General features: G+C 48.6%; 1 protein-coding gene across 1 annotated transcript; it reads left to right on the forward strand.

Moving 5' to 3' along the window:
- The first annotated feature begins 16836 nt into the window (after positions 1–16836).
- Positions 16837–35751, forward strand: LOC146796720 (uncharacterized). The gene is made up of 6 exons (XM_085629398.1): positions 16837–17003; positions 18780–18813; positions 27102–27386; positions 29701–29810; positions 34388–34613; positions 35471–35751. Exons 1-6 carry the CDS (start codon positions 16938–16940, stop codon positions 35473–35475), a joined length of 726 nt encoding a protein of 241 aa, XP_085485524.1. The 5' UTR covers positions 16837–16937; the 3' UTR covers positions 35476–35751.
- Positions 35752–72089: the final 36338 nt, after the last annotated feature.

A 72089-nucleotide genomic window follows, 5' to 3' on the forward strand; every position in this document is an offset into this window, starting at 1 on the left:
ATGGCTTCCATGCCAGGGAAATGGATTCTTGATATCTGACTTGCGTTTTATTGACCATAGTTCACACCTAGATGTATTTTGGTGCTATTTGCACTTGACTAGTATATATTGTTCCTCAAGTGGGGTGAAGTCAGAAATTCTCCCATGGAGATCTTGGGTGAAGTTTTGTGACCTAACCAGATGCAAAGTTAAATCCTCCCCTGGTCGCCGCAAGCTAGTGCCATGCGACAGGATGTTCGTTAGTGGTGGATGCTGTGGGAGTGCATTATTGGTGGCAGCATCTGCCCTCTGCATATACCAGGGGAGGTAACAAAACATGGCACACTGAGGTGTCTGGTGGTGCCACACCGGGCACGGTTCACTAAGAATCTGGACTGGTGCTCTGAAAGGGAACAGTGCAGGGCAGGAGCAGGGTTGAACCAGGACTTACTGTGATCAGATGCATAACACAGGCCCCTGAAGCCCCTATGGTGGACCCCAGCCCTGTGGGACAGGGAGAATTCAGCCCAATGACCAGGAGTATCTGTAGGATAAGGCAGACTCAGGGGGCCTCATCACATTCTACACAGGGTGGCCCCATCATTTTGCATTACCCAACTGGCCATGATGGTCATCTCACAATGGATGGAACACTATCTGCTAAACATACTCACCTTAAATAAACCTTTACAAACTCTGTATTTTGTGGAGCTCACACAGTTTTGAGAAAAACCTGCAAGTCTCCCCCCCACTGTACCACCAGACACTGCGCTGCCCTTTGACCTCAGAGTTGGTTGTGGAATACTGTACTGCATGGGTCCTGGTCAGTAGACGGCTGACTCTGTTCTCATGATTGGACCCACCGTCTCTTTATAACCATGTATCCACTATTAATCCACTGCTTTCAATGGTGCATCAGAACACAAACTTGTTAGAGCATATGGGGTCCCTCAACAAGGGATGATTTCCTCCTGAGCATCAAATTTAAGGAGAAGCACCTTACCTTGGGGCGCCTCTCAAAATTCACCCACCTAGTCTCCTTCGCCTCCGTTGGAGGAAGTCATTTCATTGGGATCACTTGAACCAAAAGGCCATTCGCATTTGGTGTACCTCATATATATTATATTGATTCTCTCACACACCCTCGCTTCGTCCCCCCACCCCCTCAAAAAAATTTGGGGCAAGATGTAATGTCATCTGGTGTGAAAGTGACAGAGGTTCAATTGTGGTTTCCAGGAGCATTTGCAAGCAATGTAGGGTTGCCAGGGTGCACTGGGGGGGATGTAATAGCGTGGAAGAGTTCGGTGTGGCGTGTGAGAGATTCGTTCCAATCATGCCGTGGCAGACATGCTGCTGAAGCAAGGTGTGCATATGTCAGAGAGATGCTCATTGCAGACATGCCAACCCTCCCGATGCAGGCGGGAGACTGCCGATTTCAAGGCTAGTCTCCCGCCTCCCGATTCAAGCATCCAGAAGCCCGATTCCTCGGAGTTTCAGCTGACAGGGCTTGGTATTGTGTAACGTGCTAATTCTTCCAGCAATAGTCTGAGTGTCGATGCAGGGGCTCTAGAAGGGGTGACAAACCAACAAAGCCTTGTTAACAAACGAATGGTCTTTTAAAGACCTGTGAAGTACTCGAGGGGCTGCTGTATGTGTGCCTGGGATTTTCAGCTGGGGCTGCCACACACGAGGGGGGTGGGGGGGGGGGGGGGGTGTATGCACTGCCAGCAACCTGCCAGGCCAGTGCACAACACTTGTATCACCCTTTCTCTGCCTGCCATTGCGCTCCATGCTTCTGAAAGGTAAGAAAAAACACGTGCATTTGCGTTTCAAATGTCCGATCCTGCAGCAGCACACTTCCAAAGCCCATACATGACAGTAACCCCATCCAAGGCCCCATTCTCCCGATTTTTTCTAAACAATCTCCCACTTTGCTCTTCTGAAATGTTGGCATGTATGTTATTGGATTGTTATAGTTACAAACATTTCATAGCTGCCTTAGTGAGGTCTTTCCGAGGCACATTAAGACTGAAGGCTGGTGGATGTAGAGTGGATGTCTATGCAGCTCAATAGCCAGGTGAAGGAAGCAGCCATGGTGTAGGAATGCTTTGTATTGAGAGGTGGTCCTAGAATCTAGTATACAGGATGAACCCTGGGTGCTTCAGTGCCGTCAGGGGGCAACAGCCTACTGTTGAGAGTTCTATGGATGGAAAGATGGCCCTGGATTGTGTGGATGTCTCCACACTTTTACAGTTTGGACTAAGTAAGAGGGGGCTCTCGGACAAACCTGTAGTATCGAGAAATCTCAGTTACGAGCTGGATTTTGAAGTGTGGGAAACAGCGTTTATAACGCTGTCATTACATCGCAAGACTATTACAACGCGGTTGAGACTACGACTGCGTTGTTAGTACGCAATGCATTTACATCGAAAGTCATTACAACGACTTGCTGTAGGGGGCGCTGAGGTATTGGAAATGAATGCCAACACCTTCCCTACTGTTGTGCAAACTCGAGTAGGAATAGTAAATATTACTATCCCTAAGTCCAGCGCGTCCCCTACAGCAAGTCATTCTAATGACTTGCGATGTAAATGTAAATGCATCGCATACTAACAACGCAGTTGTAACGACCGCATTGTAAAAGCACATGATGTAGTACATCGCGTTGTAATATACTATATTCTTGAAGTGTAGACTTTCTCAGTGCTAGTAGCTTCACAACTACTCTTGTATGTTATTGTGATGCAGATAGAGCCCGTTACCGTACGTCATAGTTTTGTTCTTGATGCATTCAGTTTTTACTGGTTCTTGCTCATCAACTAGGAGGCAAGAAACCTCTGTGCAAGCATAGAAGTTAGATGAGCATTGTAGTTTCAGAATTTCCTAAGCGCATGGCAAATAGAATGAGCCATTGGGACTTGCATTGGATTGCTTCACTTGGGTCACTTTGGGGTATGGCTTAGCCACTAAAGATGATGGATGTGCCCTTCTGAGCTCGCTGCCTTCCCCAGTAATATCTGACCTCAATCCGGTTACAGACCCCTTAACCGGAACATAGGAAGAGGTGAGGGAAGTGAGGACAGGCTGCCCCCAGATAGATTGCAGCAGTACAAGCTTGTTGGGACGACGATCGCCAGAGCCACGAGACTAAGGCACTGGATTAGGCCAAAATGCAAGGCAGCCACCGGAAAAAGAATGCCTACGTGAGTCTACGCCCCCTGCTTCAGAATCCACTACATCCATTTTGCAGACAATCCAGGACTCCTGTGCCAACTTGGAGGGAAAAATTGGGGAACTGAGTGTAGATATTTCCCTACTCCGCCAAGATCTGAGGAAAACCATGGAAAGGGTGATGGAGATAGAGGAGTGTCTCTCACAGGCCGAGGGTTTAATCCACGGATTCAGGGACAAGATTAATGAGCTTCAAAAATGGTGTGTCAACTGGATGCCCAGGCAGAGGGCAGAACCAGACGCAACAACGTCAAGATTGCTGGAATTCCAGAGAGCACTGAAGGATCTGCCCCAATGTAGTTTGTCACAAATTGGCTAAACATTTGAGTTCCGACAGGGATGTCTTCCCCTACTTTCTGGTTAAGTAAGCACACAGGGCTTTGTAGGCCCGACCTCCTCCCCTGCCCATTCCTGCCTGCATTTTCAGTTACGCGTCTAAAGATCAATCCTGCAGGCATCACTCCTCAAGAGTGACTTCATCTGTGGTGAGGCAAAGGTCATGGTTTCCCCAATTATACATTAAAGATGTAGCAATAGTGTCACCCTTTTGCTACAGGTAGATAAAAACTGAGGGCGCTGTAATTGAAGTATATGCTCCTAAATCTAGTGCACATAAACTGTATTCTTCGAGATGCCGGAGCTAGCCTGGACCTGAAGAGTGACCCCGGGTGAGACAGCACTCACCATCTGTGGACGCCCGACCAACAAGATAGGTGAGCTCCTGGAGACGGTGTCCCGGGAGGAGCCAGGACCCTAGGCGTCTCCAATGATCGACGGACATAACCCCAAGCAATGGTGCCCTGAGACTGAGGAGATGGTGTTGAGGGCAGAGGACTCTGCTTCTTATGAGACCGTTGAATGAATAATTGGAATTGGCGCTGAACATGTAGCCTGTCTGTGACTTTACTGCTAAGTTGTTGATGTTGGGGAGGTTTGTTCAGTGGGGAATCTCTTTTACAAGGGACCATACCTGTGTTTAAGGTAATTGTTGATAATGGTTAAGGGGGGGTTGACAGGCTACCTGCAAATTGGGGCAACTGGCAGTTTTTTAGCCGGCGGTGCTGGATTTGGGGGAGAGAGGATGGTAGTTCTGGGAATGGTTTTTGCTGCATACACTGATACACAAAAGGTGTCGGGACGGAACTCTTGGGACCCTGAACAGGGTTGTGACCCGTAAGAGAGGCCCAATGGACAGCAATGGAGAAGCCATGTGAGAGCTCATGGTGAACCCCTGTGGGCACGCAACAAAGCAGCGTAGGGGAATTTCTGCACAATGTTTAATAGAGGTGGATACAAGATCTTAGCTCATGCAGGCTTTACAACTAACTCCAGGGGGGTGGCCATTCTGGTGAAAAAGTCAGTCTCCTTCCAGCTTGGGGAGATCTGGGCCAACGCACAAGGAGATTATGTGATGGGGACTTTGCACGGCCACAACTATAGTCATCCCCAAAAAAGGTCAGCATATGGAGGACTCCTATCAGCCAATATTGACACTAAATACAGAGGTTAAACTGTTAGCAAAAATGTTGGCCCTCCGGCTCTGACAGGTTATCCCCACACTGATAAACCCAGAGCAAGAATGATTAGACTAGAATGGCCCTATATGAAAGCCACCCTGACTTCGGACCCATTTTTCTCCTTTACGTGATCTTACAGTACAATTCCCCGCTGTCCGGGTGGACGGGGACCTGCAACGGCCCTTCCCACTTGGGAGGGGGACCAGACAGGGATGCCCACTGTCTCTGATGATCTTTGCCCTGGCTTTGGAGCCTCTGGCGTGCTGGATTTGGCAAGACCCCCTGGCGTGTTGACGTTGTTGGAATGTGGCCTGGGAGGAACGTGTATGGTTATATGCAGATGATCTCTGCTATACTTGCCAGACACGGAGCTCACTCTGGATTGCCTTCTACAGATACTGGAGCTATTTGGGGGTACTCAGGTTTTCGCTTTAACTGGGGGAAATCCATTCTATACCCTCTTTCAGGCAACCTGGTGCTTGGAACTACCAGACACCAGATCCATACAGATCCCAATGGGTTTAAATACCGAGGCATCCATGTCACTAGGAACAGGAAATAATTATTCCAGAGAATTCTGTACACATTTTTAGAGATATTAAGAAAAAAACACTCAACATTGGCACAGTCTCCCACTGTCACTCCTAAGGAGAGCGGCAATGCTAAAAATAATCTCTCCTCCAAAATTCACATAAGCCCTCCTGAACAACCCATGCTGGGTCCCTGCATAGCTTTTTAGGTGTGTGGAAGCAGAGATGCACGTGTTATTGTGGAAAGGGAGACCCGCCTGAATCACTCTGGGAAAGCTAACCAGAGGAGTGTATGACGAGGGAATTGCCTTCACTCACCTACAAGCAAGTTTCAAAAGCTTTATTCGACAGCATGTCATAAAAGCAAGTACATCCTAGCGATTCCATAAATACTAAGCTAAAATATCTTAAAAATACATTAAATCATTATGCTGGCGGATAACATCAGATAAAAACAACATCAATGGATAAAAGATCTTAGAAGATCAAACATTGAATAAAAATTAGTAGACATTTCTTGGTGGCGAAACATTCATTGATCAGCTTCAGTGGATTTCAAGGCACGAAGGCGTAATATCCATGCACACCCCAGAAATTTAGCAACAGCGATTGCCAGACAGGGGGTGCAATCAGATGCTAAAATTCTTAGAGCTTCCTTATAGCTACGTGTTCCCAAATTTAGGCATACTGGCTTTATCCATCTGTGGCGGGGGCAGTGTATAGCGGACACACAAACAACAAATGACCAGCATCCTCAATCAAGTCTAAACAGTGATGACATTTATCATCCTTGGAGATTGACCATTTGTGGGTAAAAGCTTTTACAGGGAGGGACCCGATTCTGAACTGGAAATACAGTTTCCTGTCCATGGGCCTCTCTATAATATCCCAGAATGCCTCACAGGATGGTAAAAATTTAGTATCAAAGAAACGGCCAGTCAAGTTAGAGCCTTGGCCAGCACGAGAGGCAGATGTCAAGGTCATGTCCCAATACAATTTCTTGAGGATTGACTTTGATGGAATACTTGAACCGTTTATATCATTCCATAAATGCCCTAGCTCCAATTTTATAAGCAGGTTCTTAATTTCTTTGAGCCAAGTAATGGAATGAAAACAATCAGCCCTAATAATGTCCTTCAGGGCACTAGCATAATGTTCAAGTTCCGGCGTTGTCATGATCCGCCGCCAATACAGAAGTGGACGTAATTGCGCCAGATCCTCAATTTTTTTCCTCCCTAGATCATATTTTAGTGGGATCATTGGGGTACTTTGAGGAACACCTGTTAGGCTGCGTAGGAACTTATTTTCAGCCAGCCGTAAGCTATTTAAATTTGCAAACCCCCATAGCTCCGAGCCATACAGCGATGCACTAATAACTTTCATATTATAGATTTCCAAGGCAGGCCTAATTGGCTTAGTCAATGAAGATCTGTGCTTGGAAATAATTGCACCTGCGAGCTGGTGGAACTTTAAGACAGTCATGTCAATGTGATTTGAACATTTCATATTGTGCTGAAACGATATTCCTAAATATGTAAAAGCCTCAACCTGCTCCAATGGAATACCATTAAATTTTATCACTCCTCTAAAATGTTGTCGTTGGTTTAGACACATGAATTTAGTTTTGGAGGTATTTATCTCAAGGCCCCGATCATGACAAAAATCAGCGAATATGTTTAACGCTTTCTGTAATCCGCTTGAAGTTCGTGAAACCAACAGCGTATCGTCCGCGAACATGAGGACAGGCACTCTGGATCCTGCCAGTATAGGGGCATCAGTTGGGGAACGGCCAAGGTAGTCGACTATCCCATTTATGTACAAGGAAAACAATGTAGGTGCCAGGACGCATCCCTGCCGAACACCACGTTCAACAGGGAATGGGTCCGTCACCTCCCCCTGGCTTCCCCATCTAATTTGTGCATAATTGTTCTGATGTAGGCGGACGAGTAAGGTTAGTAATTCCGGGGCCATACCTGCTTGGGCGAGAACCCTCCAAAGTTTAGAGCGAGGCACCAGATCGAAGGCTGATCGCAGGTCTATAAAGACTGCATAGAGGGTCCCTTTGGACAACTTCACGTTCCTCCAGTAAAGGGCTAGAAAGTAAAAAACTTGGTCAATAGAGCTGGTGCAAGGTCTAAACCCGGCTTGATATGGTGACAAGATGTTATTATCCTCAACCCAAGATTGAAGTTTATTTTGTACCAACCGACCTATTAGTTTTTGGGCTGAGTCTATGAGACTAATAGGTCTATAATTACTTGGGAGTGATTTGTCACCCTTTTTATAAACCGGGATTATTTCTGCCCCTTTCCATGATGAAGGAATGGGTGCACCCATGGCCACTGAATTAGCTAGCCATTGAAAGTATTGGCACCAAGATAGTCTATCAGTTAAAAACACATCCGCAGGTATCCCATCCATTCCCGGTGCACGGCCCGCTGTTATACTATCCAAAGCTAGGTTGACCTCTTTAATTGAAAACACCTGTGTTTGGAAATAAACAGTGGGGGGAAGTGGTTGCTCTTCTGCGGATAGAACAGAAGCATACTGTGGTTTAAAAAAGTCAACCCATTGGTTTTTTGCCACATGGTTTTGTGGGGAGGGTGCAGAGCCACCTCTGCCCCATTTTAATGTGGCCCAAAATCGTTTTTGGTCTTTAGCCAAGCATGCGTGTTTCAGATCCTGCCACTGGTTCTCATCCCAGTCCTTCTTAGCTACTAACTGAACTTGTCTATAAAGCTTCCTGGCTAATCTCACATCTTCCGCAACTCCTGATCTCAGAGCAACACTCAAGTTCTTACGGGCTGTTTTACAGGATTTATTAAACCATCCCTCTTCAGGTGGGCAACCCTTGATGAATTTTCCACTACTGGGGGGTTTCATGAAGAACCCTTGGAGTTTAGTGAAAAAGATGTTATGGGCCTCGAGCATAATTAGATGGAAGTCGGAGTTAGTTGATTTAGGGCCTAAGTTGGCCACCTCACAAATAGTTGTTTTCTTGAGGTCATCCAAGATTTCCACCTTCTCGATGAATCTATCCCATTTAACATGCCGCATATTATTTGATGCGACGATATCCAGAGTTACTTTCCCCCCCTCAGTTTTGGATTCTCTAGGGGTATTTGATAAATGTAATTCTAGACACAGGGGATTGTGATCACTTTCATCCCGTGTGATTACGGACATGTCATTCAGACTGTTCCAAACTCTAATATCCACCAGAAAGTAATCGATCCGACTCGCAGACCTTCCGTTATCAAATGTGCTTGCACACTGCCGATCTGATTTAGTGCGCCCATTAGCAGCTCTAAGCCCTCTTTCTAGACAAAGAGCTTTGAGTTGGATGGCTGCAGCGGACCATCTCTTGACTGGGGGAAGGTCCAACTGGGGAATACCCCACCTATTGTCCTCTTCAATAGCAAGAAATTGGTCCTCCGGACCAAGAGGCTCAAAGGTTGTATTAAAGTCTCCTCCAACAATTTTTATCGTTTCAGGGGAGAGCACTGCAAGCTGGTGGTCCAAGACATTTATCACATCTGACGAAGTACCCCCAACCATCCCTCGAGCATAAATATTAAAAATAGCCATACTCTTGTTGTTGGGCCAATTTAGGATTAAAGACAAGATATCTAACGATGGGAGATTGAGTTGGGTGATTTTACAACATAGTGACTGACGTACCCATATTATCAACCCGCCCAGTGGTCGGCCTTTTGCTTTTTTAGTGGCAGGTATATAAAAATTAAGAAATCCAGGGCGAAAGACTGGGGCCACAGACCAAGATTCTTGGAGTAAAATAATGTCAAATTGGTCCACAAAACTACTCCATACACCGGAATGCAGCTTATTATTTATACCTGCAAGATTCCAGGATAAAATAGTCAGACCTGGATCAGTTGTAGGAGGGTAAGAAGGGTGTTTAATCAATGGTCCTTTGGTCTCACCAGTTTCCCTGTCCTGGCAATCACTAGTAGGACTTAAGATATCTGATAAGACATTTACCAATGAATCAAGTGCTAGGGGATCAGGAAAGTTATTGGTCAGTGGACCCTGTATCTCACCCGTTGTCCTACCCAGACAATCAATAGTAGCACTTAGATTAGCTGGTAAAACACTTTCCGATGGATCGAATGCTAAACACACCCCTCCAAGATTATTTAAGGATTTGGACCCCAGTGGGTCAATGACATCAGTCTGAATTTCTTGATAATTCCCTAATGTCTCAATAACACTATAGCTATCAAAAGATGTGGGGTCTGCCACAGTTACGGCCAACCCTATATCCGTATTCACCCCATTAGTTCCATCTTTAAGTCAATCGCAATCATTTAAGCCCGACAACACCTCAAACCTATTCTCTAGGCTAATGTTCCAATTGCTAGTGGAGACGCTCCTACCCCCTTTACTTGGAGGCGGTGTCCACCCTAATCTTGGTAATCCTTTGTGAATGCCTCGACTTCTCTTATAATAGAAATATTTGAGTGTTAACGGGATGATGTCACCTTGTCTTCGTTGCGGGGGGTTTATATTGGCCAAGAGATCTGGGAGGACTTCAGGATTGGAAAAATTTAAGACCACACAATCACCTTTAAATTTTTTCGGATGATGCCCTAGCCATTGGACCCTTCTTGCCATAATAATTTCCCTGGCTAGTTTCTGCTTACCCCAAGGAGACATCTTCATGTTATTCACCAGCCAATACAAAGATTTACTGATCAGAGAAGATGTAGTTTCTGATTTGTCAGCAGTCAAAGCAGGAACATTGGCAAGAACCAATGTAAGAGGTTCTGCCTGGGAAATACATTGAAATTGGTTACTTGCCACTGTTAGTGCTTTAGGGGTATCTGTGCTTGCCTTCGGGAGATTTTTATTAGTTCCAGGTGGCTGGATTGGGATGTTCGCTTTCTCATTTCCTATAATTCTTTGTCCTCCGTTCGGAGGTACCCCATTTAAGACACGTACGTTTGGGGATATAGGTATGGTTCTAGTGACTTCATCCACAGGTCTGTTTATTATAGCGTTCAACCTAGCTATCTCTGCCATAAGATGATCAATTTTGGCTACCAATGGGGTTATAATACCTCCTATTTTAGTATCGATCATACCTATGATCTTTTCAGAGAGCTCAGTCTCAGGATTTATGTTAGAGACTGACCCTGATGCATCTTCTTTGCTAGTACTTTTGTTCACAATAGTAGCCCTTTTCCTCCCTGTACGAGACCCATTACTTTTAAACTGGGACTTTCTGCATGCTCTAACTAGCCTACTTCTCAAGGGAAGAGCGGGCGACTGCGAGTCAGCTCCTATATCAGCCTCATCTATATCTAATACAGTTTCTAATGGAGACTTAGGAGCTAAAGGTGCGCAAGAATCAGGTATGTCACTATCTACAATCATTAAATCTGAGGACATGCTACTTGTCGCTTGTAAAGGAGAATCCAATGGTAAGCCAGACAAAGGAATCAGTGGTGGAGAGCTAGGAGAACATGTTAACCCCAATGATGTCCTCCTATCGTTGTTAATTTTACTGACAATCTGGACCAGATAATTGTCCATAGTGTTTGTCATTGTAGAGTTCCTTGTTTTGGACATTATATCCATATGTGGCGACTAGCTGCAGATGAATCTGGAGATGATAACCCTAGACAATAAATATGTTCACCAGTAACAGTACCTGTGTTGTGGCAGTCCCAGTGGAGGTAGCTTATTGTCACGGACGGCAATAGTGTGGCCCGTCCCGTCCTCGCTCGACCTCGGACGGCCTCAGACGGTCCCGCCCTTGTCCCGGGCTTCTCCCGGCGCCGGCTGCGTGCGTCCCGTGATGCGGGAGGAGCGACCGGCTTTTATGCCTCCGGGCGCGTGTATGAGGTCAAAGCCCGCAAAGGACTCTGGGGGCTGTAGTCTCCCCCCGCTCTCGGCCGCGGAAGGAAATGGCGGCGGCGGGGGAGACACGCAGCAGGAAGGCACCCAGGGACAGTAGGAACGTCACTGGCAGCAGGGCGGCAAGAAGAGGTCTCCCAGCAGGTAGGTGCAGTTCGCGGCGTCTGGTTTCCCGCTCTCAGGAAGGAGCGACCGGCTTTTATGCCTCCGGGCGCGTGTATGAGGTCAAAGCCCGCAAAGGACTCTGGGGGCTGTAGTCTCCCCCCGCTCTCGGCCGCGGAAGGAAATGGCGGCGGCGGGGGAGACACGCAGCAGGAAGGCACCCAGGGACAGTAGGAACGTCACTGGCAGCAGGGCGGCAAGAAGAGGTCTCCCAGCAGGTAGGTGCAGTTTGCGGCGTCTGGTTTCCCGCTCTCAGGAAGGAGCGACCGGCTTTTATGCCTCCGGGCGCGTGTATGAGGTCAAAGCCCGCAAAGGACTCTGGGGGCTGTAGTCTCCCCCCGCTCTCGGCCGCGGAAGGAAATGGCGGCGGCGGGGGAGACACGCAACAGGAAGGCACCCAGGGACAGTAGGAACGTCACTGGCAGCAGGGCGGCAAGAAGAGGTCTCCCAGCAGGTAGGTGCAGTTCGCGGCGTCTGGCAGCTAACCAGATGAGTGTATGAGGAGGGAATTGCCTTCCCTCACCTACAAGCATATTTGTGGGCCTCACACCTGGTGGATGGTAATGAATGGGCCTTTGTCCAGCTAGAAGAACCTTCCTTGAGGGTCAACATGCATGCAATGGGCCGTAGGGGATACCCGGTGGCCCTGTATAGAAGGGGTGGCCGGACTGTGTTTCCTCAAACCATGCAGGTAACCCTAAGGGCATGGGGCAGGACACTAAGGCGTCTGAAATGGAGTGGAATCCTCACTAGGTAAACCCATCTATGGGACAACAATCTCCGTCGTGAGGTGGGCGAACTAAGGGGGTTCAGGAAAGGGGACATGATCTGCATCAGTAAGGTGGGAGATGTATGGGGAGACTGGGCCCAAAACCCAGGACCCATAGGACCCTGCGCCTCTATGGATCCATACCCGTCATCTCAGGTTGTGCTTCCTGTCACCCATCTCACGAGTCACAGGGCGGGGAAAGAAAGCAGGAAGTTGCCTGCGCGACTGGTGCATCACTTCTGATTACAATGTTTGTGAGAAGTTGGCCTGCTATATGCTGTTCACTAGTTAAAGTGGACACCTTGCACCTGTACAATTCGACTCTTATGGTAGTAGGTTTAAGACAACCTTTAAAGAAATCTATCCTAGTGGTAGCTGTGAGGAGCAGCCTTCAGGCTAAGTCTTTGGAGGAATGTAAAGCAGCTTGTTTTACCTTATAATCACTTGAATTACTAAATGAAAGGACACCACACAGGTATATATATCAAATATATATGCATTTATTACTAACAACTCTCTGCTAATCTCTTTATGAGATTAGAAGTCAGGAACATATGCACAAATCAACATTTCACAATAGGTTAAGCACAAATATGGCTGGGACCCTAGGGGCGTGCCAGACCATATACTAAAAAAGGGACTTAGAGATAACGACTTGCAAGGGGACAAGGCCTAGGGCCTTCAGAAGCACTGGGGCCTCACGAAACCACCCAAGGCAGGTAAGTAAAGGACCCACGGGAGACGCATGCAGTGTGAGAACACAGCCGCGAATCCCTGTTGACTTCAATGGAGCAAGTCGCGATTGGAAATTAAGAGTTTTAGGATACTTCAGGAGAGTATACAAGCAAGTCACTCACAGGGTAAGTAGTTCTAGAGCCAACACCCACAGGAGCACCGTAGTGCTGGAGTTACCTCACCCAGGGAAGCCGGGTGCATAGGTGTCTTTTGGTGTCGGGTCGCGGTTTCGTTTTCAATGGGAGCCAATGAAGACTTGCTGCTTGTGAAGACAGGAGAGGTGTCCGGTGGAATCCAATGCTGGATTCAGAAGAAGGAAGACCTGAAAGCAGAGGGGACAGTGTTCAAAGTCTCTTGGCAGTGACCCGGGGCAAGGAAGATGGATGCCCACAGTCGTCAGGTGATTTCAGGTGATCACGGGTGTCTTGACTCTTCAGCCACGAGGTCCAGGAGGTGCCGACGGCAACCAGGAGCTGGATTCGGCGTGTCCCACAAAGCATGCAGCTTACTGCGGTGTCGGTGATCAGATTGGAGCCAACAAGCCTTGGTAACAGCAAGTCTTGTGGAAAGGACAAGAAGTCAGCGGTGCATACCAGCAAGGTCTGAGGGACTCACCCAGCGAAGGTAAGTCAGGGCAGGCCTGGAGCAACCAGGGGAGTACTTTGGAACTGTAGAAAAGTCTTCTGGGGACCCCCAAGCCAACCGGCAAGGGATCGCGAAGACGCCTCGGGAGGATTCACTCAACAGGGGCCCACGGTCAATCGAGACGGGGTAGGCCTCTGATCTTCGGAGGGATTTCTGCTGAAGGCTTGGACCATATGTGGTCTAATGCACAAGTTCGTAGAATGTTGTGAAGGGGTTGCACTCGAAAATAGTGCCCGGTACCCAGGGATTGCGGTTCCTCATCACTCGTGGGGTCCACTTACCTTAGCGTCACTAGGGACTCACGATGGCCTTGGGGAAGTCAGAAAATTCTCTTCCTGGGCTGCAGGGACTTCGGATTCCGGCGGGAGCGGGAAAGTTTGCGACCGTTGATTGCAGTTTTTGGTGCCTGCCAAGCAGGGGAGTCACTCCTTGACTCCAAGGGAGATGCTTCCGTCTTCCAGAGGTATTGGAACATCGAAGGTCCAGGATTCTCCTTCAGAGCGTCGTCCAGGGATATCTAGTTTGCAATGGAAAGGGTTCCCTAACTTATACTGAAAGGAAGGAAGGGACTAGCTGTATGATACCACCTATGGGAGGGTCAGGGGAGTGGGTGACTACACCCACTTCCCTTTGTCCAGTTTCACGCCAGAGCAGGGTCAGGTAGCCCCGGAGCCGGTTTAAACTGGTGTATGCACAGAGGAGCCTACTGCTCCCCCAGTGCAGGACTTCAAAGCACTCTAGGAGTGCACCCACCCAGCCCCAATACACTAAACCCTGTCTGGGAGGTGGTCAGACCTCCCTGTGACAGGATACCTATTGTTGGGCCTCCTCAACTGCGAGTTTCGGTCATCAGCAGGAGGGCAGCCCAGTGTCTGTGACTGGTGGCATCCATTTTGTAATGCCAGGGCTCTTCAGGATTCTACCGCGTTTCCACAGTAGGTACATGTCTATCCCTCTAGAAGGGTGGGATCATACTCCCACACCAGTTACTGGTGTGGGGTATGATTCCAAAGCGTTTGACACCAAACACAACATGTTTTGATGCAGTCATTCCAAAGTTAGCATTAACCACGAGGTTTTAAGGCACTTAAGAGTATATGGTTTGACCGCATTCACAAGCAGCCCCAGAGAATAGACTCCGAGAGCTGCAGAGGGGCCCTGCTCAGGCAGAGGCACCCCCTCACATAGAAAACCAAGCCCCCTACCCTCAGGATTGATAGGGCCTGCCTTAGGGGTGACTGATAGGTTAAAATGTGTGTGCAGGGAGAGATATAGTGAACCTATATCTCAGTGAGGAGTGCTAGCACCACCTTACCCAGGCTGCAGTAGCGGGCCTGTGGTGTCAGATTTAGTCTGCTTCCCAGGGGTGGCATAATACATGCTTCAGCCCCTGGTAGGCCTGTGAAGTACCTATGCCCTTGGTACCTAAGGTACCATATACTAGGGACTCATAAGGCACCACAGTATCCAATCACTAGTGCACCTAATATGCACACCATGATGTTTATAGAGAACAGAGATGCTGGGGCCCTGATTAGCAGAGTCCCACCCAGCCTTTAGCCAAAAACCAGTGTAAACATCAGAAAAAAAGTGGGGACACCGTAAGAGGCAGATCCTACTCTCCTGCACAACCCCCCCCCCCCCCCCAACGCAGGGACACTAAACTAACCTTGACCAGTTGGGTCTTTGTGTTCTAAGTGGAAATACCTTGAGAGTCCATCTGCATTGGCATGTTGGGTCCCAGGTCTATGTTCCACTGTATAGTCCATCCCCTGTAGGGAAATGGACCACCTTAAAAGTTTTGGGTTTTCACCTTTCATCTGTTTGAGCCATAGGAGCGGCTTGTGGTCAGTCTGAACTATGAAGTGAGTGCCAAACAAGTATGGCCTCAGCTTCTTCAGGGCCCACACCACAGCGAAGGCCTCCCTCTCTATAGCTGACCAACGTTTCTCTCTAGGGGTCAGCCTTCTGCTGATAAAAGCTACTGGCTGGTCTTGACCTTCATCATTCAGTTGAGACAGTACAGCTCCCACACCCAGCTCAGAAGCATCTGTTTGGACAATGAACGTTTTGGTGGAGTCTGGACTCTGTAAGATGGGGGCAGTGCACATGGCCTGCTTTAGGTCTTCAAATGCCTTCTGACAGCTAGCTGTCCACTGGACCTTTTTTGGCATTTTCTTTGAGGTAAGATCATACAAGGGGGTCAATACAGATCCATATTCCTTCACAAACCTCCCATAATACCCAGTCAGGCCTAAGAAGGCTCTCACCTGTGTCTGGGTGGTGGGAGCAACCCTTCCATTATGGTTTGGATTTTGCCCTTCCCGTACAAAATACTATGCCTAGACACGATGCAAAGTGTTTCCCACTTTGTATGCGTGCTGTGTAGTGCAGCACGCATGCAAAGTCGTAAAAGCGCAGTGAAATGAACGCACTTCTCCTGTTAGCGCCTCCTTTGAAGGGGCGTTATCTTTTGGCGCAAAACTATGCCTACAAATCTTTGTAAATATGGTTTTGCGTCAAAAGGCATGGGTGGTTGCATGGGTATGCCTATGTACCACCCATGCAACGCCCCCTCTGCGCCAAGGAACGCAAAGCAGTGCTTCGCGCTGCTTTGCTCTACTTTGAGGGTGCTTTCCAGGGCAAAACACATTTTGCACTGGAAAGTAAATAGCAAAACAACATTTTGCTCTGGTTAGCGTCACTTTTGTAGGGCTAACCCAGTGCAAAATGTTTGTCAATCTCCCCCTAAGTGATTTGCCCCGAATCACTGGATGCTTGAGCCTCCCGCCTGACTCGAACCTGGTGCCCCAGCTTCAAACTCGCCCGCTCTGGCCGTTAAGCCACGACTCTAAATGCTTGAACGCTTCCTTGACAGTTTTTTGTTTTTTTTTATAAATTCCATCCATGAAAAAATAATGTAAGTCGGGTGCTAAGTGGGGGCCAGTCGAGAATGTTTGCCGCTATGCTTAGATTTCTGGGGGTAGTAAGCGCTATATAAATGCCTTTACATTTCACTATAGCGCAAACAAACTCGTACATTCGTTGTCACACTTTCTTTAGTAGTCAGGAGAGGTGGAGGCCGCCCGGAGTGATGCCAGACTCTTAAACCCCAGGTAAATGACTTCAGACGCCTAAACATATCTTTAAGCAATTCGTTAAAAAGCTGGAGTTTCCCAATCGATGGCTCATCTCCTATTGAACAGAGCAATTCACGTGTGGGCGGGTCTCCCCTGAGGGTCATTGGGGGTTTTCCCAGCGCGTTTCCTTGCCCTTTCTTGCACACTCGCCAGCCCCCAAATAGCTGTCCGCTGCTAATTTCCATTAACTTGTGACCCTGGGCAGGGGGTGTGGCACGAATGACAGAGTATAAAGGGCTTAAACCGAGGGTGGTGCCACACACTTGACCACTCCAGCGGCACGAAGCATCGCCCACCCTGCCTCGCACGCGGCACCAGAGCTCCTGCCGTCTCGGAACCTCCGGCCACCATGCACGCCCTGGCACTGATGGGGCTGCTGGCACTCGGTGCCACCGGCTGGGCTCTCCCTGCGCTGGTAAGTCTTGCTTGGGCGGGAAGAGCGCTTCAGATGTTGTCACTTCATGTGCCAAGGAGGGGTAGGGGGCGGGGGCTGTTGTATTTAATTAACGTAAACAATTGACACGTTGGTTACCATCATTCCTAGCGATGGTCAGTTGTAGAAATAATTTATCAAAGCTCTTTTCGAATAGCACATACGTGCTTACTGGACCTAGAACATATATATATATATTTTTATGTTACCTTAAATATTTGTCCCCTAGTAGATGCACTTGCAGTCAGGAGGAGGAACCCGTCCCTTTGACTGTCTCTTTTGAACATCTATTGTGACAGTGGGGCGAGGGGAGCCTCCCAGGCATGGGCCTTCCCGGGCTTTAAGTGGGATGAAAACAACTGAGAGGGTCTCTCCAAGGGGCGTGTCCAATGTAATTAAGGGCGTGGCTTAAAAACACATACACTAAAAATCTTTGCTTGCTGCGCATAGTGCGCCGCTTGACTGGTATCTGCTGCTTCTGACATTGCATCCAGATATATAATACAGCAAGTAACGTTACACCTCCAATAAGCTAGGAATATTGGCGTTGCCAATGGTTGTTAGTTGTGTAAGATAAATAAGCAACGACCATGGCTTGTATATAATATTGAAAATGCTTCAGTTCTGAACTCCTGAGACTCTTTCAAATTGCATCGAAGGCAGTGAAGGGTGGCCCTGCTGCAGAGTTCAGAGATGTCTTTCACTCTGTGTGAGGGCATCGAAGGCAGTGAAGGGTGGCCCTGCTGCAGAGTTCAGAGATGTTTTTCACTCTGTGTGAGGGCAAACATGGAGAGCCGGGTAGGTACCCGTTTTAGCACCTGCTTTTTTGAACTGCCGGTGCTGAGCACCGGCAGGACCCGGCCCGCTTAAAGTCCTGGGCCTCCCTTTGAGGTGACACTTTATTTAGACACACATTCTAATGGATCACACTCTAACGCGAAGGAGTAACTGTGCAAGGTTGTGGCAGTGGGAGGCAGCAAGCGTAATGGCGCTCGCTTAGGCGTTAGTGTGCGTGGGCGCAATTTTCGGTTACGCCCGTTACGCGTCCGCCTGCCAGACAGGAGAAAACGTAGGTGTTACATAGGGTGCAATTGTGCGCTTACATTTCTGGATTACATGGCTTGCCGCAGTGCTGGTGTCATTTAACATTCCTGTCTCACTTGGGTTGTCACCTGATCAACAGTTTACAAGCATGGCCAGTATTTTCTTGCCACGACAAGTAAAATACATTATAACGAGCCATTTCTCCACTTTTAAACATTATTTTATGACTGGTCAACATTATTTTCATCCAGTAAGATTATTCCTACATGATTTTGAAAGTAAAAGATGCGGAATTACTGTCCTAAAAAGAATGTAAAGGATTTTGCACAAATGGTGTAATTTAAGTACCGCCCTGGCCCTTTTTGAACCTCAAAAACACACGCACGTAAAGCTACTGCAAATATTGGTGCAGAATGTAACCTGGAAATGTGGTTACACATTTGCACTCAACCTATGGAATCTGCGTCATTTGTACCATAGAGCGAAAGAAGAGTGGATGCCATGCTCAAAGCAGGGACATTCTGAACACACTCACGCGCCCCTTTGTTGATGTAGATTTTAGCACTGCCTCGATTTAACCCCTTCTGCCCAGGTTTCATATTGAATAACCCCCCAGCAGTGCTGCGTTTAGCATCAGCCTGCAGTACGATTTTAATTTCTTAAAATAGGCTTTCGTTCCAAAAGATAATTTATTCATGTTTTTTTTTCTCCCAGTATCCTCCTTTGAGAGTGGCGCGAGACCTGGAAGGTGAGTGAGCATCGTGTGCCTGGGATGTAGCGTGTAGTGGATTTCTGCAGATTTTTTAACATTCTTTGCATCAGACACCCACTGAGGAAACATATTTCATCTGCTGTGTATTCATCAGCTGTCTGCGACTGTAGTAACACCGGCACATTGGCCGGCTATGGTGATTTTGTATTCGTCATCATTCATTCACAAGGCTCATGGCGTTTCCACAGCTGCCGAGTTTAACATGCCACATGCCTTTTTGATCAGCGACCTCACCACCATGCAGCCAGTTTTTAACAAGCATTTACAATGCAATGGTCTCGGCATTGTCAAAGTTAGAGCTATTGGCATTGCTCATGACATTATTTTTGTTTATATTTTTGTTTTTAAAACATTTAAAGAAACGGCATTGTTATTTTCAATGTCACTAGCTGAATCACTCTCAAATGCGAGACCTATTGCATTTGCACCCACACACACAAAGCCACCCACACACACAGAGCCAACCACAGAGCCACTCACACAGAGCAACCCACCTACACACACACACACACACACACGCAGTAGCCCACTGACCTATTTACATTATGTGCACTTTGTGATCTGCAGGGTACATGTTATTTGCTGCAGGCACATTAACCCTATGTGCTACCTTTCCAGTAGTGAAAACTTCCACTAGACAAAACTTCGATCTCTCTCTAGGAATAACATTAATCACCATAGTCATTGTGACATTTTTATTGTTGCCCAAATTGCTGGAGGCCAGGAAGGAGGCAGCAAGCGCTTGTAAAACCTTAATTTACTAGCAAACATAATGTCTCCACCCAAAGTCAGCACCCGGTCTCACCGGTTGCACTGCCCTAGAGCTGCCCATTCTCAAGGGTGCTGTGACCTAAGTGACAGAGTCACTGTTGTTCTTGGCTATGCTGCTTCATAGGGCCGCTGATCATTGGAGATCAGCTTGATTCGAAGCTCTACTACATTTTGGCAGGTTGGGAAATCAAAACACATGCATGTAGAGCGATCTGATCCGCTTTATGTTTTGCAAGCAACAACACAAACAGCTGGTGACGGCCCTTACACACTGGTTGAAAACAGTAAACAGGTTAACATGATCTGAAACCTTACTTTACATGTCTGAAACATTGTGAAAGTTGTGCCAGTTCTAGGGAGTACATTTATACTATATGAAGCATTGTCTAAAAGCAGCATTCGCGAGTCACGAAGCAATGGGGGGCATGGGAAGGTAGGGAAGACTCAAGGAAACAGGGGGCGAAACCAGACTAGAAACGTATAGGCAACAACGTGAGTGGCATAAGGAACTGGGTTATAAGAGGACGGAAGCAAGACAGGGGCCTGAAGAAGCCAAGAGGCAAGGTGGGACAACATGACAGTGAAACGAGATAAGGTGCAATAAGGAGGAGGGCACAAAAGGAAGTTGGAAAAACAGCAGAGGGCATAAAAGGAAGGATCCAAAATCCCAAAGGACCCAGGGCATGAGAGAAGGAAGTAAAATAGTCATTTGAGATATTAAACCAGCCGGGTATTTATCCAGAGAGCACACGTGGGAGGTTGTCTGTGTCTCACGAGCATAGCGTTTTACTGCCCTGATAAAGGAAAATCAAAGCTGAAGCAAATTGGGCAGTAGAAAATGTAGGGCGTGCCAAATATGATGGTGGGGCAGAGTGAAATGTCGACTGTATAGTACCGGGATAAGGCCCAAAATGCAATCTTTCTCCACACTGTCACCTCACAACAGCTAGCGCTCCGCTACTGCTCCTCTCAGCAGCCATCAGTGGCAGTATGATAGCAGCTGCTGAGACATAGCATACCTCATTTCCTTGGAGAAAAAAAAAAGCTCCACTGCCCTTCCTCGAAATAGAAAATGAAGACCATACATACTGCTGACAAAACAGAACACACAAACATCAGAGTGGCCAGGCTGGAATGCAAAACGTAACACGATGCAAATGACAGGGTTGCAAACCACCTACACCACAATGCAGAAATCCACAGGCTCATTGACCAAATTCGTTTTCCAAGGTTTACATTAACAGAAGGAAAATGCCGGCTCGCTGATTGCGTTTGGTTAGGTTTTTCAACAACCCAAGATTTTGAGCAGAACGCGTTCCACTGAAACATCATTTCACATGAGATTGTGATTACTAAGGGTGGGTGGGGAAAAGCTTAGAGGAGAAACGACATTTCTCAGCGATAACCTCATACTAGACCACGAGAAAAGGTAGCAATTAAATACCATATCTGATTTCACATTGGCTAGCAGTAGTACTATTCGAGAAAATGCTGCATGTTTTTCTGTTCGACATTTCAACTGCTCTTGAGCAAAGACGTCATCGACACTATGAACTCCCTTGAGAGTAAGAGATGCTTTACGTTGATATACTTTAAAAAACCGGATATGCATCCCTCGTTTATTTGAAAATTATTTCACCCCTCCTCCCCAGTTGGTGAATTTCCAGCTGGCTTGTTAAAAGTGACCTCAAATTGCTGACATATTTGTGTACACCGAATGACAAAATGCCTATACAAAGAAAACAGCTGATCTTGGGACTTGCTTTTGTCATCTACCAGTGTCTGGTGATTTATTTTGGTATTTTTCTAGCCAACAGAAGGACTTTTCTTTTTTTCAGCTGTACATATATAGCCCAAAGTCCAAAAATCCATACGCCGCAGCTGAATACGACAGAAACAATTTCTAGCTAATTGGAATTTCCACCAGGCATACGTCTTGCAGATTATGAAAAGCCTAGTAGGGAACGAACACTGCACACTGGCATTCAGAGAAATGTACAGAAAGAATAAAAATGTATAAGCAAATGTAGACTGGTATCTAGACAGACACATTTTAAAATCGTGTGCAGTGTATCTAACGTACGGTACATTTCTTCAAGTCTCACGAGAAATGTGTCCTCTGGAAAGGACCGCACCAAGAGATGGGCAAAATTATAATGCTTAGCTTTTCATCAGGACATCATGGAGGCAGATGAAACAAAACAAAAGAAATCATCATTTCTGTTTACAGAGCAATCAACGAGTGGTGACACGGGAGGAAAGCGGCTAGGCCTGTGGTGAGAGACACTTGAGAACCATGTGCACCTTTCACCTTCAGAAATCCTGACTGTAAAGAAAGAGACCGTGCACACTGCACCCAGACAAACGTCAGCTGGCAGTAGAAATTGAGCATGCAACAAACCGGGCATCAGCAGGAAGGGCTGGTGTGTCACCAGCTGAACACACACACACTCTGCCTCCCGTGCAGGCCTGGCTGGCACGGTGGGCTTTAAATATATCGGATTCATCAGCCCTGGTTAGAAGGCTTTCTGAGGTGGTTCAAAATGGAGGCGGTGCGCTCATTTAGTCCGGCGGTTCTCGATCCCAGACAATAGCCCTGCTCGCAGCCCCGGCGCAATAGGCCCCGCACAACCCTGGAGGAAATTACTACCTTTCACCTTCATAAACCCTGCCTGTAAAGAAAGAGACCGTGCACACTGCACCCAGACAAACGGCAGCTGGCAGTAGAAATTGAGCATGCAACAAACCGGGCATCAGCAGGAAGGGCTGGCGTGTCACCAGCTGAACACACACAGACACACTGCCTCCCGTGCAGGCCTGGCTGGCACGGTGGGCTTTAAATATATCGGATTCATCAGCCCTGGTTAGAAGGCTTTCTGAGGTGGTTCAAAATGGAGGCGGTGCACTCATTTAGTCCGGCGGTTCTCGATCCCAGACAATAGCCCTGCTCGCAGCCCCGGCGCAATAGGCCCCGCACAACCCTGGAGGAAATTACTACACAATCCAAATGGTGCTTCCGATCCGAGCCCGTGGATGCAGGAGATGGAGAGCACAGGCCGCCCCGGTGCACCGCCGCCTTTCTCCAAGGCAGAGAAAAAATGCCTCGGAGAAACGCCACGTCGTTTTCGGATTCGGGGGCGTGTTTTGCTGTTGTCTCCTCCCTGAGACTTCTCGCAAAAAACACGCCCCCCGATCCGAAAAGGACGGGGCATAATCGGAGTGACTGGACCTCTTCTCCAGTGGCTGGCCAGCATTTAAGAGGCCAGCCAATGGAGAACAGGAGAGAAGAGGGGCGGGTGCAAGCCCCTCTTCTCAAAGTCACTCCAACTCATTAAATCTCGGAGCGAGACTGCGCAAGCGCAGCCTTTCGCAGCCGAGACCTAAAAACTGATCCCTTGCTGTCTTTTCGAGATAATTGGAAATGAAAGAAAAGAGATCCTTCAGATTTCCAGAGATCTTGTCTCAGTATTCAGAAGTCCAAGATGCACCTTTTTTCCTGGACTCAATTACAACATTGGCCAGTAGCGATGGTGGGAATCGCAGAGCTGGTAATGCCAATCTTGGCAGCCGTTCCTGTCGTATTTAGATTTGGGGTCAGTATTTAGAGGACTTTCTGGAGGAATTATTGTTCCCAATACTTACCCTACTGTTGCACCCCCTGGAGTTAGAATAGTAATTTTTACCCCTACACTATCCAACACTTTCCCTAATGTTGCACTCACTGGAGTTGGAATAGTAATTTTTACCCCTACACTATCCAACACTTACCCTACTGTTGCACCCCCTGGAGTTGGAATAGTAATTTTTACCCCTACACTATCCAACACTTTCCCTAATGTTGCACTCACTGGAGTTGGAATAGTAATTTTTACCCCTACACTATCCAACACTTACCTTAAATGCAATCTAATGGTATGCGTTGTAAAGGTATAATACGACGTAATGGAATGCGTTGTAAGTGTAGTTTAAAAAAATTTGTTGTAGTGGTATGTGATGTAAATGTATGCATTGTAAAGGATGCTGCGATGTAAAAACTGCATAGTAAAGGCATGCGTTGTAAATGTATGCGTTGTAACCTCATACATTCATTTAAGGGACCAAAACAAAGCAAAAAAAACAAGTTAAACAGCAGTCAATAAAACTTGGACCTGGCTACACAGCAATGTGTGGGACTTAACCTAGAACACCACTGGTAGGGCACCATTTTTTTGGGATTTCCTGGGAAATCCACAAATGAGGGTATTAAAGAGTGCACAATGATTGCTTTCCAAATGTATCAGTCAAGTTTGCAACAAAGTGAGGGATATAGCCAACCTTTCCTATTAAAACCAAACCCACAAGTAGTAAAGAATACCCCAAATGAAACCTTTTTATAACAAATAAAAAAATAGTGAATATCTAGTTGTATAAGTCCCTTTGTGATCTCGCCTTACTCCAGCCATCACGCCTGCATCTTTGCCCTCCTTCAATATAGATAAGAGGACGGCTGTAGGAAATTGTCCAACAGAACCAAAGTCTCTAACATGGCAGCAGAACTTTGCTCATCAGCAGGCCTCAAAGTCATGCTCCCATATTTAGTTCTAGATAACATGAATGTGATTGATCAGAGGTTCAGCTCCCTCTTGTATGAAGCGAGCATTCACCACGTCTCTCTTGAAGGAGCCCACAGCTGACCCAGGGATAGTAACCAAGTCTAAACTGATCTCAAACTTCCATCACTCAAATGAAGTTTTTGAGAGTGAAGCGAGCCCCTTTGGTAGGAAATAGTCTTCTTCAATACCACCAGTCGGCCTGCAGGTCTAGGGGAGAACCCAAAACTAAAGTTATGAACAATTGAGAGAACTTGCTCCAGACGATGGGTAGCTGGAGCCAGTAAGTCTAGATCCTCTGGGATCTCGTGATGGCTTACGCCACTGTGGACCACTCCATTCTAATTAAAAGCCTTAATCTAGGGATAGTGATCTAAGGGACCATCCTGAAATGGGTGCAACAATCCTCTATAACTGAATCAGTCCTTTAATTCAATTCATCAGCCACTACAGACTGCAGATGTATGCTGAGGATGCACAAACCCATCTTTGTCTGGCAAGGAGCTTATGAATTCAGCCTAGCAGCACAAAGTGCAAGTAAGATGTTGTTGCTCTCTTCCACAGAGCTGGCTTGCTTGAGGTTGATTTGCGCTACCCACAATCCCTTGCACCAGACTGCAAGTGTGTCTGTGTAATGTGTAGCATAGGCTTTGTACTGGAAAGGCATGTTTCCAGTATACAATGCCATGCCTAGATATACTTTACATCTTTTCCCAGTTTGTACTTGTGCTTGTTTACAATGCAGCACACAACCAAAGGTTGAAGGATTCTTAGGTTTTTAAACAATCTGTCGAATCCATGCCTTCCTCGAGGAGGCACAGTTTTTTGGCCCAAATCCATGTCTGCCAATGTTAGTAGATAGTGATTTGCTAAAGCCCATGGGTGGTTTGATGGGAGCAGCTTTGCACTACAATGGAATACCCCCTTGATGCATGGATGTGACCTAACGGCTAGAGCGGTCAACCTAGAAGCTGGGGAACCGGTTTCGTGTCTCGGCCAGGGCGCTTAAAATCCTGTGAATCTGGGCAAATCACGTAATCTCTCCATGCCTAACAAAAATGAATGTGTCCGTCTGTAACGTAACTGGTGTCCATGTAAAGCGCTCTGATACCTTTGGGTTGAGCTTGTGCTATATAAAATTCTGGAAAAAAAAGTAGGACAAGGTAGTGCAAAGCTCTAGTTTGTGTTACTTTAGGGCTGCTTTCCAGCACAAAACAAGTTTTGAGCTGGAAAGTATATCCGAAAACAACACTTTGTGCCAGTTTGTGTCATTTTGGATGACACTGCACAGGTGCAAAGATTAGGTAAATCTGGGCCTAAATGTCTCTGTAGGGACAACAGTATATTTTACTGCACAATAAATCAGAGATCATCCTATTGCTGGAGAATCATGCTCCTATTCGAGTCTATGGTGTCCGAATCTTTCCATCTGCCCTGTGCCACGAATCAAGAAGCCCCACAAGGGTGGGCGCCCTCAAGTATCTCACGCGCCCACTCTGGAACAAATTGCGAGGTCACCTGCAGGGGGTAGAAAATCACAGTGAGTGCACTGAAAACCTTGTTTATGTAGCCTTTGATCCATTACTCGACTGTGATTACGTCTTAGCTTTACTTTTTTGTTTTAAATGATCATTGCAAAAAAAAAAATTAAACAGAATGCAGAATGATGTCATACATTCACCCCAGTGCAGAGATCTGGGCCAACATCCATCGTTTTTTTGCTCCCCATGCGGTTCCAGTTTAGATTAAGCCATATGCAAATTAGTCTTGACCCTGTGCCTCATGGGAACAGTCCAGCCTGAACTGCCAGGCCAGGTCCTCCCTGGACTGAAAACAAGCATCCTGGGACCGGTATCGGGGCATCACCCCTCATCAGCCAGGCTAGCTTGACTCCATCCATCATCTTGTTGTGTTTGCTATTAAATGATCCTTGTTCTTTTTAACACCAGAAAGCCTTTGTTAAGTATCAGTGCACCTAATGGTTAGTAAGTAAATAAAATAAATCCCAGACCATTAAAAAGTTGTCAAGGCATGAAAAAAGGTCATCTGAGGTAGGTGGGTGACGCCATTAGGGCCCCTGGTACAAGCAGTCTAGGGCGTGGAGCATTCATTCTTCTGTGTCTGCTGATGGTGTTGGAATACACCACTGAAGGGGAAAGTTAGTGTTTTTGATCAGTCATGACTATGATGGTGCTCTTTAATGTTGATGTCGAATGGGCTTGACTCCCCTGCCTCTCTTTGGATTGGAAGCGCCTCTGTTCTGCTGGCATGGGAACCCGGGTTGTAGGTGGAAGCAGGAAAGCAGTTGAATGTCTATGGGTTGGGAGTCCCAGCTTTGGAGGATCAAGTTGTGTAAACATCTTGCTGCCAGTTGAATAATGTGGGCTTCCAGCACACGGCTAGAGCGGTCGACCTTGAAGCTGGGGAACCGGATTCGAGTCTCGGCAACGACGCTCAACATCCTGTGATTCTGGGCAAATCACTTAATCTCCCCATGCCTAACAAAAATGAATGTGTCCTTGTGTAATGTAACTGGTGCTTATGTAAGGCGCTCTGATACCAGATGTCTCGGGTCTAGTTTGCGCTATATAAAACTTTCAAAAAAACAGTAGCCACTATCTTTTACAAAACATCAGACACTTGCCCATGGGTGCTCACCTACAACACGCGTGTCCGGGTATCGACATGGCACTCCAGCATCCCCTCCACTTGCGTGAAGGAGCTGGGAGGCATGAATGGTCTATGAACAAAGCTGTGGCTATACTGATTCTGTGCTAGGACTGTGATAGATTTCCATACACAAACAAGTGATTTACATGCCAGAGCATAAGATACGCGGATTGGCTATTAAATATAAAGCATCATTTTATTTCTTTGTTTTTATATTTATGTGATTTCCAACAGATCGTTTCCGGGAAGGTTTTAAATCGATCAGAGAATTCTCTCTGTCCATCGACAGAGCAGCACCAACCACCTTCCAAACACCACCGACCACCAGCACTCCAAGTACGACCATGAATACCACAACCAACACCATCAGCAGCACAGCAACAAAAACCACCTCAACCACTTCAGAGACCTCCACCACTGTTAAGACTGCCACTGAGCTGGAGGGAATAATTACCAGCATTCCAACAACAACAATTGAAACAACTGAAACTACAAACACAACAGCAACGACAACCCCAAGTAAGAACTGATTTTTGTTACTAATCTAAAAGGAGGACTACATGATTTTGCATCTTGAATACATGATTCAACTTTACAATTTGGACCACACAACTAAAAAGTTTGGAACTTGGTTTCTCCTGCACAGCCGCCTCACTAGCCACGAAACATGTTTATGTGACTTTTTGGGATTTTGGGCTCTTTCCATCACATTGGTACTTTTCAATGAAGTCTTAGAATGGGCGAATGTGTTTCATCTGTTTGTGCACTTTTGCCATTTTTTCTTTGCATGTATACTTTACCATAAATATATCATTGATGGCCTATGCAGTGCCTATAGTGACAGAAACTAGCAGTGTGCTGTCACAGTAATGTGCTGGGCAGGCAGTGTGTGCACATGGGATGCCCACGCTCTGCAACAGCTCAGGCTTATAGGGCTGCTTTCAGGATTGCATTAATGAGGGATCAGCCAATCCAGCAGCAGCCCTGAAGGAATAGTAAACCCTCTCTTGCAGGTACTATCATCCTTTTCTGCTACAGAACAATAATTCACAAGCAAGTTCTCAGTGTGCTGTCACTGCATTAGAAGCTGTGACCGTGCGATGGCTGCTGTTGGTGCATCTTCCAGTGTGCAGTCGCTGCATTAGAAGCTGTGACCGTGCGATGGCTGCGGTGGGTGCATCTTCCAGTGTGCAGTCGCTGCATTAGAAGCTGTGACCGTGCGATGGCTGCTGTTGGTGCATCTTCCAGTGTGCTGTCACTGCAATAGGAGCTGTCACTGCAGTAGAGGCATGTTTCAGTGTGCTACCACTGTAATAAGAACAGCTCCCTGTGTACTGCCATGGCAACAAGAGCATCCAGTGGGCTGCTAATCAGTCACGGCTGCTGCCAGAATGCAGTGTGTGGGGGGGGAGGAGGCCGGGCAGCAGCAGTGGCAGCAGTGGGGAGAAGGGTAAGGGTTGAATTAAAAAATGAATTTAAAAAAAAGCCTTACCTGATCCTATGGCCGCCCCGCACTTCGGTGCTCCTCGGTTCTCCTGCTGTTTCCAACAGTCCCTGGGACAGACTCCCTAACCAATCCAGATGCTGCTCTCATACTATGCTCATGTCTGTTTTGCCTAAGATGGCCTGCCAAATAGACATGGGCACTTAGAAGTGCACAAACCACTCCTCCCTGTGACCACAGCCCCACCTCGCCCTAAACTCGCTGGCTCGATCACCAGCTGAAAAATAAAACGATTATAAAATATTGTTTCATTTTTCAGCCGCTGGCTCTGAGCCAGTGGGGTGACGCTCCTCCGCCATTGTGGAGGAGCCGCCGCTGCTGCTATCGTGCTGTCACTGCAATCAGAGCATTTTCCAGCGAGCAGTAGATCCGTTAGCCCATTCATTTTAGCTACCCCCATATCCTTGCGTTGTCCCCATATGTCCCTTCATTTCACCAGGAGCTGCTTCTTCTTAGAGAAGACAACATACCAGCTCGTTGGCCGCAACTGAATTTAGGTCTGAAGATTCGGGAAAATGCCCCTGGCACTAGTCTTCGGGTGGCGGCGATAGACTCTGGGTGAAAGGAAATATGAGGCATGCAAAACTGAACAAACTGGATGATGCGCTAGCCACTTCTTGACTAGGGGCGGTTGAGTCTACTATCCCCACATAAACAGATATTCGAGAGGCCAAATGAGCCTTGGTGTGTGCAAGTAAGTCATGCACAGAAAGTGTGAAGTAGCAGGTATTCCGTCTCAACATCTGACACTAATTCATTCATCCATTTGAATATTAACTGGATTAACCAAAGTTTTTCCATTCCCTTTATTTGGTTTCTGGTGGGGGAGCAGCATATTTTGGCTCCCCTCCATTTGACATGAATGATGAATGAATGAATGAGATCTAGGCTATTTATCCATTGAAATCATATTAAAACAATGCCATAGAGCAGACAGTTTTTTTAAAAACATACGCTTGCCAAAATGGTCAACGTCAAGTGGGAGTGGGGGGTGGTTGATAATCGTGGTACACAAATATAGCTCTTGCAAATATATTGCATCCAAGGTATAGACTACCATTATATCTTCAACTTACAATAGTAAATCTTTATGTCCCTATATATTTAGTATTGTGACATAGAACCCTAGGTTTTGAAATACAACATCTAGCAGCCATCCAGTGCTTCAGAAGCGACCGGTCCCCTAAACCCCTCAAGAAAGGATGGCTGGTGCATGATGGGACATCTTATGGCATCCCTGTGAGGTTGTCTGCTGTGTCGTAAGCAGAACCAATGAGGATGACCATTTATAGGTGTCAATAACGAGTAAAATGTTGAATGTCCTTGCAGCTTGTGGAGGAACGCTGACGGCTAGCTCTGGAGAAATCACCACCCCAAACTATCCTCAGCAGTACCCAAGATCTACAGTTTGCATCTGGACCATCAGAGCCACTCAACTGGTAAGAGAGGATCACACTTTGACTCTTCAATGCATCTCCAAGCACAGCCATCGATCAATCAATCGGTAGATTTGTAGAGCGCTTCTTGTCACCCATGAGGTTATCAGGGCACTTCTATTAACATTCATAACGAGGTGGCTATTAACTACGGTGGTGGGGTCCAGACCAGTCATCTGATGATGTTTCATAATATATGTTTATTATTCAAGTCAGGTGCCGCTATGGGTTATCATGCTTTAGTCAAACACTCCAGCATTTTGTGATTTGGCCCAAAAAATCATAAAATTTTGAATTTGGTGCACAAAATTTTTACAAAAGCCCATAAATCCTTTTTTTTAAACTGCCCTGTTGCTGGGACTAACAATTCCTACATGAAAAACATGCCACTGATTTGTAAGGTAAGAGCTGATGTTCATGTTGCTGTTAAACAGCATCTGCAATCAGAATAAACCTTAATAATCCAAGGAGTTCTCAATCGCTTCTTTCTCAGAGAATGGACAGGGAAAGTGAGCTTTTCATTTACACAGCGTGTACTTGGATGTGAACTAGGAGATGTGAACCTGGTAGCCAAGGCAGTAGTGCCAGTGCTTAGTTTCTGGTGGTGTTTGCTGGTTTTGAGCACTGATACCATGTCTGTTTGTGCTTGTGCATGCTGAAATGTGAGGCTGCAGTCACTGAGGCGGACTCTGGGTATTAAGTTTGTTGTTTAGGCATTGGTCCCAGTGCCTGTGCTCACTGTGAGATCAGCAATAACGACTGGTGTCCGACATTATTCGCTAGTGCGGTTTGCGCTGTGGGGTCCTCAGTGGAGCCACGTATTAGACACTGACCCAATCTGCGGTGTTCTTTGTGAGGTTTGTGTCAGACCTAGGTATACGGCATTAATCCAACCTGTAGTGATCATTCCCAGACCTGCTCAACTCCCAGGTGCTGGGCATTATTCCAAGCTGTAGTGCTCATTCCTAACTCTGCTCTACTCCCAGGTGTCCGTCATTAGTCCACGCTGCAGTGCTCATTCCCAGCCCTGCTCCACTTACAGGTGTTTGGAATTAATCCAAGCTCTAGTACTCTTTCCAAATCTGCTCTTCTTCCAGGTGTCCAGCATTAATCCAACGGGCTGTAGTGCTCATTCCCAGACCTGCCCTACTTCCAAGAGTCAGGCATTAATCCAAGCTGAAGAGTTCATTCCCAGACCGTCTCTATTTCCTGGTGTACGGCATTAATCCAAGCTGTAGGGTTCATTCCCAGCTCTGCTCTACTTTCAGGATTCAGGCATTAATCCAAGCTGTAGTGCTCATTCCCAGACCTGCTCTACACCCAGGTGTCCGGCATTAGTCCAAGCTGTCGTGCTCATTCCCAGACGTGGTCTGCTTCCAGGCGTCCGGCATTAATCCAAGCTGATGAGCTCATTCTAGATCTGCTCTGCTTCCAGGTGTCCGGCATTAATCAAAGCTGTAGAGCTCATTCCGAGACCTGCTGTACTCCCAGGTGACGGACATTAATCCAGGCTGTAGTGTTCATTCCCAGAACTGCTCTACTCCCAGGTGTCCGACATTAAACCAAGCTGTAGTGTTCATTCCCAGTTTTGATCTACTTTCAGGCGTCCGGCATTAATCCAAGCTGTAGTGCTCATTCCCAGACCTGCTCTACTCCCAGGTGTCCTGCATTAATCCAAGCTGTAGCGCTCATTCCCAGACCTGCTCTACTTCCATGTGTCTGGCATTAATCCAAGCTGTAGTGTTCATTCCCAGCTCTGCTCTACTTCCATGTGTCTGGCATTAATCCAAGCTGAAGAGCTCATTCCGAGACCTTCTCTACTTCCTGGTGTAAGGCATTAATCCAAGCTGTAGTGCTCATTCCCAGCTCTGCTCTACTTCCATGTGTCTGGCATTAATCCAAGCTGTAGTGCTCATTCCCAGCTCTGCTTCCATGTGTCTGGCATTAATCCAAGGTGTAGTGCTCATCCCAAGACCTGCTCTACTTCCAGGTGTCAGGAGTCGATCTACAGCTGCAGTGAACAGAGCATGTTAATGCAACACTCACCACATTCTCTGCCCCAGAGCACACATGGCAAGAGGAACACCGATCAACTATGACAACATAAGATACTGTGGTGGAAAGCAAAGCACCCTTTATTCCAGTGTAGTTGGCGGTGCCGGCACTGCTAGTGGATGGGGTCAGTGGTGGAAGTGGACAGCTCTGGCAGTAACGGTGCATGGCACACTCCTACGAAACGTGTTGAGCTTTGACACTAGTCACCAAGGGGGCCGACCAAGCCACTGCTGCTGGCGTTTAGAGATCAGTATAACCTTAAGAATCTGAAACTGGAGCACATTCCTACTGTAGATTGTACGGAAGCCAAGGGTCAGCAAGTTAAGAAAAGGACAGCAATCCAGAATAGATTATGTTTCTCTTATACACAGACTCACCGTGTGATCTTGAACTGCATTTCATACCGGGCAGTCAGGTGCTCAGTTGTAGCTCAGTCAGGCCGTCAGGTGCTCAGTTGTAGCTCAGTTGATGCTAATTACTATGTTTAAAGAGGAAACTTATACATGGAAAATACCCTCTCCCTCTCCCAAATAACTCCTCTTCTACATATGTGCAAAATCGACCTACAGGACTCACTTCACGTATGAAAAAACTTTCCCTCAGCCTTCCTTTGTGTATAAACACAACATCCCCCCAGGCATCCTTCAGTAGAATGGGATTAGAAGAATGTATTTTTATCTTTTACCATCATCAACAAACTTTATTCAGTTTTTCAGATAAAACCATAAAAGTCGTACAATCATCAATAAAACTCCACGTATCTACAGGATATCCCAACAAGGTGACCGTAAAAGAATAATTACAGTCCGGTAATAAAAGGAAAGAGGAGCACCTATTAAAAAAATTAGCCACAACTTGATGTGAGCCAAATGGCAGCCCTTAGAAAGCTCAGAGTTGGGAGCCTACGGACCTCAACGTGTGCACTACACAGTGGGCTACGCTGGCGTTCATGATTGCGAAGCGGAACATTGCGTAATTGTGGGGGGCGGTACAGCCACCCGGTCTGGGGAAATGGAAGGAGGATTTAGACTGGTGCATGTGGAGGGAGAAGGCGGTGTATGTGGCTAGGGGTTGTCCCGGAAAGTGGAGTAAAGTGTGGGGAGCTTGGAACCACTACAGAGGAGATGTGTGTCCCCACCAAGCAGACTAGCTGCGGATGAGGCTCATGTAACCCCCTAATCAACTGGATACTCCGTTGGACAGATGTATTGAGATGTATAATTTGTGTGCCGATTGTAACTGACTACGCCTGCCAATGTCTATATGCTGTTTGACTGCCGAATTGGTTTAAATAAAAAGATCTCTAAAAAAAAAAAAAAAGCTCAGAGTATACAAAACGGTTTCATTTGATAAAAGTTGTAAAACATAAAAGCGGGTCTCACCCTCCTAAAACCAGCCTTTTTAAGAGTAGGAATAATAAAAGACTTTCTGAGAGCCTCATAAAAACTGCAAAACATTAAAAAGTGCATCATGTCCTGAGGAGACAGATTGTCGCAGCCACAGGGCATGAGGCACTGGCCTCTATGGGCACCTCGTGGTTGGGCCAACAGGTAATGAAAAAGGTTGAGCCCGAATCTTGTGAGTAAAAAACGACCATGAATGCTTTTGATCCCCAAAGGGATGGTTCAAAAGTTTGTACAGTTTTTAGTCCACTGTACATCCGCACACTTGGCTTCCTCAGCTCTGTTGCTTCTCAGCCACAACAACGCCTACTAAAAAAGACATTCTTTTGCCCAGGTAAGACCCTTCTTACATATGCCCTCTGGGTTATCAAATATATCCGTCCTTCTCAGGCTATGAATGGCGTCTCTTACATACTTTAGCCAGCGCATTCGATTAACATTGTCAAGTGACAGGCACTCCTTTAAAATATCCTTACCAAGAGCATAATCTTTCTTGGCCCAAATCTTTAACCACAATGCTAGTGGACAGAACGCCAATTCATCTGACAAAAATGCCATTCTCAACTCTTGATGCACCGTATACGCTGAAGCACTTTTTGGCAAAGAAAGTACCCGTCTCAGGAAGGCGTTTTCTATTACTTGCAGGGCCTCCACCATAGCCCCATATCTCAGTCCCATAGCTGACCTTGGCAACGCCCTTGGCTCTGTAAATCTTCAAAAGAGCCCCTATTGGCTCCACCCCACTATGGAAGCGAAGTTAAAAACAGCTGCGGTCGCTCTGACTCAGTGCGTTATCAAACACTACTCCCAGATATGAAAAAACGTTTGTCTTTGGAATTGTCAAGGTTCCTATCTTAAAAGTAAAATGCTGGGGTGTACAAGGTCTCACCTGCATGACAAGTGATTTACTATGATTGACCAACAGGTCCAAGTCTCCCATATATCTATAAGCACAGTGCCCCACAGCACCACCTCTTGGTGGGAATGGAAGGTCTGCTATTTTTTTTACATAAGCACTGTGCCCCACACTGCCTCCTACTGGTGGGTGGTAAAAAGGGCTGTTTTGCTGGAATACAATTGGAATTTACTTTGTGGTGTTTAATGGTGCCTTTCCCTTTCCAGGTGAACATTACATTTGTAGATTTTGAGTTGGAAAATGGCTTGAATTGCAAGTTTGACTACATGAAGTTTGATGACCCACCCGAAGCCCCGGTGTTCATTCCCAACGGCAAATACTGCGGCACTGTTGCACCCAACACTTGGGTGTCTTTCACAAGCTCTGTGCAGATCATCTTCTCCAGTGACATCACTGTTCAGATGAGGGGGTTCAAACTGAGTTACACTGCAGGTAAGACCGCAGCACTTGCGGGGTTCAGACTTTTCTGGCACAGAACGTAATGCCCAAGGCCGAGAATACCACCTTTGGTCCCCTGTTTTGATTGGCTGTTGGACATTGACCCTGAACTCACCCAAACACCTAGAGGCAGCTCAGGTTGCAGTATGCGCTATACAGCATTCCTGGAGGTTGCATTTCTCTGTAGTCGCAGTTGGTTGGCATGGGATTAATGCTGGTACCAGAATGTGTCCTGTACAAGGGAGGATGACCTCCAAGATTACTGGCAAAAGCCTTGCCCCGCACCTCACTGAATTGTCTTTGGATTCTATTCTGCATTAGAGTTTCTTCCTGAAAATGGAGGACTTTAGGATCCCTCCAAACTCTGGATGTAATGGGTGATGGTGATTGCTGGTGCTAGATGTCTTAAGTTGTCCAATGTCAAGTCTGTGTAGCGACCCTAGTCGTGGTGTTTGCATTCTGGACCTGGCTGGGTGAAACATGGATCCAGAAAGCGTCTGCACCCTGCAGAGCAGACGCTTCCTGGATCCCCTGGGCCGACTCCACTCTGGGAGCTTCCTCATGGCCAAGAAAGACCCTTGTGTAGTTCTCATTTGGCCCGCTTGTGGGGAGGTAAGGGGGGCATTCTGTGTTGCGGGAGTGGGTGCCTCTAGACCTCCATATATTGGGAACTGCAAAGCTACAAGTACCAGAAAGTAAACAAGAATCTGGACTGACATGGGCCTGCCGTGGAGTAGCTTGAGATCTTTTCATGAGCTTTCTTTCATCTACTCTGGGTATTTCTGGTTCCTGCTAAAGGAGGTATAAAGCTCGACTTTACAACACTAACTGATTTTTATTTTCTGTTCTAGAATAACCATGACAAGCTGCACTGTGCAAAAAAATGTCCTGCGACAAGTGACAATGGGCCAGGACTTTGGCAAGGACAGTCCTTGGTGCATCCTTTTACGAAGAAGAGGAGAATTGTCCATTTTATGGATTTGTAGCATCGCTGCGTTACTTCCAACGCTTCTGCATCGCTTAATGTAGATTGTATGGAAAAAATGCCTTGAGTATGTGTTATTTAAAGTTTTTTTTGTGTATTTTTCCTATGAAATCCTTAGTTAAAAATAAAATATTGCTTTTCTACAAATTTCTTGAAAAAAGTTTTTTTTTTTTTAATGGAGATCATGGATTGTATATGTGTATATTTAGAGAGATATATACCATGAACATAGCCCCAAGGCCACAAAGCACTGAAAAAACAAAAATGAAATGAAAACACTGAGGCAATTTTCACCATTAAAGTTTTTTTAGGAATCCTAATTTTTTAACTGTTTAAAATAAATATTTTATTTCTCATATTATAGATATATCCGACACTGGTATTACCAGCATTTATAATAGACATTTAGAGATTAAGTAGTACCTGGGGAAGGAGTGGGAAGCTGAGCCTCAGGAGAAACATGGGCTACTTGGGTGTTACTTGTATGTCTACGGCTTGAATCAATTCTGTGAGTAAGAAAAGAAGCTGAAGGTATGTTTTGGGCCTCACTCTAATGAGGCCTGAACACTAAGACTTCCGTGATGCGGGATGCAAGTCATTTCAAGGCAACCCAGGTCCTCTAATGGAATTTATAAAACCACACATAGGGCTATTTGCGCCGCCTTGCGTGACTTTGTAAAGCAATATAGTGCAACGCAGCAGGTTACGCTGTGTTGCGTTACATCTTGTGATGGGCATTCCATGGGTGGAGCATCAGCGTTCCCACACATCCACCGTTGGAATTTGATGCAATCCCAGGTATGGTAAAGGTAGTAATCCTGGGATTGCACCAAAGTGGTGCACCTACCACGGAGAGGTGTTATGAGGAGTAATATGTTTCTATGTGTAATGCATTTTGCATCACACATAGAAAGAGGAGATTGCCTCCTAGGATTGTTTTTGTGCAGGACAGTGTCCATTCCTCCGCAAACACAATCCTGCTTGTAACATAGGGACCCTTGCAGCATGGCACAAGGGTGCCTGCTTTGGCGCTAGACAGTTTCAAGTGTGCCAGCACAGGTAGAACGCTGAAGAGCGCCATTTCTTAGTAGAAACGGCACTGTTGAACTCTTTCCCGTTCATGCAGCGCAGCACCGCAACTTTGCTTGCTGCCTTGCGTTGCATGAACTTTTAATAAATATGCGCCAACAACTCCCAGGCCAGATGCCTACACACATTGATTCTTGTTTATGTGCATAATGTTCTGTAAATGACATTTATGCACATACAATTCAGTAGGACAGCATCTCATGCAATGAGCGGATAGATTCTTAAGTCCTCTGAGCCTCTCAGTTCAACGTGTGTGACAGCACACATGTGGTTGTTCCTGTCAGTGGCGGCTCCTCCACTAAGGTGGAGGAGCGTCGCCCCACTGATCAAAAGGAAAAATTATAATAACTATCGTTATTATTATTTTAGTTTTCCTATTTCATCAGTGGCTCTCGGGTGGGGCTGGTCCGAGCAGGGGGAGGAGTGGTTTCCAATCCCTAAGTGCTCTCTTGGGCCGGCCAAACAGCCTTGCGCACTTTGCATCTTCCTCACCAGGCGCATTACACATCCTGGTGAGGAGCATGCACAGACTCTCATTCCCCGTCTGAGCCCCAAACCACGGCGCTCAGACCAATCACAGCGCTGAATTGTGGCGTTGTGATTGGCTGATTGGCTCAGGGCAGCTTGGGAGCCCGGTTGCTTCCTGCTGCCGGCTGAGACTGCAGGAAGAGAAGGAAGATGATGGAGGACGTAGGAGAGGCGGCGTCCGGCCGTTACAGGTAAGTGGTTTTATTTTTACATTTTTTCGTTGTCTCTACCTCTTCCCATACCTGCCCACCTCCCGGGTCTGGTAGTAGCCACTACTGGTTCCTGTTCAGAATGTCTGACCCAGTTCAAATAAAAAAATGCAGAAAACTGATTGCACAAATGAGCTCAGTCTTTTGAAGGGGGCGTGGGGGAGGCTTTTGCAGCCCTGAACCAACTGACCTAGCCTAGCATGGCCCTCCTTGCTTGCGTTTTTAGGTCTCGCCTGACCCAGCGCATGCGCTGGTCTGGCGAGACTTATTGAGAGGGCTCCAAAAAGTGCTACCAGGCCAGCCTAGAGCTACAGTGCATGTGCGCGGGCGCGTGCGCCACTTTTACCGCGATTACTTTCACTTTAGCGGCCACACAGCGCTTTGATGTTTGATCGCGATCGCGATCACTTTCACTTTTGCGGCATGGCATAGCCAATAGGTCTCTCTTTTTGGACCTTATAAGTGTTTAGTTATGCAACTGTTGCATGGCTAAACACTTATAAGGTCCCAAAGGCGAGACCTATTGGCTATGCCAATGCTTGTTGTTAGGTGTGTTTTGTAGTTCCAACATTCCATTCTGCAGCCCCTTCCCAGTGCTCTGAGACATTGTAAGCATACAGAAACGCTTCAGCAAAGCAGTCTTGAGACAATCCCAGTGTGGAGAGTGAGCACCATGAATCAAAGGGTGCAAGATGGTCAGTGATTCTGTCTCTACCTTGGGGTCCTGAATCCTCCTGCTGCTGGGAGCCCCTTAAGGATGCCCACCATTCCTTCGCCACCCCACATTGTCCAGGCATTGTTAAGGCAGCGTTTCAGATGACTGACCTCAGGAGGCATATCCCTTTCATATCCCTGGTCTTCACTGTGCCTAGTACCACTACCTACAAGTGTCCAGTCCAATTGGTTTACATAATTAAGGGAGTGGCCTAAACTATCCTGTTTCTTAACATCCTGTGTCCTCCGAATACAATCCTGTGCTTGACACTGTGTTCCTCCCGAGCAGCATTTGGATGCTGCTGCGCGTTTATTTTTTCTCGCTCTCAGTTCATACTAGTAAGAAACACAACAATGAACGGACATCTAAAACCAGTCAGACATATTGGCATTACCAGTGCTTGGTGGGACTGCTTTTTATTCAGTATCAGATAATTGAGTAGCAGCTCCTATTTGTCCCTTCATATCAATTTCATCTACAATCTCTCTCTCTCACACACAGTCATTTACACCCTCTCTCTCTTTATGTCTTTCTGAACTCCTTCCTTTCCATTGCTGTCATTTCTCTCTCTCCTTCTACATGTATTTCCTTTTGTCTTTTTTATGTCACCATGCCCTTTCACTCCCACACACACAGTTAGACAGGCGTGTGTCTCTTTCACACTGTCCCATAGAGTCGTACATTCAATTGGCACAAATGTGATCATCTCTCATTACACTCTGCAGAGAGGCCAAGCACTTAGTCTGAACAACTATTAACACTGTGGAAGGCAGGGTGAGAAACCCATGCTGCTTCCATCCTCAATTTAGAGTTGTCATTCTTGCCCCATCATGAACACCCATCCACATTCTGAACTCACCCAAACACCCAGAGGCAACTCAGATTGCAGTATGTGCTGTAGAACACTCCTGTATGGGAAACAGCCATTACAACGCGGCTGTTACCACACATGCCTTAACCACACATGCACCTTTACCACGCATTTTTTTTACAACGCATATGCCTTTTCCATGTATGCTTTTACAACAAATTAGCGTTGTAACGGTATGCATGGTTAGGGCATGTGCGTGGTAAGGGCATATGCGTGGTAAAGCTGCTGGCATGGTTAAGGCTATTGGCATTGTTAGAGGAAACGGAGGGACCCTTACGCTTCCTCTTTACGACCTGCGCCACGCCTGAAGAGGAAATGGAGAGGCCCTTACGCTTCCTCTTTACGACCTGCGCCACGCCTGAAGAGGAAAATGAGAGACCCTTACGCTTCCTCTTTAGGACCTGCGCCACGCCTGAAGAGGAAACGGAGAGACCCTTACGCTTCCTCTTTAGGACCTGCGCCACGCCTGAAGAGGAAATGGAGAGACCCTTACGCTTCCTCTTTACGACCTGCGCCACGCCTGAAGAGGAAAATGAGAGACCCTTACGCTTCCTCTTTAGGACCTGCGCCACGCCTGAAGAGGAAACGGAGAGACCCTTACGCTTCCTCTTTAGGACCTGCGCCACGCCTGAAGAGGAAACGGAGAGACCCTTCTGCTTCCTCTTTAGGACCTGCGCCACGCCTGAAGAGGAAACAGAGAGACCCTTCTGCTTCCTCTTTACGACCTGCGCCACGCCTGAAGAGGAAACGGAGAGACCCTTCTGCTTCCTCTTTAGGACCTGCGCCACGCCTGAAGAGGAAACAGAGAGACCCTTCTGCTTCCTCTTTACGACCTGCGCCACGCCTGAAGAGGAAACGGAGAGACCCTTCTGCTTCTTCTTTACGACCTGCGCCACGCCTGAAGAGGAAACGGAGAGACCCTTCTGCTTCTACCTGCGCCACGCCTGAAGAGGAAACAGAGACCCTTCTGCTTCCTCTGTACGACCTGCGCCACGCCTGAAGAGGAAACGGAGAGACCCTTACGCTTCCTCTTTAGGACCTGCGCCACGCCTGAAGAGGAAACGGAGAGACCCTTCTGCTTCCTCTTTAGGACCTGCGCCACGCCTGAAGAGGAAACGGAGAGACCCTTCTGCTTCTTCTTTACGACCTGCGCCACGCCTGAAGAGGAAACGGAGAGACCCTTCTGCTTCTTCTTTACGACCTGCGCCACGCCTGAAGAGGAAACGGAGAGACCCTTCTACTTCCTCTTTACGACCTGCGCCACGCCTGAAGAGGAAACGGAGAGACCCTTCCGCTTCTTCTGTACGACCTGCGCCACGCCTGAAGAGGAAACGGAGAGACCCTTCTGCTTCTTCTTTACGACCTGCGCCACGCCTGAAGAGGAAACGGAGAGACCCTTCTGCTTCTTCTTTACGACCTGCGCCACGCCTGAAGAGGAAACGGAGAGACCCTTCTGCTTCTTCTTTACGACCTGCGCCACGCCTGAAGAGGAAACGGAGAGACCCTTCTGCTTCTTCTTTAAGACCTGCGCCACGCCTGAAGAGGAAACGGAGAGACCCTTCTGCTTCTTCTTTACGACCTGCGCCACGCCTGAAGAGACGACTCGTCGTTGTGAGTGAGGTAAGTAGGAGATTGGGCCCGGGATGGGAAGGGCGCTCTTAGGGCTTTAGGGGCAGGGTTATGGTTTTAGGTTATTTCTAAAAAAAAAAGGGCTAAGGGTGTGTGTGTGCAGGGGTCCTGTTTAAGGGTTCAGGGCTGAAGACAGGTATTTTTAAAAAAGGCTGGAAGGCTGGGGGGGGAGGGGGGAAGTCCCACAGGGGTACGGTTTTCAGGACTTAGGGCAGGGGACGGGTATTATTTAGAAGGGCCGGGGGGATGGTTGCACTGGGGTCCACTGTTAGGGCTCAGGGCAGGGGTCAGGTATTTGTAAAAAGTGCTGGGGGCCAAGGGAGGATCGCGACGGGGACCGGTTTTAGGGCTCAGGGAAAACCGTTACCACGCACATGCTTTCAACATTCCTGCGTTTACAACGAAATTTGTTGCAAAAGCATGCGTGGTAAAGGCATATTCGTTGTTAGAAAATGAGTGGCAAAGGTTATGGTGGTAAAGGAATTTGCGTTGTAACGCACGCGTGGTAAAGGCATGCGTTGCAACGGAATGCGTTGTTCCGTCATACAACCCTCCTGTACTTTGCAGGAAAAACAAAAGAAAATAGAGAAACACAGATGGGAAAATGAAATGCTCCTAGGAAGGAGAGATACACAAAGCAAGTAAAATGAAGTAAAACGCGAGATGTGACAGGGACGGCATCACCGACTTACATAGAGTGTTTTACTTGTAAAGGTAGGGGCATACATACAGAGCATGGAGGAGACCCCTGTTGATGTGTGTTTCTGATTACTGCCAGCACTGAGCACGGGCAGGACCCACTCCACTTAAAGCCTGGTGTCTGAGATTCTTTGGTCAGGGTGGGCATCTTCCTCAAAACCTAAGGTGGTCTTAGACTGACCGTGCTCTCTGAAGGAGTGGAAGTGTAAGATAAATGGAAAAGTAAGAGACTACAGGCGGGATCATTTATTATACGGCACATTACGTATAGTACTTGTGCCAAACGGGGATTTATTTGACAATAAAAGGAAGCTTCCCTGACAACCATACTATAGAAAAGGGGACCTAATTTTATCCGCTTCTGGTAGTTGCCGACTAGTGCTGGACTGCAAATTCCCTGTGCAGTCGAGATGAGCGTATATATGGTTCCTCGCAGAATAATAAAAAAACTCCCATTAAAAGGCAAGAAATGCCATCCGTACATCAATGGTCAGATCCTCTGATGGAGAGAGGGTGGTATTTATTTCACTGGGAAAAAATGACGTGTACTGTTACACCAGATGGTGTGGCCTAGGCCATGGTGGCCCCACTTCCCTGGTGCACTATGGGACATGGCTATGGGCTGTCATCCCAGTTGTGTTGTTGAGTGAGTGTCATATTACAAGGAATTAATGTGATTCCAAGGGGTAGCATCATTGAGACAAGTAAGGTGTGTTTTAAGACTAAAGACCCCATGTTTTTCACACATTTAAAGTTTCTTGGATATGTTCAAGCTGTTCTGAATTATTCAATAATGGTCCGGGTTAGTTCGTTTTTGGAATAACCAGGTAATAGTCAAAGGGTCACGTCCATCACCCAGTACAGCACCGGTGCACAGCATTAACTACCCATCATCAATTCAACAGACGTGGAATAACACAAGAGATCTCCCACGTATCGTTGGCCACAGGATTTCTTATCTCGACGACCACTGTAGGTCCCACCAAGATGCAAACTAGGACCGCTTCATGACACCCCACAATGACAATCAGATATGGGATGATATTAACAAAGTCCATCCCAGCAGATCTCCCCACCACCTCTGCCTCCAACCAATGCCTGCTCAGGACCATAAACTTTAAACACAATATCTCAGAATGGACAACCCAATGCGGTAACTGGGTAAGTGGACTATGAACATGAGGAATCCCATAAAGGGACCTGCAGAGCTGCTCTAGGGGCCGCCTTACTGAACCCATAAGCTGCGAGTCTGTCTCCCACTCATCGTCCTCCGTCACACTGGTGAGCACTGTGTCCTATAACATGATAACCCCACCTTGGTGGTCATCACGTATGACACAAAAACACTTCCCACATAAGATGAAACCAAAGACAACACTCTTCGGGCCGAACACCCTACACAGTGCAGCATGCTACCCATTTAGGCAAGCGCTTCAGTGCCCCACATAGGGGTAATAAGCGCTATATAAATGCTGCAATACAATACAGTTGTAAAACAGAAAGAAAATACTGTTTAAGACAATTTTAAACTTACTGCACCTCCTACAAATGAGGCAGTTGTTTCTCCCACAAATTGTGGGTGCAAATTGTACTCACAGACTAACTGTGAATGAATTCACCGCATTCCCGGATGTGTAAACCAGGATTCTGAGCCCTTTATTCCACACCCCCCCCGATCTGTAGTAGGCTTTAAAAACTGTAAGTTGTTGCGGCAACCTCCAGTGCAGGGCGTAACTTGCAATCAATTTGTAACTCTGTTTTGGGTGCGAACAGGAACTTATGCCCAAAATGGTATTACTGAGTATAGGCCTCAAGTACGTTGAGCGTGCAAATCACAGCTGCAAATTGTGCAAACACCAATTGCAGCTACCACAGGGTGTGCTGTTAGCGATTATGGAATTTGCACCAATTCTAAGATTGGCGCCTTGGGATGGGGAATTGTGTACAAATGTGCATGGATTCACACATACCTGGGTGTGTAAACTGGCACATTGCACAGTATCCCAGCATTTTGCAGCAAACTCCAGCCTCTGGCATAACTTTTGTCAATTTGTACTTATTGTGAGAGAGTGGGTCTGGGCTAGCCCTCCCCCTTCTGTATCCCACATGACAAAGATTTTTGCTATCATTAAAAGTGCTAAATCCGCTGTGTACCATAAATGTATACACCTATATGGACTCTCCTTGTTGCTTCGCCCGTTGGGTCCCATCCAGGCTTCCATACCATTCCGCCCTTTAGTCATAAGCATGCCCACATGGCTCAGCGAGCTAAGCCCATGCATCTGGTATCTCTGCATGAAGGACCGTGAATCCTGATTCTCACCGCCGACACAAAGGGACCCCAGAAAAGGAACTAGGGACATTGGCATTCGGGACAGACACTATAGAGAGGGCTTAGTGAGACCGGGAGAGCGAGGAGGGATAAAGAAAATCATAGATTCAGCTAAAGAGATGGGGATGGATGGAACATCATCTCAGCAGAAGTGCTGAACAGAGAAGCAGTAAATAAATTCATGGGGCAGACATCTGAGGGACTTATTTACAAGGTGCACTGGCGGCGCAAAGGGCTTGCCTATATTTATGTGACTTTTCATGGTCTTCTAAATATTTTTCCCTTTCACGCATTACTCTGCGTGAAAGGGATGTTCCATGGCTGTTACTGTGGGTGTTCACATGCAACATCTTTGGAACTTGATGCATTCCCAGATTTCAAACATTTTGTAAAACTGAGAATGCGTCAGAGTTCTACGTCTTCTCCCTGTTTTTTCCCCTCTTTCTATGCGTGCTGCATCCAGCAGCGTGCATAGAGGAAGGAAAATGTCATTGATGATTGTTTTTGTGCAGCAAGGTGTCCCTTCCGCCACAAGAAGAATCATTCCTGCAGTGCAGGCACCCTTGCAAAATGACGCAAGGGTGCCTGCGCTGGTGCATGGCAGCCAATTGTGTACCAGCGCAGGTGAAAGCACAGGGATGCGTTGTATTGTTGTTAATACGACATATCCCTGCAACGCAGCAAAATGGCTTTCGGCGCCACACTGCGTCATTTTCTTGTAGATGAGGCCCTAAGTTACGCTTCAGCAACTAAGTCTAACTTTGAGAGTACCCTCCAGAGGTAAGAGGCTCATTTGGGCTTTAGAAATAGTGGGACATCAATCATAAACTGGCAGATCTTCCACTTCGCCCATACACGAGGCTCACCCTCTTCATTTAGCGGGGAAGGAGCTGTGGTGTTTATGGCAGCTGAACCTCAGCTGTGTCCCCTGTTGAAAACTTTCAGCCGCTGCCCAGCCATCACAAGGTCATCGACGTGTTAGTGTCAATGCCTACCTAGTTTATGGTTGGAATTCCAACACTGATATTTCCTGCAGGGTCATGAGTAGGAAACTGCAGAAATGTCCCTGATGCTTAGGGAGAGAAAATGTCCCGCACAGGGGCCTTTCGTTCTGAACGATGCAACAATATAATGTCATAATATGGTGGGCAGTATAATTGCAATTTCACCAAAAGTTCTCCCGCTGTGCCGGCTGGATCTTTTTCGGCAAAAATGTGCTCCAAACATGGTTGAAAAATCTTGGGGGCCATACGTACAAAGAGTGTACTCAATGTAGCACAGCAGGTAGTTGCGATTGAATCTGCTCCTGCCGTATTACTCGTGACGAGTCAGATGGCAGGAGCAGATTCATTCCCTGCATCTCTTGAGAATCGTTTACAAGTTGTGTCAAGTTGTTCGGAAGGAGACGTATGACCGACCTCGTTCTGACTTGGGGAATTAAGATCCACCAACCTCCTTGGAGTTCCTGCTCCGACGCACACTCACTTTTGAAGACCATTTAAGATCTAATCTTACACCATGAAGAGCCCAAGGGCCCACCGTCTCCAAATTACCAGCCTGATTGTTCTCGCTGCTGTCAATCGGTGTCTTTCCCCCTCCCTATTCTCGTCCTGATGAAGACCCCAGGCTAAAGAAAAAATAACCTTTATCTCACATAGAGGTCGAAACGTCAACGGTCCTTCACAACCTTTCAAGCACAGACGACAGAAATTAATTATCTGTGTTTACATAATGCTATGTTTTTTCTGTATTAATTTGCCTTCACTAGGCGGGAAAGGTTTCAGCGATCTTTGATATATATATTGCACATTGCCTTTCCTTCTCTACAACCCTCACAAGCACACATTCACTCCTGAGCACTCTATTCCTCCCCTTTTTCAAGCACCATTGTTTTTTTAAAAAAATGTGCAGCCAATCATGCTGTCCTCTATAATCATGTGGTACAAAAGGGGGTGGTGATGGACGGAGCATCAGAACCAATCAAACACTCACATCCAGTCAACAGATCTGGGTTTGATCCATCACCGTTCTTTAGCCCACTCTGCCACCCCAGTTCAGACATGGCCATATGCAAATCAGTCTGACCCTGTGCCTCATGGGAACAGTCCAGCCCGAACTGCAAAGCCATGCCTTCCCTGGACCGGAAACAAGCTTCCTAGGACCGGTTTCTGGCATTTCAGCTGTCTTCAGCCAGGCTTGCTTGAATCCAGTGGCAAAGTGAGCAAGGGACTCACGTCTGAGCATACCCTGCCAACTTATGGCGAACAAAGCGGTACAAAAGGGGGTGGTGATGGACGGAGCATCAGGACCTCGCTTGGCAGTTCGGGCTGGACTGTTCCCAAGGGGCACAGGGTCAAGACTGATTTGCATATGGCTGGGTTCAAACTGGAATGGCATGGTGAGCAAAAAAACGATGGATTTAGGCCCAGATCTCTGTACTGGGATGAATGTATGACATTGTTCTGCATTCTGTCTATCAATTGTTGTTTTTGCATTTGTCACCCCGAGTGGGAAGGGTATGCTCAGACGTGAGTCCCTTGCTCTCCATGCCACTGGAATCAAGCTATCCTGGCTGACGAGGGCTGAAAGCCCGAAACCGGTCCTAGGATGCTTGTTTCCAGTCCAGGGAGGACCTGGCTTGGCAGTTCGGGCTGGACTGTTCCCAAGGGGCACAGGGTCAAGACTGATTTGCATATGGCTGGGTTCAAACTGGAATGGCATGGTGAGCAAAAAAACGATGGATTTAGGCCCAGATCTCTGTACTGGGGTGAATGTATGACATTGTTCTGCATTCTGTCCATCAATTGTTGTTTTTGCATTTGTCACCCCGAGTGGGAAGGGTATGCTCAGACGTGAGTCCCTTGCTCTCCATGCCACTGGAATCAAGCTATCCTGGCTGACGAGGGCTGAAAGCCCGAAACCGGTCCTAGGATGCTTGTTTCCAGTCCAGGGAGGACCTGGCTTGGCAGTTCGGGCTGGACTGTTCCCAAGGGGCACAGGGTCAAGACTGATTTGCATATGGCTGGGTTCAAACTGGAATGGCATGGTGAGCAAAAAAACGATGGATTTAGGCCCAGATCTCTGTACTGGGGTGAATGTATGACATTGTTCTGCATTCTGTCCATCAATTGCTGTTTTTGCATTTGTCACCCCGAGTGGGAAGGGTATGCTCAGACGTGAGTCCCTTGCTCTCCATGCCACTGGAATCAAGCTATCCTGGCTGACGAGGGCTGAAAGCCCGAAACCGGTCCTAGGATGCTTGTTTCCAGTCCAGGGAGGACCTGGCTTGGCAGTTCGGGCTGGACTGTTCCCAAGGGGCACAGGGTCAAGACTGATTTGCATATGGCTGGGTTCAAACTGGAATGGCATGGTGAGCAAAAAAACGATGGATTTAGGCCCAGATCTCTGTACTGGGGTGAATGTATGACATTGTTCTGCATTCTGTCCATCAATTGTTGTTTTTGCATTTGTCACCCCGAGTGGGAAGGGTATGCTCAGACGTGAGTCCCTTGCTCTCCATGCCACTGGAATCAAGCTATCCTGGCTGACAAGGGCTGAAAGCCCGAAACCGGTCCTAGGATGCTTGTTTCCAGTCCAGGGAGGACCTGGCTTGGCAGTTCGGGCTGGACTGTTCCCAAGGGGCACAGGGTCAAGACTGATTTGCATATGGCTGGGTTCAAACTGGAATGGCATGGTGAGCAAAATAACGATGGATTTAGGCCCAGATCTCTGTACTGGGGTGAATGTATGACATTGTTCTGCATTCTGTCCATCAATTGTTGTTTTTGCATTTGTCACCCCGAGTGGGAAGGGTATGCTCAGACGTGAGTCCCTTGCTCTCCATGCCACTGGAATCAAGCTATCCTGGCTGACGAGGGCTGAAAGCCCGAAACCGGTCCTAGGATGCTTGTTTCCAGTCCAGGGAGGACCTGGCTTGGCAGTTCGGGCTGGACTGTTCCCAAGGGGCACAGGGTCAAGACTGATTTGCATATGGCTGGGTTCAAACTGGAATGGCATGGTGAGCAAAAAAACGATGGATTTAGGCCCAGATCTCTGTACTGGGGTGAATGTATGACATTGTTCTGCATTCTGTCCATCAATTGTTGTTTTTGCATTTGTCACCCCGAGTGGGAAGGGTATGCTCAGACGTGAGTCCCTTGCTCTCCATGCCACTGGAATCAAGCTATCCTGGCTGACGAGGGCTGAAAGCCCGAAACCGGTCCTAGGATGCTTGTTTCCAGTCCAGGGAGGACCTGGCTTGGCAGTTCGGGCTGGACTGTTCCCAAGGGGCACAGGGTCAAGACTGATTTGCATATGGCTGGGTTCAAACTGGAATGGCATGGTGAGCAAAAAAACGATGGATTTAGGCCCAGATCTCTGTACTGGGGTGAATGTATGACATTGTTCTGCATTCTGTCCATCAATTGTTGTTTTTGCATTTGTCACCCCGAGTGGAAAGGGTATGCTCAGACGTGAGTCCCTTGCTCTCCATGCCACTGGAATCAAGCTATCCTGGCTGACGAGGGCTGAAAGCCCGAAACCGGTCCTAGGATGCTTGTTTCCAGTCCAGGGAGGACCTGGCTTGGCAGTTCGGGCTGGACTGTTCCCAAGGGGCACAGGGTCAAGACTGATTTGCATATGGCTGGGTTCAAACTGGAATGGCATGGTGAGCAAAATAACGATGGATTTAGGCCCAGATCTCTGTACTGGGGTGAATGTATGACATTGTTCTGCATTCTGTCCATCAATTGTTGTTTTTGCATTTGTCACCCCGAGTGGGAAGGGTATGCTCAGACGTGAGTCCCTTGCTCTCCATGCCACTGGAATCAAGCTATCCTGGCTGACGAGGGCTGAAAGCCCGAAACCGGTCCTAGGATGCTTGTTTCCAGTCCAGGGAGGACCTGGCTTGGCAGTTCGGGCTGGACTGTTCCCAAGGGGCACAGGGTCAAGACTGATTTGCATATGGCTGGGTTCAAACTGGAATGGCATGGTGAGCAAAAAAACGATGGATTTAGGCCCAGATCTCTGTACTGGGGTGAATGTATGACATTGTTCTGCATTCTGTCCATCAATTGTTGTTTTTGCATTTGTCACCCGAGTGGGAAGGGTATGCTCAGACGTGAGTCCCTTGCTCTCCATGCCACTGGAATCAAGCTATCCTGGCTGACGAGGGCTGAAAGCCCGAAACCGGTCCTAGGATGCTTGTTTCCAGTCCAGGGAGGACCTGGCTTGGCAGTTCGGGCTGGTCTGTTCCCAAGGGGCACAGGGTCAAGACTGATTTGCATATGGCTGGGTTCAAACTGGAATGGCATGGTGAGCAAAAAAACGATGGATTTAGGCCCAGATCTCTGTACTGGGGTGAATGTATGACATTGTTCTGCATTCTGTCCATCAATTGTTGTTTTTGCATTTGTCACCCCGAGTGGGAAGGGTATGCTCAGACGTGAGTCCCTTGCTCTCCATGCCACTGGAATCAAGCTATCCTGGCTGACGAGGGCTGAAAGCCCGAAACCGGTCCTAGGATGCTTGTTTCCAGTCCAGGGAGGACCTGGCTTGGCAGTTCGGGCTGGACTGTTCCCAAGGGGCACAGGGTCAAGACTGATTTGCATATGGCTGGGTTCAAACTGGAATGGCATGGTGAGCAAAAAAACGATGGATTTAGGCCCAGATCTCTGTACTGAGGTGAATGTATGACATTGTTCTGCATTCTGTCCATCAATTGTTGTTTTTGCATTTGTCACCCCGAGTGGGAAGGGTATGCTCAGACGTGAGTCCTTTGCTCTCCATGCCACTGGAATCAAGCTATCCTGGCTGACGAGGGCTGAAAGCCCGAAACCGGTCCTAGGATGCTTGTTTCCAGTCCAGGGAGGACCTGGCTTGGCAGTTCGGGCCGGACTGTTCCCAAGGGGCACAGGGTCAAGACTGATTTGCATATGGCTGGGTTCAAACTGGAATGGCATGGTGAGCAAAAAAACGATGGATTTAGGCCCAGATCTCTGTACTGGGGTGAATGTATGACATTGTTCTGCATTCTGTCCATCAATTGTTGTTTTTGCATTTGTCACCCCGAGTGGGAAGGGTATGCTCAGACGTGAGTCCCTTGCTCTCCATGCCACTGGAATCAAGCTATCCTGGCTGACGAGGGCTGAAAGCCCGAAACCGGTCCTAGGATGCTTGTTTCCAGTCCAGGGAGGACCTGGCTTGGCAGTTCGGGCTGGACTGTTCCCAAGGGGCACAGGGTCAAGACTGATTTGCATATGGCTGGGTTCAAACTGGAATGGCATGGTGAGCAAAAAAACGATGGATTTAGGCCCAGATCTCTGTACTGGGGTGAATGTATGACATTGTTCTGCATTCTGTCCATCAATTGTTGTTTTTGCATTTGTCCTCTATAATCATGGCATGATTAGAGAATATATGTAATTTATTTGATTTGTCTTGGTGATGCTTTAGTGATTTAATTTCTTTTCATGTACATTTATCCCCACTGTGACCATCTTTTGCTGTGCTGTATTTTACCCGGGTCCAGTGGTCTTTCGGGTTACCCCATTGTTACATAACAGGGGAGTATAATCACAGACATCACCAGCAACTCCCATGTGGTGTTACTCGCAGCGTTTCACAGGTTGGCGCGAGTTTTCTCTGCATAGATAGTATGTGCTCCTGTGCACCTGCGCCCTAGCCTTTGAGGCAATGTTAAAAATGAAAACAGATTATTTTGTTTAAAGTTCTAATTCAGTATCATGTCTGAACCTTTGCAACAAATTAACATTTTAACAAGTGGTCAGAATTTGTCTCTCGTAAAGTTGTGATCATTTTGGGATATAGGTTTGTTGCAATAGGTGTAAAGCGCTTTAAAACTAAAGGGGGAATATTGTGTGTTCTGTCATTGCAGCGACGGATACAAATGACGATTAGGTTTTATGCACAGAATAATTCCATCAATGACTGACATTACATTAATTAGGAATCCTTTCTTGGGGAGTATTGTGTTAGCACTTCACACTACACCACTAATTCCAGAGGCTTGGCCCATGGACAGGTCATGTAGTGTGAAGTAAATAGAACAAACAGATCAGGAGTTTTACAAACCAGCAGCAGGCTTCAAGCAACTATGGTGCCAATTCCGATCCGGTAAAAAAATTCCCCGTCCGACTCGTATCCGGATTTTTTTCCGTCCGAATCGTCAAAGTAGCGTACAAACTGCCAAGTACGATTCGAACGGAAAAAAGTCCATACGAATCGCATTGGGAAGATTTCCCCACACGTCCTCGGGTCGGGAAAAGTCACCGACACGTCCCCGGGCGAGAAACCCACCGTGCGGAAAAATAAAGTCCGACTGCGCAAGTACGATCCCTCCCGTCCTCCCCATTTCACAACCGTACGCAAAAAACACCGTCCGAACCGAACTCCCATAGCAACCATGGAGACATGTGCCCGCATACGCGCCGAACACCCCACCACCCCCCGCCCGCGTATGTACGCCCCGAACCCCCACCCGTGTATGTACGCACCAAACACCCACCCGTGTATGTACGCCCCCGAACCCCCCCCAGCCGTGTATGTACGCACCGAACCACCAGCCGTGTATGTACGCCCCCGAACCCCCCCCAGCCGTGTATGTACGCACCGAACCACCAGCCGTGTATGTACGCACCAAACCCCCCCCCCAGCCCTGTATGTACGCACCGAACCACCAGCCGTGTATGTACGCCCCCGAACCCCCCCCAGCCGTGTATGTACGGACCGAACCACCAGCCGTGTATGTACGCACCAAACACCCACCCGTGTATGTACGCCCCCGAACCCCCCCCAGCCGTGTATGTACGCACCGACCCACCAGCCGTGTATGTACGCACCAAACACCCACCCGTGTATGTACGCCCCCGAACCCCCCCCCAGCCGTGTATGTACGCACCGAACCACCAGCCGTGTATGTACGCCCCCGAACCCCCCCCCAGCCGTGTATGTACGCACCGAACCACCAGCCGTGTATGTACGCACCAAACACCCACCCGTGTATGTACGCCCCCGAATCCCCCCCCCAGCCGTGTATGTACGCACCGAACCACCAGCCGTGTATGTACGCACCAAACACCCACCCGTGTATGTACGCCCCCGAACCCCCCCCAGCCGTGTATGTACGCACCGAACCACCAGCCGTGTATGTACGCCCCCGAACCCCCCCCAGCCGTGTATGTACGCACCGAACCACCAGCCGTGTATGTACGCACCAAACCCCCCCCCCAGCCCTGTATGTACGCACCGAACCACCAGCCGTGTATGTACGCCCCCGAACCCCCCCCAGCCGTGTATGTACGCACCGAACCACCAGCCGTGTATGTACGCACCAAACCCCCACCCCAGCCGTGTATGTACGCACCGAACCACCAGCCGTGTATGTACGCACCAAACACCCACCCGTGTATGTACGCCCCCGAATCCCCCCCCCAGCCGTGTATGTACGCACCGAACCACCAGCCGTGTATGTACGCACCAAACACCCACCCGTGTATGTACGCCCCCGAACCCCCCCCAGCCGTGTATGTACGCACCGAACCACCAGCCGTGTATGTACGCCCCCGAACCCCCCCCAGCCGTGTATGTACGCACCGAACCACCAGCCGTGTATGTACGCACCAAACCCCCACCCCAGCCGTGTATGTACGCACCGAACCACCAGCCGTGTATGTACGCACCAAACACCCACCCGTGTATGTACGCCCCCGAACCCCCCCCCAGCCGTGTATGTACGCACCGAACCACCAGCCGTGTATGTACGCCCCCGAACCCCCCCCAGCCGTGTATGTACGCACCGAACCACCAGCCGTGTATGTACGCACCAAACCCCCACCCCAGCCGTGTATGTACGCACCTAACCACCACCCCACCAGGGAATGTACGGACCGCACCCCCACCAGTGCATGTACGGACCGTACTGACGCCAAAAAAACACGTACTGAACCCGGACAAACCATATTTACACAAGGAGAGTCAAGTAGAGTTTCCCCACACCACCAAACAGGCCCAACAACCCCACAAACATCACATACACTCACCTGCAACTGCCAAACTGCCAAACAGAGGCCCAAAACTCAATCACTCCTCATAACACACCCACACAAATTTCAAACACAGCCACACCCACAAATGGACCAATAAAAATGGACCACACACACAAACCATGAGCCTTTGCAACAGACCCACTGCTGCCAGAGCCCACAGACGACCCACACCACCATACTTGAACCTCACACTTGCATACCTTCACACAACCACCTACACAAACACCCCCTCATCACATTCACACACACACCTCCACTACCACACCCACACACCCACAGCCATCCACACCCACACCCCCACAACCACACCCCACGCCATGTCCACCACCAAGAATCCAAAGTTCACAAAGGAGGAGCTGGAGATCCTTGTCGACGAAATCCTCAGAGTCGAGCCACAGCTCTTTGGGACATTGGTCAGACAGACCAGCATATCCGAAAAAACCGCCATGTGGCAGAGGATCGTCGATTCTGTGAATGCTGTTGGGACAACCAGAAGGACCAGGCACGAGTGCCAATCCAGGTGGTACGATCTGCGGAGGACGGTCAAGAGGAAGATGACTGACAATCACAACCAGGGGAACATCACTGGAGGAGGGCCGCCCCCCAGACCGGTACAATACCATCCCTGGGAGGAGAAGGTGATGTCCACGCTGGCGGTGGAGGGACTACACGGACTGCCAGGACTCCCAGACCCTGGTGAGTACACAAACAACTCACCTCACATGGGGGGGATGCCATACACAATCAATCATGCATGCCACCCCCCCCAAGCCACCACCGGACACAACAACACTCCACAAACACACACATGCCACTGGCACCTCCATGCCCCATGCATCAATCAGGGCCATGCCAAGTCACAGGCCACACAAAACACCAACACAACACAGGATGTGGTCGATGCTGGGAGTGGGGGCAGCAAAACTAACATTGAGCAACTCACAAGCACACAACAATGCCCTCAGCCCATATGGCCCAGGGCACAGCCATACAAACTGTGTGTACCCACACAGTACTGTCTTGCCTGCAAATGATGGCTGCCATGCAGGATGCCATGGGTCTGAAGGCACAATTTGCACATAACAGCAGACAATGAAGATGCATCGCTCTGATAGAGTCTCAGCACACACCGCCACAGCAGCAGCCTACACTCAGACACACTGCCCAATGGGTGCCCGGAGAACAGGGACTAACTCACATGAACAAGCCAATGGCCATTCAAAGACCGGCTAACTGTGTGTGCCCAGGAAGCTGGCCTGAGGTGACAGAGAGTGACAAAGAGAGGGAGGGAGAGGGGGAATGAGAGGGAAGGAGACAGAGGGGGGACACAGGGAGACAGACAGAGGGAGGGAGTAGGGTGACAGAGGGAGACCGACAGAGGGAGGGAGGAGGGTGACAGAGGGAGGGAGGAAGGGAGACACAGGGAGACTAAATCACCCTTGGGTGGTGTGGCCATGTCCACTCGTCAGCCGGTGGACTGTGTGCATGCAGACCAGGTCTGGCAGTGCCTCAACCCCCCCTTCCGTAGATGAAGACCGGTCCATGTGTCAATCTGTGCACGAGTCCATCCGTGCTGCAGGCACCGACCTAACCACACACCCAGTATACCCACCCACCGTGTCGGTAAGAACCCTGTCACAAATGCTTCAGTCCCCTACCTGCAACATCAAATTGCCTTGCCAAAACACCATTTGGCCACGTACAGTGCAACACGTAAGGCGCCTCTGCATGGCTCGCTACGCCCGCACACCACACTGCTGACTGTGTACCCAAATAGATGCATCAACTAAGATTGTGTCTCACACATGCGTAAAGCCCTGACAGCTGTGGCCAAGGGACATAGCCATGCACAAGTGCACTGTGAGAGGAATGCAGGACAGATCCAACTACCCAGAGGAAGAGTGCCAAATCAGAAATGCATGCAACATGGATGCCACATGTGACACTGTTAACATTGTCTCTCTCACACACAGGTCAACGTCGACGAACACCCCCCAACACTGGGGGGGAAGTCACACAGGACCAGGCTCCGCGGGATGATGACCCCACCGCCAGCGATGACTCTCACCACTCCGTGGATGACCCAGACCAACCTGGCCCCTCTGGTGTCCAACCACCTGCAGCACCTGCGTCAGGTACAACTGTGCCAACCACCACCCCCATTCCTGCCACATCCCAGGAGACGTCCAGGAGCCCTGCCCGCACACGACCACCCAGCCAGTCTGCCCAGGAGGGACACGGTCCTCCGGGCACCCAGGAGGAGGCAGGCGGCAACGCAGATGCCATCCCTCAGGGGTCCCGGAGACCCGATGCACCCACAACGGCAGGCCAGGTGCACGTGGGCAGGGGTGGCGGGAGTGGAGGACGGCGGAGGCGCGAACCTGACCAGGCAGCTCAGGACCCGGTAGTGTCCCAGGTCAGCAACATCCTGGATACATACCGGCGTGACACCAGGGGCATGGACCAGATTGCGTCCACCCTCAATGACATCAAGGGGACCCTCCAGGAGATGAAGACCCTGCAGTCCCAGCAACATGCCTGTCAACTGCAACACCAAGGAAGGATGGAGGATAGACAGGCTGAGCTCGTGGCGGTGCAAACCCAAATGACCGGTGTACTCCGTCGGATTGCCGACAACATGGGCAACCCTCCCTGTGGCACCAGGCGAAGGCCATTACCAGACACAGGGAGGGATCAGGAGGAGGAGGATTCATCCGACGGAGCGTCACAGACATCGTCACGGACTGCTTCCGAGGGTCCCCGCAGGAAGGTGGGTCGTCCACGAAAAAGACTGTGAGAGTCAGCAGAACATCACCATCTCCCAGGTCACCTGGCCTGGCACCTGGCCCTCTGGCCCAATAGCAGCACATGACATTCTCTGCCACATGGACTTGCTGGTCACTGTCTGACCTATGTTGACGAAGACTGTGGCATGGACTCTGACATTTTGCTACGACAAGGATACCAACTCCCCCAGTGAACTTTGGATTCTACACTCCCGCTGTGCACCTCTTGTCATCCCCACAAACCCGTACCCCACCACAAATAAATTAATCACACTTACAAGATGATGCCGTGATTCTACATTATTACAATACATGTGTGTGTCGTACAGTCAAAGCATGCCTGATCTCAGAATTAACTCCAACCATCCAAACCGTGGGGTCGCAGTCTTGCCCAGGACACACATGGGTCCCAATGTCTCATCTGATACAGACATGGAGTACCAAACTCACCTGTGCTGGGCCCAACCAGCTGAGTGGTTCCCGCACAACTGTGGCTACAGACACATTCAGGGGAGCAACAGTCATGCGCAGAGGTCAGGGATCATGTGGAGTGACCTGGCTTGCCGCTCCCAGGTATGTCTAGACATGTGTCCCTACAATGTGCAGCATGCTTGCGTCAGGCGGATGTTGAGAATGGTGGCTAGGCCAAGGTTGGATGCATGGAGATGCCAGAATGCAGTTTAGGATCACTGTGCCACATGGTTGTGTTGGGGTTGTGGGCTGCATCATGAGTGTGGGCGTGGATCTAGAAGGTCATCCTGCAGCTGGCTGTGAAACATTCCCCCCATCCCGTTAGGACGTTGATGTGGCCTGGTTGCCCGACGCAGTAGCAGAGCTGTGCAGATGCACTCCGGATATGGACAAGTACCATGGGAGTCGTGAGGCACATGTCCGTAGACTGCAGGGTAGGATTCTACACAGATGTTGTAGTTTCCCTGGGGGATGGTCTCTCTTGCCTTGAGGTGGATGGAACTGTGCATCTTGTGCATAATACAGTTCCCACTCCCTGACAAACCCCTAGCATCTTGTCACTCTACACATAGACACATATGCACCACCTATGAAAACTATGCCAGACCTGCGGCACGCACAGTGGCAACAGGGCACCATTGACAGGGAAGAGGCACCTTGGAGACAGAGGGACAAATTTATTAGTCATGTGTGTTGGAATGACAATGATACTCTGTCAACACATACACAGGTCATGTGGATGTACATGTGGGAGCAACACTGGCACCCCCCATTGCAACACAGATGCTGGCATCCCATTGACCTGGCACACAAGTGACGGATAACAGCTAAACACCCCCTGCTGCCACGGAGAGGCCGCTATACACCATTGAGGCCCTGATGGGGCAATCACACACCATGTCAACCCGGTGCAACCTGTATGTTTCCGAGGCCAGTGTTACACACAATGATGGCCTCATCACAATCCCCAATCCCCTGCCACATGACAGTCACCAAGTCTGAGCATGGCTCCAGGTGAAGCCTGCCCCATGTCATGTTCCCCATGTAGGATCACCATGTATGCAAATGGAACACACATGAACCGGAGAAGTGCACACAGACTACAAACAATTCACACACCCAAAACGACGTGAGGCATCCCTTACCCTGAGGAGATTTCAACACTTGCCCGTGCATGTGACGCTGAATCAGCACATGTCGCTGTGTTCATGAGGAGTAGCAGGAGCACAACAATGCCACCAGCAGACAGCATGCACATGGACCTGTGGAAGAGAGACACACAAGGATTCAGCACAAAGGAGCACATCCGCAAGCATGTACTTAACACGTATCATGTTGTTAACATGACAGGTGACAATGATGACCCTCAGACAACATCCTTCCATTGCGCCATCACTTGAGTGACACTTCAATACACACCACTGACTCACTTGGCAGACATGCAGATGGACACACACATTGCAACACATGCCACACACGGCCCAATGCGTGCACACTCAGACACTGGAACTCACCACTAAGCAAAGAAGTTGCGTATGAGCCGACTCCGCATGTCCTCCACAGCCTCCTCCTCCTCCACATCACTTGCCCCGTCACCAAGCCCTTCATCCTCCACGGGTGGATGGTCCTGGTCATCTTGATCCAGTATGAGTGGAACAGCTTCCTCCACTGCCATGTTGTGCAGCATGCAGCAGACGATGATGATCTTGCACACCTTCACCGGGGCATATGGGAGTGCTCCGCCGGTCTTGTGGAGGCACCGGAATCGGCTCTTCAGAAGTCCAAACGTCCTCTCAATGACTCTCCTGGTCCGCCCATGTGCGTTGTTGTAGAGGTGCTCGGCAGCCGTGCTGGGGTTGCGGACAGGCGTCATCAGCCATGGCATGTTGGGATAGCCAGCGTCCCCTACAAGGAAACATCATGGACAGAAGTGTGTCAGCACAGGCAGTGAGATTGGAAGATGACGCCAAACACTGAACTGCCAGAGTCTACCCACCAACAATACATGCTCGCTCGTTCCGCAGCTGCAGCATCATTTCTGGCACCCTGCTACGCCTCATGATGAAGGCATCGTGTGCTGATCCTGGAAAGCGAACACAGACATGTGAAATCACCATGTTGGACAGACACACCACAAGGGCATTAATGGAGTGATAATGTTTGCGATTCCTATACACCACCTCCTGTGCCTGTGGTGGTACCAACGCAACATGTGTCCCATCTATGGACCCAATGACATGGGGCATCCCTCCCAGGGCATAGAACTCACGCTTGACATCTGTCAACTGCTCACGATTTGGGAATTTAATGTACTCATCCAGGTGAACCAACATGGCCTCTAAGAAATCATGCAGAACACGGCTGAACATCGTCTGGGACATGCCCCCGACATCAGCAATGGTATGTTGGAACGTACCCGTGGCAAGGAAATGTAGGGCTGCCATCACCTTCAACTTGGGTGTCAGTGCACTTGGATACCTGTGGCGCGGGAGGAGTTGTGCTTCCAGCCGGCCAGTCAACTCATCAATCAACCGTTGGCTGAATCTGTAGCGGCGTATACAGTCCCGTTCATGCAGGGCAGCAATGTCTGGCATACGTCGAGGGAGAGGCGGAGCCCTGCAGTGAAATGGAAGGAACACCTAAGAGTGAGCACTGTACAACAACATCGTCAATGCACTGAGCACATGTTACACAGCCAATACACATATGCCACGTTGTGAGTCAGGTCTGTGCCACAGTTCCTGGACACGAACGCCAGTCAGGTTACACTCCTACCAAGGGACAGCCACTAACGGAGGGGGGCAAGATCACGATGACATGGCATGAGACTAGCTGTGGGCCAGTGTAAGTGAACATGCACACGCATCACAGGATTCACAGACATCCACACATGTGCAGAAGTAGTATGCGTATGGTACAGACAGGTAGTTGGATGCGATATGCACTGGTCACATGTCATAGGAATAGGACAGGCCACACACATTGCCTTTGAGGAGTACATGTCGAGACAGAACATACATAGGGAGCATGTGGATATGTACTTGTGTTGATACTCCGTGTAGTTGGATACATACACACCTCATGGCAAATCACATATGTGGGCTGGTGTGCGGAACAGTGTGCCATGCCCATCGACACACAGACACATGTTGGCAGCAGCAACTGCTGACACATTGAATCACACACCTACAGCAAAATCATGGAAAGACATGCCACACACATGACATGGTTGCAGCATGCAACGCAGCCATACACGTGTCATATGTAATATTCCGTGTACCTGGCATCAGGGGACAGGTGCGGGTGTCCGTGACTGGGACATGCAAGTGACTCATGGCTCCACTAGTGTGTACGACATGCACACATGTCAAAGGAGTGCAGGGGATGTGTGGTACAATGCGCACCATCACACACGACATGTGTACACAGCTCATCGTACATGTGCTTTGCCCACACCTCAGGGGTAAAGTGCCACATCACATCCTGACACACCTGTGTCACACACAGGTGGTATTGCACAGACAATGCATTGGTGTCCACCCTTGGCAATACCTGTCCGCTCCATTCCTGTCTGTGTGCCGCCTGTCACCACTGACAGTTGTTATACGCACCGTACATACGCTCGGAGCGCGTGTATAGGGTCCCTGGGCCAATATTGCCGCTGGCGTATGCGTACGCCACAGTAGTACGGACTGTACACGCGCTTGTACGGTCCGGATCACAATATGGGCGCTGGCGTATGCGTACGCCACAGTAGTACGGACTGTACACGCGCTTGTACGGTCCGGATCACAATATGGGCGCTGGCGTATGCGTACGCCACAGTAGTACGGACTGTACACGCGCTTGTACGGTCCGGATCACAATATGGGCGCTGGCGTATGCGTACGCCACAGTAGTACGGACTGTACACGCGCTTGTACGGTCCGTACTACTGTGGCGTACGCATACGCCAGCGCCCTTATTGTGATCCGGACCGTACAAGCGCGTGTACAGTCCGTACTACTGTGGCGTACGCATACGCCAGCGCCCATATTGTGATCCGGACCGTACAAGCGCGTGTACAGTCCGTACTACTGTGGCGTACGCATACGCCAGCGCCCATATTGTGATCCGGACCGTACAAGCGCGTGTACAGTCCGTACTACTGTGGCGTACGCATACGCCAGCGGCAATATTGTGATCCGGACCGTACAAGCGCATGTACGGTCGGTATCACTGCTTGTGGGGTGCCCTAGGGCGTGGAACGCACCGTACCTGTGTGTAAATGTATGAAAACACATAGGGGACACATGAGGGACAAGTATAAGGGCCGAAATGCCTGATGGTTGCCATGGAGACTGAGTAAAATTTTTGAATTTGAGCACCAGGTGCACAGCAGAAGTCAGTTTGAAAGAATCTACATTGTTGCAATGTGGATGTTGACTTGACATCATTATCAAAACTGAAACCATGCAAAGCCACACACTGGGGTAGGTTTGAAGGGATTGGATGAAACGTAGGATGCTAATGTGACTGACCAATCAATCTGTACTCCTATACATGAACAGGCCAGCCAGGCATATATAAGGCAGCCAGGTCCCATGAGAGAGCACTTGCCTGCACATCCATTCATCCATGACCACTGCTGCTGATAGTGATTCCTCTGGCACCATGTCCAGGACTGTGGAGAGGTCACAGCCATTCACCCAGGAGGAGAACCTTGCCCTGATAGATGTGATCCTCCCACAGTTCCAGAGCCTGTATGGTCGACCAGGGGTTCAGGTGAGTGCAGACTCCACTAGCTTAGACTGTGCCCCTTTTGTGTGACAGTGACTTCTGGCATTGTGTCCATGTGTGACAGACATGCACTGTTGTTTGGAGTGGGTCCCAGGGTGTGGAAGGCCTCATGTCACCCATGCAGAGCATGCTGTGTTTCCTGTGTGCACTCCTCACTTGCATAGTGCCTACTGTGACAATGAATGCAAGGTGCATGGCACATTCTGCCTGCATACTCCTCCTGGGGATGTTGTTTCCACAGTCCTGATGTGATCCTGTGTTCCCCCCAGTGTGACAGGTGTCAGTACCCATGGATGTGTGTTTGTTCAGTGTACCTGTGCTGTGAGTGTCCAAAGGCCGTGTTCGTCCCCTGCACATTGGTGTGTGTGTTAGTCCCCTGTCATGTGGGTGAGTGCATATGGGGAGTGTTGCACACAAGCAGCATGAGGGATGGATATGGCCTGGCCATCGGATGTGAGCAGGGAGCAGTGCTGTGTGCATGCCGTGCTGAGCCAGCCCCACACCTGTGACACCCCCGTCTACTGGCACATGGGCAGAGTGAGGTGTGTACCCGCAGTTGGCAATGCCATGTGATTGTCCTGTACCTGTGTGTGTCTGTGTACTCTGCTGAGGTAGCATCAGTGTGCTGGGGCAGGTGACTGCTGTGAGGTGCTGTACATAATCCTGGTGTAGCCTGTGAGGCACAGTGTGATCCCTGGTCAGTGAGTGTGTGGTACCCCTCATGCCACCCGTGTGCTTCCACTGGCACGTAGTGCATTTGGCCTTCCACAGTGGATAATGTCCCTATGACAAAGGTGCAATTAGTTGCATGCATACCATGGCCTGTTCATAATGAGGATTGTTCTATATGTGTGTCTCTGTGTCTTTGCTCATGTGGATTAATGTATTCTCTCTTTTGCATCCTCACAGGTAGGCGCCATTGCCAAGGGGGAGATCTGGAGGGAAGCCGTCAGTGCCGTGAGGGGTACAGAGGGTCGGAGGCGGAGCCTGTCTCAGGTGAGGAAACGCTGGCAGGACATCCGGTGCTGGACGAGGAGGATTGCACGGCTCCTGCTGGGGGACTCACCTGAGAGCCGTAAGAACCGTGGCCGCCGTCGTCTGACCCACATCCAGAAGCGTGTGCTGGCGGTGGTCTTCCCCGATATGGACAGGCGCCTACAGGAGAGGCAGCAGCAGGAAGGGGGTAGGTACATGTGTGTCAGTTGTGTGTCCCCAGCCAATGTAAGTGTGCAGTTGCATGGATACACTGCCAGGGTTTGATTGTGCAGTGCGTCAACTTCTCCACAAAGTAGCACAGTGCTGTTCTCACTCCCTCCCTTCCCCTCCTTGCAATGTGTTCCCTGGTCTGTCGCCACTCTTGCACAAGGTTATTTATGCAGGCAGTTCATGCAGGTGCCCTATGCTATCAGCATCATGTGTGGGGGTGATGTGCCACAGGTATGGGGACCTTGCGTGTGCCATGGCCAATTTCAGTCATTGTGGTGTCCATGTCACTTGGCACTGATTGTGAATCACGACATAGGGGTGTGTCTCCAAAATGTACAGCCTTCCAGCATGCATGTCCAATTGTGTGCCCTCTGACATGATGTGCCTGAGTGGGAGGCCTGCTAAGTGCAGGGACGGTTGCTTAATTTGCAGTCATGTCCATCCTGGACCATGGAGGAGTGTGGGCACTACTGTGCCCTGGGGCACCTCTTCCTAGGTATCATGTGCGTCATCCAACAATATGGCCATTCACTGTGTCTTTGCCATGGGTTGCGTAGGGTGGCATTGTACCCTGGGCTCAACTGTTAGGACCTACAGGTTGCTACATGTGTCCACTGTACAGGGGGACCCATTTTGCTTGTGCATACTCACAGTGGGCATTACCTGTGTGTGTTGTTGAGACAATCTGATGATGTTTGCCTGTCAATGATGTGTGGACATGGCCACCAGGGGCTGTGTGTTTACAGTCATGAATTAGTGGAGGCCATGTGTTTCCATCCCAGAGTAAGAGGTGTACATACTTTCTCCGTCTCAATGAGATTGTCTCAGGTGTGGGTGGTTTGTGCGTACAAGGCCTACATGTCAGAAGCTTCATCCTCCTTGCTGGGTTTAGCCTGTGTGTGATGTTTGACTGGACATACGCTCAAGGTGCAGTGACCCTGTCATGTGTGGCCTGGTTTCATGTATTGCCTTTGCAGCATGCGGCAAGAGTAAATGGATATGATTCATGCTCATCCCTTTTTGACGACGCAGTGTGGTGCAGGTGCTGTGCACATTTGTCCCCAGAGGCTGACTCCTCTCTAAAATTTCAGGTGCAGTGATTTGCTGTTGTGTCATGATCTCCATTGTGTCTCAGTGGCATGGTGGGTAGAAAAACTGTGTGTTCCATGGCCTACATGTGTACATTGTTTTGTAGGTGTTACTCCTGTTGCTTTTCAGGCTATGCAATGTGACCTATGTATATTTGACTCATGTGACATAAGTGTACAGGTGTCTGATTTTCTCCTGTCTCTTCACCTTGCCCACAGCATCGCCGGGGGACACGGAAGGAGACACTAGCACGGACCGGGAGGAGAGATTGAGCACCAGTACCAGCAGTGCTGTCCTGTCTGGCACATGGAGTGGCACGGAGGCCGAAGGGAGTGAGGCGGAGGACCTGTTGACTGCCAACACAGACTATGACGCAGACGGGTCCGAGGCTGAGCTCCCAGAGGTGGCGGAGTCTGCCCCCCCAGCTGATGGCAGCCCTCCACATCCCCCCGCCACCTCAGGTTCCATCACCGGCCTCCCACATGCTCGTGGCCCTTCCCTCCGTGCTCGGTCCCCACATGTCTCCTTCCTGCCAGGCACCGCACCCCCTGCCCCTGTCACCACTGCTGCGGTGAGTGCGGAGTCTGTGGACATCCTGAGGCAGTTGCAGGTTGGTCAGACTGCGATGCTAAATGTCCTCCATGCCCACACCCAGGTGCTGACCCAGATGGAGGCATACATGGAGGGCATGTCGGCTGCGCAGTCTGACCAACGGCAGTTGCTGAGGTCCATAGACTCCACACTGACTGCAGCACTGGATCTCCTGCAGCGCTGCGTAACACCCCCTACCCCTGCCCCATCCACAATTCCCACTCCCGTGCCTGTCCCACGCACATCCAGACGTCAGCGTGCACGCACCCCAACAGACACAGGCACCACACCACCAGGGAAGTCGAAGCGCACACCTCCTGTCACGCACACACAGGGTGAGGAAGGCACACCCACTGGGTCGGGGGGGAAACGTAGAACACGCAGCCACAGTGGGAGTCCGCATTCCACACAACCCACTCCCTCCAAATCCACTCCCCTTAGCTCTCCTGGCCAACAGTCAGTGACAGCATCATCCACTGCGAGTGTGCCCCCCAGCCCCAGGATGACACCACCCCGCAAGCGGTGGAGGCGGGACCCGGCCAGGGGAGTTGAGTCCCCCACCCTGTCCACACCCTCCCCCAGTGGCGCTGCGACCCATCCCTTTGCCCCCCCCCCCTCCTTGGGGCCTGTGGTTGGATTGGGTACGGGGGAGTCGCTGGGGGAACTTGCCGACGTGTGCAGCGCCATTCTGTCCTCCACCTTTGGCGCTGGCACCCCCCCTGTGGCAGATTCATCCCTCCCTGCACCCACAACACCTACCCTTTCCCCTCCTGTCCCTGCGGTGCCTGTTTCCACCCTCCCCCCTGATGCCCCCTCTTCTGTGGATGAAATGGACTTGTGAACTGTGCAGGCAAGCTAGGGGACACACGTCCCGATGTGTACCCCCCCCCCGGACATTGCTGCTGGGCTGGCCCATGGCCCTTGTACATAGTGGACATTTTCTCTGATATATTTTCCTGCTGAATAAAGCCTTTTCTTTTTGTTTTGCACACTGATGCTTTCCTGGACTTGCTGTTGGTGCTGGTGCTCCCTGCGTTGGGGTGGTGATAATGTGTTAGGGGTCTGTGAAATGTTGGAGTGTGCTGCTCATGGGGTGTACCCTGCCATCTGCGTGCCATCACAAAGGTCTCTGCAAATGGTATTTGGTCATGTTTGCTCTCACTGTATGGTGACATTGTCCCAAGGTGTGTTCCGTCCTCTGTGGCCCAGGCCATTTTTCCTGCAGGGTGTCTCCCAAATGCTGTGCTGTGCTGTGTCTACATTTCCTGGATGTGTGAGGGTTGCCTTTCAATATAGCCATGCTGGCTCAGCGATGGCTCCGCCTGCATCTGGGGTATCACCCTTGTAGGTCACTGAACTTGTTGATGGGGTATATTGTCCGATGTCTGGGCACTGCTGGGAGTGATAGGTACACACCCCTCCTGTGTCTGGGCACTGCTGGGAGTGATAGGCACACACCCCTCCTGTGTCTGGGCACTGCTGGGAGGACCCTGCACCCACCCCTCCTGTGTCTGGGCACTGCTGGGGGTGTTTTGCACACCCCATTCTTATAGCAGGTTCGGTGCGTACATGCACGGGTGGGGGTTTGGTGCGTACATACACGGGTGGGGGTTCGGTCCGTACATACACGGGTGGGGGTTCGGTGCGTACATACACGGCTGGGGTGGGTGTTAGGTGCGTACATACACGGGTGGGGGTTTGGTGCGTACATACACGGCTGGGGTGGGGGTTAGGTCCGTACATACACGGGTGGGGGTTCGGGGCGTACATACTCTGCTGGGGTGGGGGTTCGGTCCGTACATACACGGGTGGTGGTTCGGTGCGTACATACACGGCTGGGGTGGGTGTTAGGTGCGTACATACACGGGTGGGGGTTTGGTGCGTACATACACGGCTGGGGGGGGTTCGGGGGCGTACATACACGGGTGGTGGTTCGGTGCGTACATACACGGGTGGTGGTTCGGTGCGTACATACACGGCTGGGGTGGTGGTTTGGTGCGTACATACACGGGTGGGGGTTCGGGGGCGTACATACACGGGTGGTGGTTTGGTGCGTACATACACGGCTGGGGTGGGGGTTCGGTCCGTACATACACGGGTGGGGGTTCGGGGCGTACATACACGGCTGGGGTGGGGGTTCGGTGCGTACATACACGGGTGGTGGTTCGGTGCGTACATACACGGCTGGGGTGGGTGTTAGGTGCGTACATACACGGGTGGGGGTTCGGGGCGTACATACACGGCTGGGGTGGGGGTTCGGTCCGTACATACACGGGTGGGGGTTCGGGGCGTACATACTCTGCTGGGGTGGGGGTTCGGGGGCGTACATACACGGGTGGTGGTTCGGTGCGTACATACACGGGTGGTGGTTCGGTGCGTACATACACGGCTGGGGTGGGGGTTTGGTGCGTACATACACGGCTGGTGTGGTGGTTTGGTGCGTACATACACGGGTGGGGGTTTGGTGCGTACATACACGGCTGGGGGTTCGGGGCGTACATACCAGGGTGGGGTGGGGGTTCGGGGCGTACATGCACGGGTGGCGCTTGGGTGCGTACATACACGGGTGGGGGTTCGGGGCGTACATACCAGGGTGGGGTGGGGGTTCGGGGCGTACATACACGGGTGGCGCTTGGGTGCGTACATACACGGGTGGCGGTTCGGGGCGTACATACACGGGTGGGGGTTCGGGGCGTACATACACGAGTGGGGGTTCGGGGCGTACATGCACGGGTGGGGGTACGGGCCGTACTTCCACGGGTGGGGGTACGGTCCGTACATACCCCTGCCCACGCTCTGCGTGCCTGGGTACGGGCCGTACCCATGCCTTTGGTGTGTGGGTACGGTGCGTCCCACCATTGTTGCGGGCCGTGGGGTCCGCACCGTACACAGGCCTTGGGGGCGTGGCTACGGGTCGTACCACGCGTACCCCTACATGACCCCAGCAATGCTGGTACGAGCTGTACCAAGGCCTTTCTGACGTGGGTACGGGCCGTACCGCTATTGTTGGAGTGACGTAGGGGGACGCGTGGTACGTTCCGTACCCACGCTCTTGCGGCCTGGGTAGGGTACGTACCGGTTCGCGTGACCATCCACTTCCGTTGTGGCGGACGCTTGCGTTGCTGGCCTTGCCCCCACCCCCTGGAAGTGACCAGGCCCTGATGGTCAGGTATGTCCAGGCCATGTGTGATTTGGTACCATGTGTTGGTGTTGTGTGTCCTGCCCCTGCCCCCCCCTTTGCCCCTGGTTGTTGTGCTGACCTTCTGCGGCGTCTGCGTCGGTTCCTGTACGCCAGGTGGACTGCTAGGAGGGCAGGGATGGCACGTAGGTTCGGGTCCATGTCTGTTCGTCGCGTCCAGCTGCTCCTTGCGTGTGTCGTCCTGATTTCCCGGCAGTTTTTGGCAGCCGGTAAATATTTTCCGTGCGGGATGACGTCGGTTCGAATCGTACTTCCTGGTTCGTGAAACGTAGGCTGGATGCGTACCGACGTCACGTCGGCTCCTTTCAGGATCGGAATTGTGTTTAGTTTCTGTTCGGTCGGTGTTTTGTTCGAATCGTACGGAAATGGTGTTTCCGTATGAATCGTACTTGCATTTTCGGATGGATTTCGCACCGGGTACGAGTCGGACGGAGAAAAGGCTCCGTCCGACGGTTCGTACCCGGTTTTTACCGGATCGGAATTGGCACCTGAATGTCTTAACTGAGACAGAGGACGCGGAGTGACACTTTTAGGAGACATTGCCCTTGACAAATGTGTGACTATAGGGCGGTGTTCCCACAACGGTCCCGGGTTTGGAGAATAACATATGATACTCGGATGCTACAGGCGAGTGTGCCCACAGTGAACAAGTAAGGTTTAATTAACCACCCTAAAAAATAGGTCAGCTGGTGACTATAAGTATTACAATTATCACAAGGGATCTTTACCCTGAGGGAGGCCATTGACCCAGAAGGGCAACCAAAATTGGCTGAAACATGTCGGTAAACGCAGACGGGGTGCAGGAGCGGTAACTTCTCCCATACACCCTTGTTGATTTTTAATCCTGCCAAGGGAGACCAATAAATAAAGGAGTTCGGACGGTACCTCCGTAGGTAGTTTTATCTCACATTTTGCTCTGCACAAGTTATCCCTCACTATGAAAAGTTTCCCTTTCTTCTTCTTCTTTCTCTTTATCAAAAAAAATCAGCGCTCCACCCAGAGTGTTGGTCTGCACCTGGGTGTCAAAGCGGCCCTATGACGAAGCATGCCACTACATAGTGGGTGAGGGCAGTTTTTTTTTTTAAAGTAATGGTTTCCCTATCTATTTCTTTACCTTAACCCTTTTTTTATTGCATACTTAGGATAGAGGCACGGAGAGAGCGAATAACTGCAGGGTCTCTGCCAGAGCTATTTTTTAGTCCTTCTCTATTTGTGAGTTTAGTTGATTCCATGAGGGGAGTTAGAGGAGGCTCACTCCCTTGTCTCTCATTTTGTGGTTTTTGTCTTAACCGAATAACAGCGCTGCAAAGGCACCGGCACGCAGTGAGTAGCCAGTGTGTCATTGGCATAAAAACAGAGCCCGATAGGGACCCGTTTCGATACCCCCATTTAAATACTGCCAGTGCTCAGCACTGGCAGGACCCGGCCCACTTAAAGCCCTGGCCACGGGTATCTGCATTGTACTCAGCATACTTTTTGTGCCAGAAGGGGTCCCTTTCTGAACCAAAATATGCTTGAAGACATGTTCCTCTTTGTATGTGTGGTGCAGAGTGCAGCAAATCATGATTTGCATTGGTTTGTAGGGATCACTGACAGAATATCGATGACAAGAATATCGAGGAAAAAATATAGAATGCCAAAATATCGAATGCCTATCTACAAACAGGTAAGTACTAAAATATCGATTCCAAAATATCGTTGTAAAAAATATAGTTAGTCAAAATATCGAATTTTTTAAATATATTAAAAGTAATGTAAAATTAATGAAAGAATAAATATAATTAACTAAAACATACTTACAAATACTTAAATAACTTTACAATTAATAAATAATTAATGTAAGTTTAAAAAAAAAAAATTAATACCTATATATATTAACGTAATATTAATAAAAAATATTCTATATTTTTAGCGTAGGATAGCGGGCGGGTCAAATTTACTATTACCACTCCAGTAAGTCCAACAGTAGGGAAAGCATTGGATAGCGGGATGGTAAAAATTACTATTCCCACTCCAGAGAGTGCAACAGTAGGGAAAGCGCTGGATAGCGCAAGGGTAAAAATTACTATTCCCACTCCAAAGAGTGCAACAATAGGGAAAGCGTTGGATAGCGTAGGGGTAAAAATTACTATTCCCACTCCAGTGAGTGCAACAGCAGAGAAAGCGCTGGATAGCGGGAGGGTAAAAATTACTATTCCCACTCCAGAGAGTGCAACAGTAGGGAAAACATTGGATAGCGTAGAGGTAAAAATTACTATTCCCACTCCACAGAGTGCAACAGTAGGGAAAGCGTTGGATAGCGTATGGGTAAAAATTACTATTCCCACTCCAGAGAGTGCAACAGTAGGGAAAGCGTTGGATAGCGGGCGGGTCAAATTTACTATTACCACTCCAGTAAGTCCAACAGTAGGGAAAGCATTGGATAGCGGGATGGTAAAACTTACTATTCCCACTCCAGAGAGTGCAACAGTAGGGAAAGCGCTGGATAGCGGGAGGGTAAAAATTACTATTCCCACTCCAGAGAGTACAACAGTAGGGAAAACATTGGATAGCGTAGGGGTAAAAATTACTATTCCCACTCCACAGAGTGCAACAGTAGGGAAAGCGTTGGATAGCGTATGGGTAAAAATTACTATTCCCACTCCAAAGAGTGCAACAGTAGGGAAAGCGTTGGATAGCGGGAGGGTAAAATTTACTATTCCCCCTCCAGTGAGTGCAACAGTACAGAAAGCATTGGATAGCGTGGGGTAAAAATTACTATTCCCACTCCAAAGAGTGCAACAGTAGGGAAAGCGTTGGATAGAGTAGGGGTAAAAAATACTATTCCCACTCCAGAGAGTGCAACAGTAGGGAAAGCGTTGGATAGCGAAGGGGTAAAAATTACTATTCCCACTACAAAGAGGGCAACAGTACGGAAAGCATTGGATAGCGTAGGGCTAAAAATTACTATTCCCACTCCAAAGAGTGCAACAGTAGGGAAAGCGTTGGATAGAGTAGGGGTAAAAATTACTATTCCCACTCCAGAGAGTGCAACAGTAGGGAAAGCATTGGTAGGCGGGAGGGTAACATATACTATTCCCACTCCAGTGAGTGCAACAGTAGGGAACGCATTGGATAGCATAGCAGTACAAATTACTATTCCCACTCCAAAGAGTGCAACAGTAGGGAAAGCGTTGGATAAGCGTAGGGGTAAAAATTACTATTCCCACTCCAGTAAGTGCAATAGTAGGGAAAGCGTTGGATAGCGTAGGGGTAACAATTACTATTCCCACTCCAGTGAGTGCAATAGTAGGAAAAATAATAATTTAATATATTATTAAAAATAAATTAATTATTAATAGTAATAAAACATGTATTAACATTATTTACCAATCACACAACCTTTATTAATTAATTATTTATTTATAAATACCAATAAATATTTTTTTTAATTAATTACCTATTAATAATTATTTAACAACCAATTAATGTTCAATAAAAAATAATAATAAATACAAATACAAATTAATAATTAATTCATAATAAATTAATTAGCAATATACAAAAATAATTTCAACAAATTATTTATTTACAATTAAATAACGTCCCACCATATTCCCCTATAAACCCACAACCCACTACAAATAATAAATTTATACAATTAACATAATTATCAATTAAACAATTAATAAAAATTAATTACCAAATAATACACATGAATTACCAATTAATCAACAACCAATTAATTTTCTATACCAATAATTGATAAATAATAAAAAATACCAATTAATAATTTACAGTAAATTAATTATTAATACCCAAAAATATTTCAATAATTACTTAATTATAATTAAATTACTTCCCACCCTATTACCCTATAAACCCACAACCCGCACCGAATAATAAATTTGTGCAATTAACATAATTATCAATTAACCAATTAATAAAAATTAATTACCAATTAATAAAAAATAATTACCAATTATTACAAATTAATTACCAATGAATAATTAATTACAATCAATTAATTATTACCAATTAATAATTAATTAATAACAATTAAATTACTTCCCACCCTATTCCCCTATAAACCCACAACCCGCTACAGAAGTAAAACGCAAACTTAAATTACAAATAATTAATAATTCCTAAAAATTATTATTTATTGTACTATAATTAAATTACTTCCCACCCTAATCTCCTATAAACCCACAACCCGCTACGGAATTAAATTACAAAAAAATTAAATAACAAAATTCATTACTTTAAAAATATTCAAACATACATTCCAAAATTAATACATACTTTTAACACATATACTAACACTTAAAACACTATAAAAAAATTCGATATTTTTAACAACTATATTATCACTGTCGATATTACTTACTTCGATATTATGCAAATCGATATTTCTTACCTTATTTTCGATATTCTTCACCACTATATTTTGGTATGTCGATATTCTGTCCATTCTATATTTAAAACTCGATATTCTGTCCACTCGTTTTTTTTTTTTCGATATTTTGGCTGTTTACCGGTTTGTAGATCTCAGCAGAAGACTATGCCTCAGGCCCTGATCTGGATAGTAGGATGCCGCAAGGATGGTACAGGCAGGGCCTCCACTGCCTGAGCAGTTTGACGACTTACTTGTTAAACCTTCAATAAGCCAAAAGCATCCAAGACAGTAAGAATAAAGTAAGCTGAGACCTGACGTGGGAGATCTCCAGAAGCATCCAAGACAGAAAGAATAAAGTTGGTTGGGACCTGACGTGGGAGATCTCCAGAAGCATCCAAGCCAGAAAGAATAAAGTTGGCATGGCATGGCATATTTTCAGAGATCTTTACATGACATGTTCAGCTGTCTCATATCACATGTCAGTAGTTCATCCAGTCATTTCTCTTTCCATTGCATTTACTTGTAGTTTTGATGTTTTCAATATAAACACAAAGCTACATGCCCCTGAATACAATGAAAAAACAGTGGACTGGCACACAAGACATCAAACGTCATATATAGGCACACAAAGGTGCCGATCACAATCCGGTAAAAACCGGGTACGAACCGTCGGACGGAGCATATTCTCCGTCCGACGCGTACCCGGTCGTCAAAATATACCAACATGGAATTACGATTCGCACGGGTACACCATTACCGTACGAATCGTAAAAAAGACCGACCGAACAAAAAACACCTACCAATGCGATCCGGGAAAGCGCCGACCTGACGTCGGGACGCACGCAGCCA

The sequence above is a fragment of the Triturus cristatus genome, chromosome 10 (genome assembly GCF_964204655.1).
Source record: "Triturus cristatus chromosome 10, aTriCri1.1, whole genome shotgun sequence".
Taxonomy (NCBI): Eukaryota; Metazoa; Chordata; class Amphibia; order Caudata; family Salamandridae; genus Triturus; species Triturus cristatus.

Excerpts from the sequence above, each read along its gene's own strand:
- LOC146796720 (XM_085629398.1), top strand. The coding sequence starts at position 16,938 with ATGCACGCCCTGGCACTGATGGGGCTGCTGGCACTCGGTGCCACCGGC. Across the intron at positions 27,387-29,700 it reads AACAGCAACGACAACCCCAA|CTTGTGGAGGAACGCTGACG; the intron begins GTAAGAACTGAT and ends ATGTCCTTGCAG. Across the intron at positions 29,811-34,387 it reads CCATCAGAGCCACTCAACTG|GTGAACATTACATTTGTAGA; the intron begins GTAAGAGAGGAT and ends TTCCCTTTCCAG.